Source organism: Ambystoma mexicanum, chromosome 1p, assembly GCF_040938575.1.
Source record: "Ambystoma mexicanum isolate Mex_15411 chromosome 1p, UKY_AmexF1_1, whole genome shotgun sequence".
NCBI lineage: Eukaryota > Metazoa > Chordata > Amphibia > Caudata > Ambystomatidae > Ambystoma > Ambystoma mexicanum.
The window spans coordinates 690,154,559-690,226,647 of NC_090921.1; positions in this window are offsets into that span (position 1 = coordinate 690,154,559).

Genomic DNA, 72,089 nt, shown 5'->3' on the forward strand with positions numbered 1-72,089 from the left:
AGTGTCCAGTTACGTGACAAAGGCAGACACGAAGGGTGAAACTATCACACCTATGCATGGATCCCCGCCATGCCCATACTCCTTGAAAGTTCTCAGAGTACTGAACAGACACAAGGATAAACTACAAATCAGTACTTGATACATGACCCCTGAGGTGATGATTGATTGTTGCATAATTGGTGGGAAGCTGGGGTGCAGTCAAGCTTCTCTGCACCTGTGTGTTCTTTCTGCATGCTGCTAGACATAGGTGGAAAAGTATGAGTGGGGTTGATGCCAACCCAATCATAGTGGACCATATAATCTAGGGTCCTATAGCGAGTAGAGCCAATGGAACGTTGTACTTTTAGTGATGTTCATAGTGGCCATTTTGAAGGCAGGGCTTAGTTGCCCCACCTGACATTTATTATCCAATACCCGCTCCCTGTTACCATATACAGATATAGTACCTATGTTAAGTTACCTTCCAATAACCAATCACATTGCATGTTAGGTTTTTAAGATTGCCACGTAAAATGACGTTAGTACGTGCGCAGGTTGTACGTCAGCAATGATGAGTTTTTGCTATAAATATTGTGTTTTTTCTAAAAGTGAAGAGAGCGAGAAGATCGAGCAGTTGCTGATGTTTGTTGTACTCCCCATTTTACAAACTTGTCATTAAAAGGACTCCCTCTGCCAAACTATTGAGTTGTCTTAATAATTTGATGCACGAGTATGAATCTGCATCCCCATCTATCTCGAGGGGACTGCTGCCCATCTTAAAGGGCTGTTTGGAGATCATCCAGTTCACTTTGTAAATTATTTACATTCCGTATGTCCAAATCAGTTAAGACCTCTTTATCCATTCTCGTCAGATTTGCCGCATTCAGCAGCATTGTTGACGTTAGTTTGTACATATCGTTCTAGATTTTTAACAAAGTAGAATTTGTATTGCACAAAATCCATTAAAGACGTACGTACTGGTAAAGAAGGAGTGGGTTGTCACGAGGAGTAGACACTGTTGGCTGCAAGCTAGGTTAGGCCACCAAGCCAGCAAACAGCCAAACAGCACTTGCCGACAGCGCTCACACGATTGCCAGTGCGCGATTGTGCACACACCTGTTAATATATTCACGCTATGAAAGGGGCATGGCTTGCACCGATCTAGAATGGAAACAATAGGGAAATAAAGTTAAAACACTTATAGCATTTCCTAGATGATGGTAGTCCTTTGTAGTAATGCCTCCACGTACCAAGTCCTTTGTTAATCTATCCTTGTGTACACAGGAGAATCCAATGTTCAAGCATGGTCAGGGCAGTATAACGGCAGGAGCAGGAGCCAAACAGCACTAGCTGACAGCACTCACATGATTATGCACTTCTCTCACTGCACAATACACATGTGCATTTATAGGAGCACTGTGTACAATTATTTTGTATAAGCAAGGAAAATCTAGATGCAAAAGATTTGTATACAATTGATTGTTAAGTGGCAGTTGGTGTGTGGAAGCTTAATATGGTCGTAGGGTTATATGTACAGTTTTGTGGAAGTGATTGGTGAATGGATGTGTGACGGTTTGAAAGCAGGCATTGAGGGGGTGTTACAAATATAAAATTAAAAAGGGTAGAATGGCTGCCCTGTGCGATGGTGTGCACGTGCCATCCAGGTCTTTTAATGATCCATGGCCTGGAAAGGGGACTGTGGAGACCGCGGATAGTTATAAAGCTTAATCGATTATGCTCATTATTGTATGCTAGAGAAAAGTATTTGGGACAGAAAATCATTTCTGTCATTTTATATTTTTCTCTAGTATACAATTATCCATTATTTACATTAGCATAACACAAAATGCTAATGGAAATATTGGAGCATCTTATTGAGTCTTAACTTCTTTACGGAGAAATATAAAGTAGATGGAGTCTATAAGATTATTTTCATTAGTACTATTTTTGAACTGTGGTTCCTAAAGGAACCTTTTTTCTGGTGTTTGTTTTTTCAGCAGAGGTCAGAAAGTAAGATGCGTCGGGAAATGAGGGAAGAGACACCAACCACAGATAAGGAGCGGCAGGTGAACAGGGGAAGATTTTGCAGTGTATTACATCTATGGTAGGGGCAATGTGTCTCATGCTCCTTGATTACAGCTTCAGAAGCACTACGAAATTGTTCCCCCCTGCAGAGTGGTGTATTGCAGTATATACAGAATAATGTTGTCTTCGAAATATATGGATCAACAGCCTCTTTTATCGCTTGCAAGGTAGCTGTTGGTATTTTGTGTGAGATGTAGGAAGACAGCCTACTACTTGCTCAGAAAGGACCAACCTTTCTGAAAGCATTGCAGTGGTTGTATTTGGTGTTGCAGCGCATGAAGGTGGTCCCCTAGGAGTACTATCCAGGTAGATTTCACTTTGGTAATTTTAGCCTTTGGTACATTCCCAGCAGTGGTAAGGAACTGCCACACACATGATTCTCACTGGGTGCCAGAGGTATGCACTTCCTCATCTTCTTGGTCCTCTACAATGTCTTTTGAAGTACTGGGCATTTTTTGTTTTGTAGGTCCTCCAGCTGGTGGTAGTGGTGGCTTTTGGGGAGGATGGACGGTAATAGCTGATGCCATTTTTAGGATAAATAGCAGTTTTGCTAATATTCTTCCAAGTATGTGTTGTGTGCTAGATTTTTAATGGATAATGAGTAAGAATAGGTGTAGGAGCTGTGCAAGTGTACATTTTGAGCTGGAAAGTTCCTAGATCAGTGGTAAATGCAGTTCCGAACTGTTCACGAAGCACGGACCAATTTGCGAAGTGTGGACTCATTTGCAGACACGTCATCATGTCGCATGCAAGCGCGTGGACACGTGACACTGTCCGAAAGTCTGCGATGACGTCAGACGTTCACGGACATCGACAAACACAAAAAGAGCGGAAAAAGTTTCAAAAAGTTAATAGAAGTTTTACAAATTATGCTTCAAGATGGGGAATGGCAGAGTTTTAAGGTGAAACTTTGTACATTGGTCAAAAATGTTGCTATATTGTGATAAATATGATATTAGTAAGTTGTAGGAAATTAAGGGTGCACTGGTAAAAATCTATGAAATTCACTGAAAAAACTTTGTTAAAGGGACATGATGGTTAAGTTGCAATAATAAAAACCTATTAAATTCACTGACATTTTTTTGTTAAAGGGGCGTTATGGTTAAATTGCATTAATACAAACCCATGAAATTCAATGAAAAAACGTTCTTAAAGGCACGTTATGGATACAAGCAAAACCGAACCCCCCCAGAAATTTGCCAGTTATGGTAAGCTAAGCAACCATAACTGGTGCCACCACTGTGCACTGCTAAGACTAACACCCGGAATATGAAAGATGACATCACAAGTGTCATTGATGACATCACATATTAAATGAATTTTAATAAACATTCCCTACAAGGGGTGGAGTTTATAATCTTGGAAACAAGATTTTAGGGGTGATTGGGAGACCTATCATGAACTACTTAATGTATTAAAGAATGTACTCATCTGAACAAAACATTATGGGCCTCTTTACGACCCTGGCGCTCCCTGATTGAAGGGGGCCGGTAGAGCACCGGCCCCCTTTATTCCGGGAGCACCGATAACAAGCTTCCCATCGCAGGACCCGGATCGCCTCCGGGTCCTGGGAGGGGAAGAGGGAGGCAATAACGGGCCAGATGTAATCTGCCCGTTATTACCTCCCTCCCTGATCCCTTTGAGCCCTATGGGGGCTCAAATGGGAATGGAGAAGGGTTCCTGCATGGAGGACTTACCGGGTCCTCCTATCTCGGAGTAACCCGGTATGTCCCCATTGCAGGAACCTGGTAATGGAGCCCAGAACGGTGGCAGCCATGGAGCTAATAGATCCATGGCTACCGCCGTTCTCGTAATGAGTCCCTATATCCTAGTGTTGTTGTTATTAGAAGAACCTAATCATACATACATATAGGCAATGGTTGCAGCAGGCACCATAGAAGTACAATATTTTTTAATCTGGTAATTTCCGATAGTAAAATAATGAATGCTATCTCTTGATAGATTTGAGTACTGTTAAACAGGGAATGAATAGGTAACAATTGAAAACTTACCACACAATTGTGTAAGTAGATAAAATACATACAAAAACATCTATGTTTTTTCAGCCTCTCGTCCCCTGTGTTGCTCCATTGTGCCCCCACCCCTCCTTTTCCCCCATGTTGCTCTGTTGAGCCCCTGTTTTGCCCCCACCCCTCTCTTGTCCCCGGTGCTGCTCCGTTGTGCCCCCCTTCTCGCATACAGGTGTTGCCTGTTTTGCTTGATTCCTCTACCCTGCTTCCCCTTCCCCCTTCAGCCCTCTCCCCCCCTTCATCTTACCTCTTCAGGAGTCTGCCCTGATACATTATGTTTGCACCATCACCATCTTGTTGCCAATGCTTGGATTTTACTTTTATGGACTTCATTGACTCACGGTGCGTCACCCTTACTCAACACTCATGCTGGGCTTCCACTACATCTTGTACTCATGGTGGCCCTGAATCATGCTGTTCCCATCTTCATCTTGAATCCTGGCTTGAATTTGCTGTTCTCTCACAACATTATGTGTTACTACTGACTTCTGCAATTGTATTTGCTCTCCCCTCTTGCTTCTCCACTCTTTTTCACTGCTTACTCTCTGTTCTATCCTCCCTTTCTCCTTTTTCCTATCGCCTCCTCTCCTCCCCTTACTTTCTTCTATGCATTTACTCTATCTGAATTGTCCTTGGGCCTAATATGATAGCAACCTTGTTTGTCTTCTCCCCTTCCTCTTTCTTGTTCCCCCTCCACCCCAGCACTATCTGAAATGTCGTCAGGCCTAGTACAATAGTCGCTTGTTTTGTTCCTGCTCTCCAATTTCTGTACCCCTCTCCCTCACCTTTTTGTTAATCTCCGGCTCTACCAGAAATGTTGTCAGGCCTAGTACGGTAGTCGCCTGTCTGTTTCCATTTCCTTCCCACTCTCCCACTCCCTTCCTTATCCATGTCTTAGCTCTTGCACTATCTGAAATGTCGCCAGACCAAGTACGATAGTTAATTTCACATTCATATTTTTCATGGACATTAAGAATGTCATTGTATTTTCCCTTGTTCCCTCCCTTGCCTTGAAGCGCTTTGAAAAACATTGTGCATAGGCGCTATATAAATAACTATCATATAATATCATATATCAGTGAAAAAACTTTGTTAAAGGGCCATTATGGTTAAGCTGCACTAATACAAACCTATGAAATTCAGTGAACACATTTTGTTAAAGGGACATTATGGTTACAAGTAAAACCGAAACCCCCCAGAAAGTTTCCAGTTATGGTAAGCTAAGCAACCATAACTTGCGCCACCACCGTGCACTGCTAATACTAACACCCAGGACGTCAAATTTGACATCACAAATGTCATTGAATTTTACTGAATTTCTTAGATTTTTATTAGTGACACTTAACAAAATTGTAGCCCATCCCTTCGGATCTTGTTTCAGTACCACCACCGCCAGGCCATTAGGGCCGGGTGCTCTAGAATTCTTCAGCTTCGTAATGTATTCACACAGATTTCCCCAGTTGAAAGTCATGGTCCATGAGTGCAACTTAACCATAACATCCTTTAACAATGTTTTTTCACTGAATTTCATTGGTTTTTATTAGGGCAACTTAACCATAATGTCCCTTTAACAAAGTTTTTTCGCAAAATTGTATAGGTTTTTACCAGTGCACCCTTAATTTGCTACAAGTTTCTTCTATTACACCCACCGTTAGTGTAGCAGCTATAGAGTCCCCGGACAGTGCAGTAGTTCGTGGACAGAAGGTAGCATTCATGAAGTCCAGAAGCACAGGGGAGAACACAAATATTCTACCCTTCAACCAACAAACACATATTCATAAAACAACATTACATACATTTACCACACCCATGTATACCTTTTTGTGCAAAATAATAATTTGAAAATGTACACATTATTTTTTCATTTATCACACAACATAATGGAATGCACCAAGCATAAACCATAACTGTACACAAAGTACAAACCATAACTGTACACCTCATATCATCACCTCAGTACAACTCTGCATACAGACTCACATACATCAGGTGCTGATTCGAAAACAAGCTCTTACTAAATAGTAAGTACACTGCATTTATTTCTATATTATTACCATTCATTATATAAAGATTTCTTATAAGCAAAATGCACTATTTATTTATTTTCACAGAAATGGCCAACACACTTGAGTGGTTGGAAGAAAACCTCCCAAAAGAAGAAATGAGTGATGACAACATCTCTAATGGCATACAATACATCTTGTAATATAAATAAATAATGTCATTTGTACAGACCTCACTGAAATAAAATGTTATATTTTTCTTACAGTACATAGTTTTCATCAAAAAAACAATACCCCCATTTAATTATGCATAATCCCTAGAATCACAACGAGAAGCTCTATCCCAAACTGTGCATAATTAAATCATTATGTTTTCTACAAAATTGGATCCAATCTGTAATGACTTTTAGGAACCTTTAAATTATGTCAAAAATCATAGGATTAAAAATGATCGTTTTCACTGTCTTTCTTGCACGTGTCCCCATTGTCCCAAGCAATCATCCCCATCAAATTCCCCAAATTCTAATGAGACACTTTGATGAAACCTCACTCCCTTCCTTCCCTGATCATTATTGTTCAGAAATTCCTAATTCTCCCATTTATATTTCCCATTCTGATACCCCATACCTTTCATAAATACATTTATTTTTCATACTATAAATATATTGAATATTGTTCTATCATTTTCTCTTTTAAATCCACAATTAATAGTCCGTGGACGATACAACTGTCTGGGGTGTCCTCACTCAAAATGGAGGTGCCGCTGGACAGCGCTTCATGTCCGGACATGTCCGTTTTGCATGACGCACTTTTAAATAGTCCACAACCAGATTGTCTGGTCTACGGACAGATACACCCATACACCCTGCGTCTCCCGTACAACGGGTGTCTGCGGACTTCCAATGCGGCTGACTGTGAACAGTGTTTGTTGTTTGTGCTCCACTGACATTTTAAAACTGTATTTTCCACCCATCTAGGGTGTTTCAAGTTTAAAGTTTTCCCTTCCAGAGCTCCGAAACCCACTCATGGTTACACTGGCAACTTTTTACAGCTTTCCAAGGACTATTTTTGACTCTGTAGCTCGTAGACAGTCATGCGGTCCGCAGACAGGTCCTCTGATATTCAGGAGAGAGCACCTGCTTTGGAGATCTCTTATTGAACTTGTTAGTTTCTCTAATGGCATCTGTTGTGGCCATTCCTCCTCCACAACCTCCACCACCAGCACCATCACAACCACCTGGAGAGCCTGGACACCGGAACAGGTGTAGAGATACAGAGGAGGATGAAGAGGACGATGAAGATGAGGTAGAGGAAGTCCCTATCTCCAACACCCGTAGTGAGTCCTGGGTGTGGCAATTTTTCAACACTGTTGGAGGTGTACCGAAAGCTTGTGCAGCCAAGGTAAGACGCACTGAGTGTACTCAGTCACAGACAACCTAGGCTGTATTACTACGGGACTACCTCCATGAAATGCTACACCAAATCTAACCACCCGGGTGCTCTGAGGAAGATAGCACCTTTCTCACTGAAATGTACTGCTGCTATTACCACAAAGGATACTCTTCTGGGGCAGAGTATCCCAGGGGCCGCCTCACAGGCCATACAGAACAATGTTGACCCTTACCTTTCGAGGGTCACAGTACTATATGTGTACTGCAATGCACCGATCTGTAAGGGGAGCAGTTTCAGAGGGCCTTCGAGCCTGTAGTCAAGGAGCATGAGAAACACTGCCCCTTACCTTAAATGTAAGGCCCGCCCAACATCTTCCTCTGTCCACCTGCCCCTCCATCTATGTGGTCAAAGTTAAAAAATAGAACTGATAAAAAAGTCACAGGCCCCTTTGCAGCCTGTATAGTCTGTGGACAGATGGATAGTACGCAGACACCTAATAATTCCAAGTGTACGGTGGGGCATGAAAATCATTTAAATAGTTTTTGTGCAAAAATGGTGGCTCTTAAAAGAACCTTTTTTCTCTTTTTAACATTTATATTTTTTGTTATTATTTTGTTTTATATACTAAACTAATAAAGATTCTACACAGCGTAATTCTTTTTGTAACTTTCACAAAAAGTGCTTTGTGTTTTTTTGTGTATTTTTCATTTTTATTTAACGCAACTTCTAACGAATCCATACTAAATATGTTTACAAAAACTGCTTCAATGAATTTTGAAAGTTTTCAAGAAAAATCTGATTGGCCACATCAGTTAGATGCACTTTATCTCTCTGAAAAATGTTAACATTATCAAATGAAATGTCCTAATTATGAAAAGATATCAAGCCAACATCTCGCAAAAAGCACAAACATCTTTATTCACATTGCGCCTTTCTTTTTCCATTTGTGGACAAAATAAAGTCAAGCGCATCCACATTTGTCTCTGAACAATCCGAGAAAAAATTATTTTCAAATTTGGAAAACATTTGCATAACATTTTCAAATGTATCCTTCATTTCAAACTGACATGAAATTCTGATACGTACCCCAAACTGTTCCCTCCGCAATGAATAACAATGATGTCCGGATGTTTTAAGAGAACCATATTCTTACAAAATGGGATTAAATCCGCTGACTTGATTCTTCGCACTCTATACCATGACACTTCAAATTCATAGAATCCAAGATTTTCAGCCAATCCACAGTGCTCAGAATAGACCTTCATCCAATGGATCTAAGAGGCCCCCAAAATCTATAGACTCTGCCTCCTCAAAGACATAGCCATTGCCATCTTCAGTGCTCTCACCAAACAAAATGTCTGCTACCCTCTGTTCCTGTACACCACACCTGGGAAAACTGATTGGCTGATTCCCCCCATGTCTGCAGACATTCACGAATGGCGGTGGTCTCTGTAGTCCTGTTTCCATGCCAGGCACCCTCAAAAGACCCGGATGTGGCATGTGTCGTCTGCGGACTACTGCGCTGTCCGCGTACAGAATGTCCAATTGAAGGGAGTGGGGAGGTTTACACTAAGTGGGTAATTCATAGAATTCAGCGCAGAAGTAGCACACGCGGGCAGAGCAGAGAGGAAGCGTGCGCCAGCTGTGTGTGCCAAACAGCATTCTGGCGTACCGCGTATTCATGGATTTCCCAAGCCATTTGAAGCCGTGGCACAGCGAACATCTCCCGCAGCACCAGTTACACCCTCAAGAACTCCCCTTGCGCAAGGATAAGCCATAGAAATACCCAATATGGCGCAAAGGGCCGCGCTAACCCTGGACCAGCTTACAGGCCCCCTACACTGTAATCACGTGAAAAACTATGCATACCCCGCTCGTGGCAGACAGAAAGCGTGAAAATGTACTTGCGCACCCCCTTGAATACGCATACCCCGCTCGGGGCAGCCAAAACATATGAAAATCAACTTGCGCTCCCCCTTGAATACGCATACCCAGCCTGCGCCAGGCAAATTGTGTGGAAAAAGTCCCTCCTGTGGTGTGGGCTGCCTGCGGGTCATGGTCAGGGTGAATGGGCTGCCTGCGGGGCATGGTCAGGGGTGTGGGGGGGCCTGTGGTGTGGGCTGCCTGCAGGGCATGGTCAGGGTGGATGGGCTGCCTACGGGGCATGGTCACGGGTGTAGGGGAGGCCCCTGCGGTGTGGGCTGCCTGCAGGGCATGGTCAGGGTGGATGGGCTGCCTGCGGGGCATGGTCAGGGATATAAGGGGGGCCTGTGGTGTGGGCTCCCCCCACCCCATGCCCCGCAGGCAGCCCACACCACAGGGGACCACCCTACACCCCACAGCCAGCCCATCACCCCTGGGCATGCCCCGCAGGCAGCCCATCACCCCTGGTCATGCCCTGCAGGCAGCCCATCCACCCTGACCATGCCCCGCAGGCAGCCCACACCACAGGGGGGACCCCTGCAACCCCTGACCATGCCCTGCAGGCAGCCCACATGGCACCATGCACTTGTGAGCCCCAACACATGTCCCCCACCAGTGACGGGCACCTGCCAGCAGGCCCCGACTCATGTCCCACCACCCCACCCACATTGACAGCAACCTGCCAGCAGGCCCCAACACATGTCCCCCCACCCCACCCTCATTGAGGGCAACCTGCCAGTAGGCCCCGACACATGTCCCCCACCCCACCCCTATTGACGCCAACCTGCCAGCAGGCCCGACTCATGTACCCCTGACCGCACCCACATTGACGGCAACCTGCCAGCAGGCCCAACACATGTCCCCCCACCCCACCCCGATTGACGGCAACCTGCCAGCAGGATCGACACATGTCCCCCCATTCCACCCCCATTGACGGCAACCTGCCAGCAGGCCCCAACTCATGTCCGCCCAAACACCACGTCATAACAATACAGACCCATGGCCCTAATGCCAACCCAAATCCCACCCCCCAACACCCCAATACAAACACGCAACCATCCACTGCACCCACTACCTAGTAAATTACCCATGCCATAAAAGTCTGAAAAGAACCAGCATGCCCATGAATAAATGTCCTGCAGAGCCACACAGTGGCAACTCATGACTGAGCCAATGCTCATAAAGACATGCATGAAACCAATGAGAGAAGACCACACAAATAATATATATCCAATAAATGTATTAAATGTAACATGTAAACTCAAAATCAAAAGCACACATGAAAAAGGAAATTATTCAGAGTCAGTATGATAAAAGAAAATCAAATCCAAGAGTGAGATCCATGAAAAGCCAAATGAAAAGTGGTCCATCGCCAATGTCCAAGAAATGAAATCCAAAGGTCAAAATAAAAAAAAAAACATTACTCCATGGGTCCAAAAAAAGAAAGAAAGTATGTACATGTCTGCAACTATTGACAAAGAAAGTCACAAGGGTCCATGATCCCCAGAAGAAAGAAAATCTATACAAAAACCAATAAAAAACATAACAATGAACAAAAAGGTGGAGCAAAGTCCAGGCACTCCATATAATAAAAAAAAGGGAAACCTATGTCTAAAGAATTATGTACAAATGCGGCGGCCCAGTCCAAAGGCTCTCTTGGTGATGTTCCGGGTCAGGGCATCATACAAACTCCATGTCGATAATCGGGAGGCAGGCCTGTTCCCTGGCCTCGAGGTCTCACAGGGATGCAGCCATGGTATCCACAAACTCCCTGCAAGTTTCCTCGAGGCACTCAGCCCACCTCAAAGCCTGGTTCATGGAGTTCTCCACCATGGCCATCCTGAGCCGTGCCCTCTCCGCCCCAGCCGCCGCCCTGCATCTATCTGCTGGCCCAACCACTGCAACACGGAAGACACTCCCTGTCCTGGGTCCTCCTGCCCCTCGGGCCAATGCCTGCCCCCGGGATGTTGATGGCCCTGAGCCAAGATGCCTCCCACGCTGAGCCTGCTGCTGCCTCCAATGCAACTGCCTCTGCCACCACGATGGCCTCTGGGCTGATGGAATCCCCCGGCGTTGTTGTGCACGTGCCCTGCTTGTTGATTCCTGCATGTCCTCCATTTGCTGGGGTCCAGTTGGTGGGGTGGCCACCCCTGCTGGACCTCCGACTCCCGACTGTGGCAGGGATATGTTCTCTTCCAGCCTGGCCACTGGTGCAGGGGCAGCTCCACAGGCGGCCCAGGTGATACTTGGGCAGGAAGACGGCACGGAGGACGATTGGCGCATAGGGGGTTCAGTTGAGGAGGGGGTCGCAAGACTCTCCAGCACACAGAGGAACCCAGTGCCAATGACCTGTCCTAGTAGGTTGACGTGCCCAAACAGGTATTCAAAAAGACGTGCATTGTCCTGACGAGAACCCTGCACGTCATCCCGAATACCACGTGCGCGCAACGCCAACCCAGCTAGGACAGGCTCAACTTGTTCACAGATTGCCACGTCCGCAGGGAGAGGAAGGCCAGTTGTTGTTCGCGCATCCCCTCCCTGAAAACGGGTCTAGACGAAGGCATTCCTGCTGGTGCCGGATGATGCAGTCACAGGATCAGGGACAGAATTACACACAGGCACCTCCGAGGCGGCCTGTGCTGCCTCCTGTCCCTGCTCCTGGACTGTACCACTAGCACCAGTATAATCCCCCATTCTAGGCCCTGTGCGTAGGGTTGTCACGGCCTCCTCCTCAACCAAACCCCCAACCAACCTGGATGACTCTGTGCCGTCTTCCTCCATAGGCACTTGTGGGGGCTCAGCTGTCCCTTCTGTTGCCGAGGAGTCCACCTCGAACCTCCGCCTCTTGGACCTTCCCTCAGCAGCTGCGGCCATGGACGCGGCACCAGACTCTTCACTCCCGGAAGATATGATTACTTGGGAGAGGAGCTGGGCCTTGCATCTCCGGCTGGCATCCCTACCGCTGTGCTCCACAGCACCGTCTCTGCCCTCTTCATCAGTCGACGCTGCAGACAGGGAGAGATAGAAAACAGGCATCAGGCACCGTACAATGGCCTGATACACACATGACAGTTGCACATGAGTGGCAGTGGCAGATATGACAGATGGCATCACACTCCCCAACACTCATATCATTTGAACCCACACACATGCACAAATAAACTAGTATCGTGCAACAGGCATCTGCATACATACACACGTAACTGCATGAACATCCAAAGGTTTGCATGGCGTCACAAGCAACATGGAGAGTGCCAATCACATGCACACACGCCACCAGACAGACATGCATCTGTATATCTCCACCACCTGTCGCAGTGCAATCATCGGCAACTATGTCACATCTGCCAATCAGGTACCCAGATGTCTTGGACACATGCTCCATGGTGTCTCACAGTCACACACATGCCAAACAGACACACGCACATGTACACTGTGCACGTACATGAAGGTGGGACCAGCATCCATGTGTCACACCCCAACCATGGCATAGTACATACACAGAAATGCAAAAATGTGTGCATCTCCACATGACGTTGGGCATCATGCATTGGCACACATACACCACTGATGTGCATCACACATGACTGGACTCACATGCAGCACGGCCATGTCCCTGCACACACACATCCATACATGGGCCATGTCAGACATATGTCCATGCGGCACACTCCTGCCACACCTCAACATGCACTGTGTGGAATGGGACAGCCCAGACACTCACCACTCGACTCCAGATGGGTCTGCCTCTCTAGGACCTGGTGGTAAAGCACTGGGTTGATGCGTTCCAGGACCCTCACCTGGTCGATGGTAAGTTGGACCTGGCGCCCCCGTGCATCCGCTGCACGCAAGAGGCGCCCGGCCTTCATGAGGGTCCTGGACCTGAAGTCCTCCCAACGCTTCTGGATGTGTTTCAAGTCATGGGTTGCCACCCCCTCCGCGTTGATAGCAACCAGGATGTCCGACCAGGTCCTCTTCCGTCTACCCTTGTTGGCGCACAGCGTAGGCGTTGCAATGCGCAGGGATTTAAATGTCGCGTAGGTTGCATTTTCTTGTACATGCTTTTTGTGGAGAGCGAGTGTGTGATTCTTGTACTTCTTGGTGGTTGACACGCTATTACTTTACAACGGTTGCAGTGCGTACTCCTTGTTTACTGCGGCAGAGCTCAATTCTTCTTTTGGCGGGGGTGTTGCCAACGCGCACATGCGCTTGTTTTTCCGTTGATTTTCCAGGCAAACGGTGAGTCGCGCACATATTTTTTCACTGTGGGTTGCCCCGTGTGTCGCGTACCCATTCAGAGGTCATTGTAGCCTGCGTGTACCATGCGTACACATTTTTTGTGTTTCTGGGTGCCACAGCGTACTGCAGGTCCTTCATTACACGCATGTGGGCTACTGTGGGGTCACGTGCACATTTGTTTTTGTTTTTGGGGTGCCTGAGGAATGCGTGACCCGTCATTTTTCCCCAGGGGTCACAGACAGCCTTGCAGGAGCACAGGGGTACCTATTCCATCTAGTACCCTGCCGCCTTCACCCCAATTGCCCAAGACAATTGTTTTCTGCACCTCCCATTCGCACAATGATATCAGTGCCATGGTTGGGAGGCGACCAAGTGGTAAGGGAGGCAAAGGTGGCCGACCTTCAAGAGGTGTCTGACCAGGGTGGCCAGGGTGGCCAAGGTGGCAGTGGTGGGCAACGTGGGCAGGGTGGCCCAAGGGGGCAGTGTGTCCAGGAACATTCAGGGATACTTATGCCCCCCCCAGTGGGTCAGGGAGATGCAGCTGACACCATCCCAGCTCAGGCCCTGCTAGCCCGGCCCGGATTGATCACTGAACAGGCACGGGATGACTCACAGGCTGACTTCCGTGTCACGAAGTCCAAGCCGCGTGTGGCAGTGAAAGTTGCTGTCACCAGGCCACGTGGATCTGGGGCAGCAATGTCATCTGCTGCCCTGAGTAGCCAGGATGAGGAGGCTGCAGGGGCAGTTGCATCTCACTCCACCCCGGCTCTGCGTCACCCAGCCGGGACACAGTTGGTCCCGGCCCCTCACACCAAGGCAGTTGTGCCACTTGGTCCTGGCAATAGCTCCCAGCAGCCAATGCCTGCAGTTAGACCTTTGGTCATTGTGCTATTGCCTGCTTCCAGTTGCCAGCCCACCTGCGCTTCAACCCCTACAGACCGGAGCGGTGTAAGCCACTCAGGGTCGGCACCACCTCTCAAGAGGAAGAAGCGTGCTCTTGTGGAACAGGCTGGGACACCAGACACGGCTCGCCCCTCCGGCATGTCAAGGAAGCAGAGTTTCAATAATGTGGAACTAGACACACTTGTGGGCTATGTGTCGGAAAACATTGCTGTGACATGCTGGTGACGGCAGGGTGCAATACTACGGCTGCTCACCATAGGGCCAACTGGCTGTGCATAGCGGACCACATTAGTTCCTTGGGATTTATGAAGCGCACAGCTGATGATTGCTCAAAGCATTGGAATGACCTCAAACGCCAAGCAAAAAAGAAGCTGGCTTCTAATTACGCCTCTACTCTGGTGACTGGCAGTGGGTCACCACCAGAGGAGGATGAACTCACAGAACATGAGGCAATCGCTGGTGGGTTCATCGCAGAGGATCAGATCCAAGGTGTGGGAGACCTACCAAATCTTGAGACAATGTCCGGTGAGTGCCCATGCGTGTGTGTCCAGACCATGTGTATGTTGCTTGGGTGATGTGTTCTGATTGAGTGCCAGGTCAGGCTGTGTAGTCATAACTGCCATATGTGACCCATGTAGTGCTTCCAAGCCAACCCCCGTCCTTGGGTTTGGGGTTTACTGTATCCCTACTGACCACTGCAAACACTTTGCTCATGATGACTGCACTTGCCCTTAAACTGCCATCATGACACAACATTGTTATTACAGTTGTTTTTCTTTATTCTGCCCGATTGATGGAATCATTTGCATGAATAACGCAGATTTGTATGCCTTTATGCCTGAAAATCACCATACTTCAGACAGGGATTTTCGCCTAGAAAGGCACACAAATGTGCGCTTTTCACGCAAATGATTCCATCAATCAGGCTGATTGACTGCTGCACACCTACACATGTACTGAACCCACTCACTTATGAGCCCTGTTTGAACTTTGAACATGATAATTGACTTATGTTATGTCAAAGTGACCCACCATTGTTGTAGCCATGTGCCTCCCATCACTGAATTTGAACACACTGGCGTTGTTGCAGCGTGTGACACGTGTGTTTTGTCCCACTCTTTTGCATGTAATGTTTGATGATATACGTTTGACATGGATGGGGGACAGTAGTGATTAACTTCCATCTGGGTGTCTTTGTCAGTTCTGCCATGGCTATGCTACATTCCATCTGTGTGCTGGCATGTGTCATGTTTGTGGATGGTCCATGCCACTTGCAGGCTTATGTGTGATGCAGGTGCTTTGCACCATGCAGCACATATGTTGCTTTTCCAAATTTGGAGTCATCAGTGTCTGCTTTCAGGGTCCCCTTCCACTTCATTGCCACTGCATGCATGGCTGAGTTTGTCATGTGTGACACGTCTGATTAATGTATTGGATGTGTACATTGTGATGCCTATGTGTGTTGGCTATGCTGTCATGCGTGTCTTCATGACTTCTCTTTTCATTTTGTGCAGGTGATGAGGCACTAGATGCTGTGGAGGAGGAGGAGATGGTGCAGGGGCAGGAGTGCTCAGAGCCCCAATGAAGCACCAGTGGAGGATGTGGGGTGGTGCCACATGAAAATCCATTGGTCCTACAGACCATCCTGTCCACGAGTGTCTCTGGGTACACCTCCAAGGATCTCTATGGCTCAGATGCTGAATCAGACATTGACACAAATGTCCTGTTGCAGATGAGTGTTTCTGGCAGGGATACTGTTCTGTCCAACGCACCTGTACTGGGGGTAGACCCCTCAATGGCCCATTCGGTGTTGGTATGTCCGCCTGTGGCGGTTACAGTTGCAGGGTCACACTCCACAATATTTGCTCCTGTTCCTGGGCAGCAGATCAAAGGAGGAATGCAGTCCTGCAGCCTCAGGCAGCACCAGCACAGTAAGGTGCACATCACCTTGGGGCCGACAGGTGTCGTGTCCGGCAACATGGTGGCCGTGCGCCACCAGGCAATACTGTGTGGGAGAACTCCATGTATGCAATTGCACAACAACAGTGGACAGCATGTGAGATGATGGCTCAGGCCGTGGAAAGGGTGGCCCCTTCCATTCTTCCTCCTGAAAGGCAGGTGGAGCTCCATCAGCAGGCAACATGGTCCACGTGCCGCTCACACAGGCAGAACATGTTGGCCACCAACAGGGACTGACGGGCTGAACTGGGGGCTCTGCGCACAGCCATATCTGCAGAGGCACAGGCCCACAGGGATGCCCTGAGGGAAGATAACACCTCCCTCAGAGCTACTCTGTAACACTTGAGGGGTCCCGGAGTACACGGTCAGAACAGCAGCTGGAGCAGCTAAAACGCACAATCTCAGCTGAGCTCCAGGCAACCCATGAGGAGATCCGTGCTTCACATTAGGCCTTGCAGGCAGAACTCCATGCTGCCCGTGACGTGATGCATGGGGACCCCTGGACCATCAGCCTGCAGAACCAAACCTTTCAAACACACAAGCTTGCTGCCATGGAGGAGCATGCCAGGGCTTTGTGTGGACTGCCTCCCATACCACACACACCTTCTCATGTAACACAAGAGGGTGATGACAGCGACAGCAGTTCTCTCACTATCAGGTAGACGTGCAGGCCATGAGCCCATGGATGTTTTTTTTTCTCAACATCCACGCATGCATATTTACATGTAGCTTCTTCATGTATTCCCTTGCCTGTCTCCATTGCAGGTGCAGTTCATGTTGTACGCAGTACCCTGCCACATTTACCTACCAGCAACACACTGAGGATGGGAGGGTTTGATGTGCTGGCTTTGTCAGGTTGTCACACTTGGAGTATTGTGTTTGGTCACTGTCAGACTTTGCCACTGTTGGGTCCTGTATTCATGTTTTGTCGAGCTGGTAAGTATATGTTCATGTGTGCACTTTGTTTTTCATATGTGAGAGGAGATTGTCTGTGGCCTGTTTCCATTTGTGATGGTGCACTTTGTGACAGTTGTGTCATGTGTTGTGCATTTATTTGGTTGATTTCACATTGCATGCCATGCCTTGGTGTCTCGGGCGAGTGACATGGGGTTTGGGAGGGGTTGGGTGACATACCAGTATTTGGGTGTGCTGTTTTGCAAGGGGCAGTCCTTCATGCAGCAGGATTGTGTGCCTTTTACTGACACAGCATTGGCTCTGTTTAAGTAGCTAGGGATGCGCACAATGTAGCACTTCCAGGGAAACAATCTCAGGGTGGTTTGGTTGTGACAGTTGACTGTCCCTTTGTCATCATCGATTGTCACCTGGTATGTGCCAGGCCTGTATGCACTCCACAGGGGTGGGATTTTAGGTGAAAAATGTTGCCACAAGCTGGGTACGGGCTGCCTCACCACGTGCCCTTTCCCCTCCCATGCGCAGCGGCCGTCCATGTGGTTGGGGATGTGGGTGCTCCACCATGTCCACCGGCACGCCCCGCTGGGTTGCAATGTTGTGCAGGACACATGCTGCCACAATAATCCTGCACACTACTGGGGACGCGTATAGCAGCTGGCTGCCAGAGCGGTCAAGGGAGCGGTAATGTGACTTCAGCACTCCGAATGGGCACTCCCCCGGGTTGCAATATGGGCTGCGTTGTATCTTACCTCGGGTGGAGAGGTGGGGTTCCGTATTGGCGTCATCATTTAGGTGCTCAGACGGTAGGCACGGTCCCCTGGGGCGGTGATAATTGTTGTCATTAGTTGGGTTTTGCCATTTCTCTGTGTGTGACATGCGTGCATGTGCAGAGGCATTTCTACTCACCAATGAACCATGTGTCGCCCTGCCTCCCAGCTTCCAGGTCCCGGTTTAGGGGTGACATTCTAAATATGAAACTATCATGGCTGGACCCCGGATAGTTGGCATATACAGAGTTGATGATTCCCTTGGCATCACATACAACCTGCACGTTGATGGAATGCCAGTGCTTGCGGTTGCGATAGATGTGCTCAGTGGCCCTAGGAGGACGTAGAGCCACATGGGCGCAATCAATGGCACCTAGCACTTTGGGGAAGTGTGCCACCCTGTAAAAGTTCTGGACCATGGCATGTCTTTCTGCAGGTGTTCTGGGCATGTATATGTGCTTGCGGATTGGGGTGCATGCAGTCATGATCGCCAACACCTGGTGTAGGCAGCGCGACTGTGTGGGCTGTGAGACACCCCCAACTATGGCACTTGTCCGCTGAAATGACACATTGGCCAAGAAATGCAGTACATTGAGCACCTTTTCCATGGGGCTCGGTTCTTAGGAGCACAGGGTGGGTGTTGTGAGGTCATCCTCCCACTCAGCGACCAGGTCTAGGATGATATGGGCAGGAAACCTGTACCTGCCATAGACTTGGTCATCAGGCATCCAAAAAAGGCTGGTCCTGGGTAAGAAAATGCGGGACCTGGCTATCCTCCTCCCACAACCACTGCTGGTAGGAACGGTATATTAATTGTAGCGTTATGAGCTTGTTTGTTGTTTGCGCACACTTTTATGCTGCTCAGGGGCGCTTCCGCCAGCTTCCGCCTGGCGTACGTGTTTCCGAATTAGTGCGTCTTTTGTGGCGCGGCGGTTTCCACTGTTCGATTCCATGAATACGTGTTGTTAGCGCGCATGTGGGCATTGTGAGTATTTGGCAGCGGTACTTCCCCCGTAACGCCCACATTTTCACGTGTCGTTCCCCATTCTGCAAGTTCCGCCCCCTTTTTAGGTGTGTGCGCTGCCCTGTGTGCACCTTCACTGGCCATCTCGCACACAGCCTTCGGGATGTCGCAATGACGTGCTCACCACACGCGGATTCAGCGTAGATCACAAGTAAGCCACGCGCAGCGCCTTCCATGAATCGACAAACGGGCGCTTGCATGACTTTCACACGCTTGCGCTGCGATTTTCACGCTTACGCACCCCTTATCAGCACACCTTAATTCCATGAATTACCGTGTTAATATAGCCAATTTAGTGTACAATGGTGGCTCTTAAAAAAGCCATTTTATTATTTTTTCCATTTTGATTTTTTTTTTGCTTTTCGAGTTTTTATTTCCTAGAACTACTTACAAATGTTTGCATATGCTCTGTACATCTTTTTTGTGTAAACCATCTCAGTGCATTTTGAATATTTACAAGAAACATCTGATTCCCAAAATCCCAAAAATTCCCTCCATCACTCCGAAAATTGTTTGCACTATCCAACTTGATGTTTTCATTTTCAAAAGATGCCATACCTACACCATTCAAAAAAGTACATACACCTTTATCTACATGGTGCCTACCTTCTTCTAGTTGTGCACAAAACACATTTGGGCATCTCCATACTTTCCTTTGATGTATTAGTGAAAAATTAATCTTTAATCATGGAAATAGTTCCATTAAGCCTCAGAACATATCCTTAAATTGAGCCTGCAAATGTAGTGCAGTAACATAGCCCAAACTATTTACTCCACAATGCACAACAATAATATCTGGACATTGAAAGTGAGCCATAGGGCCTCATTACGACCCAGGCGGAAAACCATGGTGCTAATAGCACCATGTCGGTAACTTACCGACTCCTCCATGGAGAAAGGGGGAATTACCACCCCATTACAAGGTTGGCGGGGCAGTAATTCCCCCTTACGCCATGGCCGTTCCCCATTCCCATTTTTGCCCCATAGGGCTCAATGGGAATGGGGAAGGCGCTAAGTACGGTACCGCAGGTCCACGTTGCGGGTCACTACTTTAAGGGCTGTTGTAGACCAGCCGTTAAGGTCCAGTCCTGCAAAGGGACCTCGTAATCAGGCGCTAATGGGTTAACGCGCCGCAGCCTTTTACGGCGCCGTTAACCCATTAGCGCCAGGGTCGTAATGAGGCCCATAGTCTTACAAAATGATAGTAAACTCACCCTGTTTAGCCTAGAAACTGTATACCACCAAACCTCCACTCCATCCAATCCAAGAGTACCAGATATGCCACACAATTCAGTATACCTTTTCAAATTATTCAACCAACAATCTGCAACCATCCGCACAGTGATCTTTTTCATAGCAATAGCTACATCCATCTTCCCCACACACAACAATCAAAACACCTGCTACCCTCTCTTCCTGTAAACCACAACCAGAACACCTAATTGGCTAATCCCCACAGTCCCCTTTCCATGACAGGCATCCTCAAAGGACCTGGATGTGGCACGTGCCATCTGTGGACTACCACAGTGTCAGTGGACCCTCACTGGCTTCTTTCATACAGTCACACATCGATCCACCAATCACATCCAAAAACTCAACATGTCACACTGTCATCTCAGTTCAACACTTCAGATGTACACTTGAACTCTGAGAGTAGATATCTCCTGTTAATCAGAGCCATCTGCATAAAAAAACTACTGTCAATCTCTCCAAGATTTCTATTTACAGATTCAACAACATTTGCATCTAACAAGACATAGGGCCTCATTACGAGATTGGAGGTAGCCATGCCGTTTATACCGGCATGGCTACCCCCAAACTCAGGTCTCGGTCTGACCAGGCAAGCAGAGTGGCACCCGCAAGCAAAACTCTTAATGTGGCGGTATGGGAACAACGGCGCCGGTAGCACTACCGGTACCGTTGTTGCCTTACCGCCACGATCGTAATGAGGCCCATAGTACAGGTATGCTTATATTTTTTAAGTATTTTCTTCAACTCTTTATATATATATATATATATACACATATACAGTTCCTGCTGCTTACCCTGTAATAAGCTTCTCAACAAGCACATTCTTTTTTTTTAACCACTCTAGCAAATGCCACGCATTGCAGAATTTGGCACTTGCTCACATCAGGCAGAAAATACTTACAATGCTGTGCGTTTAAAAATATTTCTTTTTAGGAGCAGTTTTATGAAAGTAAAACAATGTATATGTGAATTTATAGCAGCACTGTAACATGTATCTAAAAAAATCAAATGCAAACAAAAGTAGAACACTTTTAGGAGACACTAAGGGCCACATTACGAGTTTGGAGGTAGCTTGGTGCTATTAGCGACATGGCTGCCTCCAAAATTGTGTCTGGGTTCTGTGAATGAGGAATTACCGGGTCATTCCAACCTCGGAGGACCCGGTAATTACTCATTCAAAAAACCCTTCCACATTCCCATTCGAGCCCTCATAGGGTTTTTCTATGCAATCTGGAACTTATAGTAAAAGTTTTATAATGGGAAAATTGTAACGACAAGTCCCAGAATGCAACAAAAAAAACGAGGACTACATAAGCACCTACAGATTGGAATGGATCATGTTGGTAAGTATGCATGTACTGCCAATATATTAAACTTACACGCACCAAGTGCCACTCAAAAATGGTCTACAAATCTTTTCTATCTGCTTTTATTTTCTTTTACATAAACATTACACACAAAGCTCCTATAAATGCAATGCACATATGCATTTCTTAACTTTCATGAAAATACTCCTAAAAAGAAAATTTTTTAAACGTAAAACCAGCCGTTAAGGTGGGAACCCGGAAAGGGACCTCGTAATCAGGCGCTAAGGGATTACTGGTACGGGTACCCTTACCGGTACCGGTAATCCCTTAGCACCAGGGTCGTAATGACGCCCAAGTACTTTATATATAAGGTGAAGTGGTGTGTATGGATACTTTGGCTGTATACAGATATGTGTGAGCAGATGGAGAATGGTGGCAGTATAAGAGATGTAATGAGTGAGGTTGACTTCCTATGCAAATTAGCATGACTAGGTGCTTTCACATTTTCTGAATCATTGACATATGTTGTTTCAGGAAGTGATTATGTCCAATAGAAATCAAGTGATGTATTTGACCTATAAATAAATTAGCTTATTAGAAAAAAGGTTCAGATTAGCATTGTATTATTGTACAATCATGTATCTTCTATAAAAGTGTTCTAAATGGGCAGGCTTTGAGTCCTTGCCTTGCTAATTGACCAACTATGGCTTGTGTAACTGCTCCCAGCTGGCTGAAAATTAAACTGTTGCTGTTTGCACAATCCCATCTCTGAAAGACCTTTTATTGAATTATGACTGGGGTAGTGCCCCCTTTACATTGCTCTGAAATGGTGAGGCAACTCAGTGACTGAAGCACTGTAGCGCACTGTGGTGTACCGCGTAGAAGAGCACATATACACGTCATCCCTATCTCACACCCCCTCACCTAAGTCATATTGGAACAACAATAGAAGCGCCCTATGTGTGACACCAGGTATTGTCCTACAAACCGCATTGAGTTTATGAGAGACGATATGCACTCAGACAACTGTATCAAATGTACCCGCAAACTGAAAGGGTAGTGGGAGATTTGCAGGAACCACTAAGTATCGAAGAACTGTAAAGAAAATTTGATAGCTGCAAAATGATATCATGAAGAGAAGACATATCGACGTACTGAAAATATATGCAACTACTTAAAGATTGAAGGTGTAACTGAAGTAACAAGAGAAGCATGTAATCGAATACAAAGAAATCATGTGCACCAAGGAAATAAGTGAGAAGAGACGAAGTAAATGTACATACGCAGGAATGCAAAGTAGCTGAGACATATAGAAGCTTGCTGAAGATGAGAATGTAATGTGACTAAAGCGGCCATGAGAAAAAGATGACACTGCACTTGTGTTGAAACCAATCATGCTACCTCAGAGACAGACCAGGGCTGCAGAGTCAGAAGACACTGGAAAAACAGCTTTTGAATGTGGAATAAAGAGGAGTCTATTGGCCTGGGATCAAGCATGCCACATCAAGGAATAATTGCAAGGCACAAAGTGAGTCAAGAGGATAAGCCATGTATGTTAGACATATTTCTCTTAGATTAAACAAAGAAGAAAACATCTGCAAGGGCCAAGAACTAAACAGTCAAGGATGCAGAAAACGTATTTGAGGTAGAGCAACCAAGTCTCCAGATGCCAAGAGAAGTAATGAACCCCAGCTTAATTTAATTAAATAGCACTAAATGAAAGGTTGAAATGGACAAAATCGTGGTCTCCTCACAAATGATTCAGAAGTAAAAAACAAGGGCTGTTCATTCAGCTCCAGACGAAGATAATGGTGTACCTACACTCCCTTGAAAGTCACAGAGCAGAGGACAGGCTGCAAGATAAACTTCAAAAAAGATGCCTTGGTTTGGGGCCTGATCGATGAGAGATGGTGGACTAATTGGGCAAGTGGGTAGTAGTCTAACCTTGTTATCTGCACCTGAGTTTCGGTTTGCTTACGTGCTGCTAACTTGCTGCTAACGTGCCGAAAGTCCAAGGTTAGGAGAGAATGCCAACCAATCTTAGGGGTCTATGTAGCTACATACTATACAATGTTGCACAGACCAATCTGCTGTTGCTATTCTGCTATAATCTATATTATACATATTTAGAGGCGGTTCAAGGCTTGGCTACCAGATAAGGGGCATCCACTAACGGTACTAATACTCATATGATCTATAGGTAGATATGTTCCCTTAACCAATCCCTCCCTTCAATAGTTGTTTCAGTTTGCCACATAGCATGACATCATAGATGATGCATATTGAGGTATAAAACCTTTGTATAATCGAAAATTAAGTTTGAGTGCGTGGCCTACAATTCGTTGTTCACCAGATTGCCCTACCATATTGAGCTGATAATAAAGTAGAACTTTGACATATTCTTTGAGTCTGTCCAGTTATTTGGGTCTGAAATCATTATTGGTAATTCAATCAAGCACATGAGAAGCTCCAAGGTGCTAGTGCACATTTTGGTAGCAGTGGATTATTCTGGTGCAGTCAACATGGGTCCAGATCTAGACTCTTGGACTATCGACAGTTTTCGCCACTAGCTAGAAGATCGTGGAGCTTCCTGTGGAGAGCAGTGTGCAATACACACATGTGAAAAAAATCAGTCTGTGGCTGCCCCTTTGAGGAAATACCTGTTTGGCCCTGCAGGTGCCACGTGGACTGAAGGCGAAGTGGTTGATTGAGGAAGAGTTGATGCAGAGGGTCTAGAGCGGATCCACGAATGTAAGTAGAGCATTGAAAGTGGCAAATATAAGGGGAGGGGCTGTATTGTAAATATATGTATATAAGTAACAGGCTGTTGCAGTATTCCTAGTTCCAAGAGGGGCAAAAGGGTATGGACTAAAACTCCAAGTGGGAATATTAATTAAGGATTCCTGAAGCAAGGCCAAAATTAAGAGTGCATATCAAACTCCAAAATGGGATAACAAGTGAGATACATTTACTAGAGAAAATAAAGTAAGGTGTACGCACAAAACTAAAAGTGCACATGTGTATGGGGTTATAAAAATGTCAATGTAAAGGGAGGGAAGACATAGGGAGGACAAGACAAACAATCCTACTAGGCCTTGTGTCATTTGGATCATGCAATTGTGACAATAGAAGTGCAAGGGGAAGGAGAAGGAGAAGAGCAAGGGAGAGGAAAGGGGGAAGTGCGATCAGGGCAGCATGACTCTGAGTAAGTGCAGCCAGAGCAGCATGGCCTTGGACAAGTGCATGGAGGCAGGGGGGCTGTGGGGTCACAGTTACATACCCTAAGTGCACTGTAGGCCAGGAGGCAGTACAAAGAAAGACTGGTCATGGAGGAGCCTGGTACCCAGTGAGACTCTGAGGGACCGAAGCAACCTGTCGGTGCAGCATACAGGTATGTTAGCAAGGGAGGGAGATAGAGAAGCCAGAAGAGAAAAGGAGGTTTTAAGCTGCTTCCAGAACATCAGGTGGTCCGTCTGAAGTCTGACAGGGGCAGGGAGGCCATTCACAAGGGAGGCACCTGCAGGAAAGAGAGATCTGCTCCTCCAATCTTTGCCTGGAAAAGCGTCTGACCCTATGAGAGTTGGAGGTAGCTGAGCGAAGGGCTCTAGAAGGAAAGTATTTCAGAATAGAGAGTTGGATGTAGTGTGGGCCCTGAACCCAGAAAGCCTTGTGGATGATGCAGAGGGTCTTGAATTTGATCCTTGCAACCACTCGGAGCCAGTTGATAGATTTCAGGGTTGGTGAGATACAGTCCCCGGGACTAAGGCCAAGGATAAGTCTTGCAGTCCTGTTCTGGATTAGTTGCAGGGGGTGAAGAGTAGAGGTAGGAAGATTGAGAAAGAGGCTGTTGCAGTATTCAAGCCTGGAGGGAACTAGGGTTGTGGAGACAGTGAGCTTCTGGGGAAAGTGAGAAAAAGTAGAATACCTCTGAGGAGGTACAGCTGGAAGTGGGCCTTTTTTTCGCAAGGTCTGCGATGTGAATAGAGAAGGAGAGAGTGGAGTCGAAGATGATGCCAATGTATTTTGCCTTATAGGAAGGTGATGGTGGAGGGCCCAATGAGGGTGGACAGAGTAAGAGAGGGAAAGCACGGGCAGGGGACCAAATGAGAAGGAACTCTGTCTTACTGGCCTTAAGGCAAAGATTGTTGGTGGTGCATCAATCCTGATTTGTGGATAGACAGTCTGGAATCAGCAACAGAGTAAAGGAGGCTGAGGGTCATCCGTATAACACTGAAAGTGAAAAGAGAAGGTGGAGATCAGGTAAGCCAAAGGGATCAGATAGACATTGAAAAGCCAGGGTGGGAGGATAGAACCCTGTGGGACACCACATTTGGAGAGAGAGGGTTAGTGGAGAGAAATGACCCAAGTTGGTCCAGGAGGAAGGAGGTCATCCATGCTAGGGTCTAATCTGTAATGCCCAGTTGCACACGGAGTCTGTTGATCAAGCTGAAAAGAGTTCAGCTCGCGGGTTTCTTCCCGCCAGCCAGGCCTAACCTGGCGGGTGTACCCACACCCACGAGCAGACCATGTTGGATGCACCGGCACCATTCACAAATGGGGCAAAAATGGGAATGGGGAACGTTTTTTTTTCGGCGCCCGGGAATGGGCGGGGCCAGAATGCCCCGGTAATTGCCCATTTCTGTGTGCCGGTAAAATTCACAAGTTTGGCAGCAGCCTGCCGGTTTTACCAGCAAGGCTACCTCCGAACTTGTAATGATGCCCATTGACTACACAAAGAGCATCAGGGTACAATGTAATTATTTCAAACCCAGCAATCAAAACTGTTAGATGTAGAATAGTGAAACCAGCAACATTCATAGCAGAACAAGTAGGGAAGGAGGACTATGTACATGACTGCACAATGTATACTTAGTTTTATGATGACAGTTCCCGCTTTAGAGATAATGCTCTTGGAGGGAGGGAAATACTCTTTATTGATGGTTCTTCAAAAATGTACCAAACGACTGGCAAATGGCATACTGGATCAGCATTAGTAAAGCTGAACCATGATGGTGAATTTGAAGTAGTGACAAGTGCGAGATTGCCTCCTCATTTCTCCGCACAGGCTGCATAATTAGTGGCGCTTACCACTGCACTTCAAAGATGTGAGGATGATGAAGTGACGGTGTACTCTGTCTCTACCTACGTGACATCAACTGTACATGCAGGTTCATCACGTTGGAAAAGGAGGGGTTTTCTCTGTGCAGACATCACACCAGTGCAACATGCATCCCTATTGGATACAATTATAGAGGCACTAATACTCCTGTTGGCTATCACTGTCATAAAATGCGCAGCCAACACTAAAAGAACAGACACAATTTCTTGTGGTAACGATTCTGCAGATGTAGAAGCCAAAATGGCAGCATATTTCCCAATAAAAAATGTTAAACAAATGTCAGGATGGTGCATGATGGTAAAGGAGGGTGTTAACATGTTGTTTGTTGTTCAGTTAATTCAGTTACAGGGTCAAGCTCCACAAGAAGAGCAAGATTTATGGAAAAAGCCAGGTGCCCTTTATCCACCACTGAGGCTATATGGAGGCAAGATAGCACTGGAAAGCTGGTAATGCCTCTAGCATTATTGAAGGTGGTGCTAGAGCAGCTTCACTACCCCACGCATACGACTCAAGAGAGTCTTGTTGCTATGATTGCAGAGTATTGGTTTTCACCAAATTGATTAGAACATGTGGCACAGTTTAGTATAAATTGCATCATGTGCCAGACATGTACAGCAAAGCACACTTTGCGGACAGTGACAAGAGCAATACCTAGACCCATTGGCCCTTTCCAGCATCTACATATAAATTATGTGGATATGTTGCAGACATGTAATGTGCATAGGTACATGTTGGTAGTAGCATGTCCCTTTTCCAGATGGATTCAAGCAGGTCCATGTACGCACCCCAATGCCACATGCGCTGCCAAGATTCTTGTGCATGAGGTGCTTCCAAGATGGGGTGTGTGCCAAGTCCTGCAGTCTGACAATGGACCGCGGTTTGTAAATGAACTATTTGAGCAGGTCACTCTTTTATTAGGTATAAAGCATAAATTCTCTTTTACCTATCACCCACAGGCGAATGGGATTTGTGAACACTTAGGGCCTCATTACGACCTCGGCGGTAGCCATGCCACTATTTGCGGCATGGCTGACGCCGAAATCGCGTCCGGGTCCTCAGAATGAGGAATTACCGGGCCATTCCGAGTTCAGAAGGCCCGGTAATTCCTCCCTCCAAGGACCCAGACCCGGTCCTTCCCCATTCCCATTCAGCCCCATAGGGCTGAATGGGAATGGGAGAGGGAGCAATCAACGGGCCATTACGAGTTGGCCCGTTGTTTGCTCCCTCTTCCCCTCGTGGGACCCGGTAAGCACGCCTGGTTTGACCAGGCATTGCTTCCTGGGTCCCGCGAGGGGACCTCGTAATGAGGCGGAACGGGGTAAATGGCCCCGGCACCTTTTACGGCGCCGTTTACCCCGTACCGCCAGGGTCGTAATGAGGCCCTTAAACTCCTTAAAGAGAGCATAGCTAAAATCAAGATCACTTTAAAGAAGGGGTGGTTACATTGCTTACCCCTTGCATTATTTGCACTGCGAAATCAGCCTGGCTCAGATCACTACCTGACTCCTCGTGAGTTGGTGACTAGACACTGCATGAGAACACCCTTGCTCCTCCTACTAGGATAGAAACGGATGCCCACAGTGTAGCAAGGACATTAGGTGATGAGAGGAATCATTATTTGGCACTATGAGGGCTAGTGTCTCTTTTATTTCTCAACGTATCAAGAACCGGAGGGGGGGTCAAGGATGATTGAAGTAGAAGCCAACCAATAGATCCCGACAATCTATTGAAGCAACCTAGTTTATTTCCAGGGGATAGGTACGAAAGATTTTTCGAACCTGGAATAAACGCCATTTCGAAGGACCATACAAGGTAGAATATGTTACTCCCACAGTTGTCAAACTACAAGGAAGATGAGCCTGGCTGCACCTGCACGACATCAAGCTATTCCAAGGAGAGACTGTTACCCCTCCTGCATCTTCTGACAGTGAAGCAAGAGAAGAGGTTCTGCGCATGCTGACCAAAACAATCTGGACCAAAATTGACATTTCCTAAGTTTAATGAGGAATGAATGGACTTGCAGCTGGTGCAGAACTTTCTTAGTTGAATTAAAAATCGATTGAAAATTGAAAACCACAATATCAGAATTGTAGAATAGGAAATGTACCAAAATGTCACCCACTGAAACGAAACATTTCCTTCACTGCACTTTTGAGGCATTTCAAAATCCCGATTTATTGTGTCTGCGACCCTTGCTTACCCCGTGGAGGATCGCACTTACTGCTCACAACTGCGACTTATTACATATACATCCACCATCTGAGAACTACCCAGAACAGACTCCTTGTTTGCCTCCTTGTCCCCATAGTGGCTAGCACTTACTGCTCACACCTGCCTGACATACATTGCTCTGCTGATGGCTCCCATGTCAGCACCAACCGCTTTCGGTTGCTTTCCCGCCATCCCACTTCATTGCACAGAGTGACTAGAGATCAACGCTCACCCGGTTTATCTATAAATACATATTACTGCATCTGCTTCGACATCCGGCTGTCATGTTTTTGTACAATGCGTCAGTTAAACTAAAGTTTTCAGTGTTCTGGATTTCATGCTTATGTACAACGCGGTCAGGAAAAATACATCTCTTGTTGATTTTAGGTACAATGCGGTCGGTCGTAACAAATTATTCAGCAAGATGGCTGTTATTTTTATGTACAATGTGGTCGGGCAACGGCAAACAAAAATTAAAAAGTATTTCCATTCCGCACAGCTTATGCAGATACTCGATTACAACTTCCACAGTCTTCGGCGTGCACACATAATCCAAATGTACATTTGCTGTCCTGCTGCAGACGGTACCTTTCGTACCTATTTCAACTTTAAGCTTATAACATTAATGTTTTCATTTCAATGTAATGTTTCTTCTGACTTCAGGCAGTTTTTTGAATACCCGCCTCTCACACCAACGAAATCACTGCATCATTAAAGATAACATTTTCTGCGGTGCAGTGTTAACATAGATTCGTATAATACATTCAATGCTGCCAATCACAACAACATTGTACATATTCATGTAAGCTATTTTTACCTACATATTGCAGTCTTACCCAGCTCTGATAAGAGGACACATGGACATTGTGACATTTGTTGGCAAGCCTAAAAACAGTTATATTATTTTTAGAAGAATTGTTGTGATCATTCTGCAGTTTTTGATACAAAAGTGTGATTTACAAAACATAACAAAATTGCATGTTGAATCAAAACAAGATGTGAATGTTCTAAAGTATAAGAGACTGACTACCATCAGGAAAATCAATACGTTTTTCTGGAATAGGTATTGTGATTTCATTTTGCATTATGATTTGTCTTTTCATCCTTATTATTATGGCATTCGGACATATAATGATTAAAGATGTAGATAGAGTGGTTGACAATGAGGAATCTTTTATGATCCCTAACAAAAGCACAAATAGTATTTTCCCTGATTTTGTTAATCAAATTGTCTGGCTTCAAAGAGATGCTGGTGAAGATCATGAAGATATAAATTCATATCTTGATAATTCGGCCCATTTCGAAATAACATGTGGTATCAGCACATGTGAGATGTGGGGAAGAGAACATCAGATGGAAGCCTCTATGTATGCTCTCTCATCCTTTATGCCATGAAAACAGCTAGAACATTCATTGCAAGAGAAATACCTGCACACAATGTGAAGTGCCTCAGCCCTCTAGCAGAGTCCACAACAAGAGGAAAATTAGAAGGAAGATGGGCAACTCTACGATGGCGATCAAAGAAATGATTTCCATATGAAGATGCTTACATAAAAAGGCAGAAGATGGAAAAAGACATAGGTTGGTTGAGCAGAATGCTCATGTATACATCCATGACTACAGAAAAAATAGGGGTTGCTGAATAGAAGATGTTTGGATGTACAGATAAAAAGAACACAATTGAGCAAGGACATAAGTGTACAGATCTGGATGTACAGATATACAGGAAACACCAGGATTGCCAGGATGCTGGGAGAGACCTCAGCTATTGGTATCTGGATGTGTTGCCTCAATACAGGAAGAGAAGAAGGATTTTTATCATGCAGTGCACATTTATTGATACAAGAACCAGTAGATATAGTGCAAATTGTAAACAACGGATGCCTAAAGTCATGGGCCAAGTATTCCAAGTTACTAACATGGGTTGAAAATGAAGCAGGACGGTGTCCATAATACCAATAAATAATGCAACAACATGCTTCAGGAACAAAGGCCTGGTTCTTGTTGGCAGAAATAAAGGATGCAAGCAGACGCTGGAAGTACCAGGAATGAATGGAGGTACTGCATTGCTAATGGATCACTTTTGGGCCTGTGGATCCAAAGCTCATATGCAGCTGCCTAAACATTGCGGAGAAATATGTTCTATTTAGGTCATACATGTTCCTGCATTAATGATTCCCCAAAGAGACCTCCATATTGTAGAGTTTCCAAAGATGGATGTACACCAGAGAAAGAAGAGGTCGCTCAACCTCCTTTGGCTGAAGAGGGAAAACTATTTCTCAGCAAAATCAATAGCAGCCTACGACGATATTCCAGTGGAGCATAGAATATTCATGACAAAGCAAAAGTTCCACAACTAGCTACTCTGCTTCCCGAAACACAGGTTGTAGGTAGATCACACCCAAAGTGACAGAAAAAGGCTATCAACAGAGCATATATATAGCCATGCACCAGGTATAATAGAACAACATATTTTAAAAGATATGCATATTCATATCAAAAACAATTATTATAAAAAATATAATATAAAAACATTTGCAGAAGATGTTGTTAATTGAGTTTTGAAGAGAACAGGTAATATGTAGACATATAATATGTATACACAGAAATTCAACTGTTCATTCAGTGATGTGTGATGTTAGTAACACAAGTGACAATTATTAATCCATGTGTGGATTACATTTAAACATGGAGCGTCAACACTGATTTGTGTTTCTGGGTATAGAAGACAACACCGGAGTGGAATTGTTCTTGGTATTGGTGTGTCTTCAAGACCCGTCTTCAGGATGCTATTTATAATTTGTGTCAGGCAAATTCAGCGTCATGCACAGGGCCCTGTGCATTAAACGTTAAAACCTACAATTATAACAGTAAAAACTATGTTAGGGACCTGGTCAAACTTATTAGATAAGCTTCTTTCTAAATAGACATGAGGGAGAATTTACACCACTAACCTTCTTTTTAATTTCACAGGGTGTAGGGAGTGGTGTTCTTCGGTGAATGATTCAGCTCATCAATAATTTTGTGGCATTGGAGTGATTCCATCACTAAAAGTGAAAGTAAAAGGCAAGCATGTCTTTAGTGCTTGCTGGTGCACCATATGCCCTCTCTTTGAAGATAGCAATGCATCGCAGTTGCCCTATGTATATTCAATGATTAATTAGGGAGAGAATTACCTGTGCTTTATTTAGATGGGCGTGCATCATGTCTGAAGATTATTTCAGCACATCCGCCATCATTAAGGAAAGTTCAGGTGTTGCTAAACATGCAACGGCATGGAGCACTTGCCCAGCTTGTGCTTACTGAATTTGCAGCTGCAGTATAACACCGGCAGATAATCTATTAATAAAGAAAAGACATGCAAGTGTCTTTTGTAAAAATGTGCCGCTGAATTGGGCATGTAACAAATTTACATTTGGATGAACCAGATATGAGCTTACTGTCTCGGTCTAGTTGAGTTCCCTTGCAAGAAACACAGGATATCTCGAATGTGTAGTACACCACCGGCGAGGGAAATTCAACTACTGTTGGGCACAAATCGGCGTGCAACGCTGTATTGTCTACTGGCACATAACGTCAGACAGATTATCTAATAAATGACAGAAGGGGAACAGAACACTTATTGTAACCAATGTACCGATGGATGGAGCATTCAAGAGTTAGCGTTTACAGAGGATAAACACTTTCTCGGTCAGGCTGGATTCCTTGGAACGCAAGGTTGCTTCGGTGCCGGACGTTTCAGTCATGTGTTAGTGCGTCTTTTGTTTCTTGCGTTGTTGAATGGACATGTGACATCGCGCACAGCAACTACTAGTGTGTGTGAACAGGGCCGCCATTTTAGGTGGTCCTGTGAATACAATGCACCACATAAATTGTCTCGTGATTGTGCACCCTTGTGAAGAAGCCGTAATGTGTTTCTTTATTGAATAACTTGTCATATACATATCGGACACATCTTTTGTTTCTTGCGTTGTTAAGTGGGCATGTGACTACACGCGCGTGAGCTACTAGAGTGTGTAAACAGCGCCGTCATCTTGGGTGATCCCATAGATACAATGCACTACATGAGTTGCCTTGTGATTGTGCATCCTTGCAAAAAACCATATTGTGTTTCTTTATTGAATAACTAGTCATCCACGTATCGGATATGGAAATTCCATTTTGTGTTTGTTATTATGTTATTCCCAAATCTATAACATATGTCATAGAGGAGGCCATCCCAATATGTACACAACATGTGTTGATTCTTCTATGAATGGGCTAGAAGACAGACTCTTGTAGCTGTAAGATGGACTATAGAGCGAGGGACATTGTAGTGGATAAATTCAACTCCACAGAAATGTTCAGTCCCGTCTTGACAGTGTCTAAGTCATAGATCCAATTTTGTTCCAGCTTTTTAAGGGCTAGACCTCGGTCGCCACCCCAAGGGTGGGCTCTCATTGTTTGAAGGACAAACCAATAGATATCGTTGTGTGTGTGTTTGGCTTCTTTGAAGTGGGCCACCAAAGGTTTATCTGCAGTTTCATTTCTTACGGCTGATCGGTGTTCCCATATGTGTAGGTCTCGTTGTCTTCTCGATATATATTAGTCCACATGGACATTTAATATCGTAAACCACCCATTTGTCAGGCAGTTATTGCCAGTCTTGTAATGCCAGATATGTCCATGCAAATCAATTTGTTTAATATTGCTACTCAATTGACAGACTGAACACTGGCCACATTTGAAATGCCTGCAGATAGGCGGAAGATGCCATAGAGTATTTTGGTTAGTTTGTTGATCTTTTCTGACCGGATATGTATGTACGCACTTGTCCCTGAGATTTGGCATTCTTTTAAATGCAAATTTAGGAGTATTAAGTTTAAAATCATCTGATTGAGTGATCTTCCAGTGTTTGAGTATGACTTTCCTATGGTCATTACTTATTGGTGAAAAGGATGTAATGCACATTATTTTCTCTTCTTGAGTCTTTTGATGTTTGATTGAACATGTTTCCCGGCTGACATTACGTGCTCCTTTCATGGACCTTCTATTAATGTTGGATGGTATTTGTGTTTTTTTAGTTTATTACTTCGTTCTTGGCTATTTGTTTTATAGTCCTCTAACTGGCTACAGTTGCGTTGTATATGCAAGCATTGCCAGTAGGGAAGGTTTTCACGAAGGCTCTGCGGGTGAAAACTACTGAAAAGCAACAAAGTGTTTTATCAGTAGGTTTATTATATAGTGTAGTACCCAGTGTGTTATCGCCTGACATGAAGATTTCTAAATCAAAGAACGCTATACTATTTTTATCAGATGACATTGTAAATCTGATAGTTGGAGCTTGCACATTATGCCACTTGAGGAAGGCAGTTAGTGCTTCATTGTTTCCATTCCATAGCATGAAGACATAGGGCCTCATTACGACCCTGGCACTCCCGGATTGAAGGGGGCCGGTACAGGACCGGCCCCCTTCATTCCGGGAGTGCTGATTACAAGTTTCCCATCGCGGGACACGGATCACATGCCTGGTTAAACCAGGCATGCTTTCCAGGTCCCACAAGAGGAAGAGGGAGGCAATAACGGGCCAGATGTAATCTGCCCATTATTACCTCCCTCCCCATTCCCATTGAGCCCTTTTGGGACTCAATGGGAATGGGAAAGGGTTCCTGCATGGAGGACTCACCGGGTCCTCCTATCTCGGAGTAACCCGGTAAGTGCCCATTGCAGGAACCCGGTAATGGAGCCCGGAATGGTGGCAGCCATCTAGCTAATAGTTCCATGGCTACCACCATTCTCGTAATGAGGCCCATAGTCTATGTTGTGATGCCATGATGTTATCTGTGTTTGAAAAGGATTGGTATCTGCGAATATGACCATGAATGAATCGAAGTTGTCCATGAACAGATTTGCTAGGTCGGGGGCAAAAGTTGCCCCATACTTGTTCTGTGTAATTGTTGATAATAAACATTGTCACACAGGAACAACATTTTCATAAGGGCCAGCCTGATGCATTCTGCGATGAAATCCGATGGGACCGTACATGCTTCCCTCTTCTCTAAGTATTGATGCATTATTTCAACACATGTAGTTTGAGGTATGTTGGTATATAAAGATTCAATGTCTGAAGTGACGAAGATATCATTAGGACCAATCTGTAGTTGTTCAATAATGTTGATCATAGAGGTGGTGTCTTATATATATGACCGCATTTTGAAGATGAACGGTCTCAAAAAGGTGTCTGCATAGATGGACAATGGCTCCAACAATGATCCGATAGCTGAAACTGCGGATCTGCCAGGTGGTTTTAGTGCATTTTTATGTACTTTGGGTAGTACATAAAATGCTGTTGTCATGGGATTTGGTTTGGTTAAGAATGATAGTTCTTCCTGGTTAATCCACCCTTGATCTAAAGCGTGTTTCATGAAGCTGGAAATGTCCTCCGACAATGCTGCACTAGGGTTCCCAGTTAGTTTCTTGTAGAATTTAGTATCCCCAAGTTGTTTGTTCACTTCCGTATTATAGGCCAAGGAATCCCAGAGAACGATACCGCCGCCTTTATCAGCTGGTTTAATCGTAAATGAGGAATCCTCTTCTAGATGTTTTCAGGCAGTTCGTTCAGCCTTAGTAAGATTATCTTTTTGGTGATGTCTGGTTTTAAGTAAGTGTTTGACCTCTCGTAGTATTTTGTTCTCGAAGGACAATATCTCTGGAGAAACCATCATGGAAGTAGGGATGAAATAGGATGGAGGTTTAAGGCCTGATTTGTTGTCGCTTAATGGGATCCTTTCACTGGAATTGCAGAAGAAATGTTTCAGCCTCAGTGTACGATAAACGTTTTTCATCTCAATTTCAGTTTTAAATTCATAAGCTTTTTAAGTTGGAACGAATGAGAGACCTTTACTAAGTACACTAGATTCAATGGGGCTCAAGATGTGGCACTTAAATTAAAGATGGGAACTACTAATTCTTTGGTGGTGGTTGCCATTGACGGGTGTGCATTGTGTGGTTGCCCCACTGTCTTGTTTTGCCTCGTTTCCATCCTCCTTGAAAACATTATTGTTGTTGACCCCTTTGCTGTTGACCTCCTCTACTGGTCGAAGGTTGACCTGTAGTGGAGTCTGAGTCACTGCTGTTGGATGAGTTTGAAAAGGTAACATATTTGTTATTACAGGGTTTAGTGTTTTGATATCCCCTCGTATTTCCTTGATTAGTATTAAGCTGTTGGAAGAAGCCTGGCACAAGATATGGATACGTGACTTCCTCTTTGTAATGGAAGATGTCTTTTTTCAGTTTCATATTTTTTTGTTTTTGATATGAATATGCATACCTATTAAAATATGTTGTTCTATTACCGGTCCACGGCTATATATATATGTTCTGTTGATAGCCTTTTGCTTTCACTTGGGGTGTGATCTACCTACAACCAGTGCGTCGGGAAGCAGGGTAGCTAGTTGTGGAACTTTTGCTTTGTCATATACCTATTTCCTCACCCACTACAGCCCCCTAACAAAAAAGAGGAAACATCTTTGCTCAAATCTTTTTGAACCTATGCATAGATTATTCAGCAAGATATATTCATGCCAGGAATACAGACTGCAGTAAATGCCAAGTGGTTGCAGATCACTAGGTGGTAGCTGCTGCAAACAATCAGCACAACAATAAAAGGAATTAATGTGATCAAAGAAGAACTGAGGGCAATAAGGCTCATGACCCTCCAGAACAGGTATGTCCTGGACTTACTTACAGCAAAGGAAGGAGGTGTGTGTGCCAAGATTGGACCTTCTTTCTGTGCATTCATACCTGCAAATGATGAAGAAAATGGAACCCTGACAGAAGCAATAACTATACTGGCAACCCTACATGCGAAGATGTGGGGTGAAGTTAATGAGACAGAGGAAGATGGCTGGTTTTCGTCTCTGTTTTCATGGATTTCAACTTAGCTTGCAAATGCTTCCAAACTACTTGGAGCAAAACTAGTGTTGGTATTGCTAGGATTCTCTCTTGTAAGGATTATAATTGGGCAATGCAAGAAGACAGCGAGGAAAGCTATTGGTATGAAGACAATGATTGATGTGAATGGCGATCATACACCACATAATGAAGACACCACCCATGACAACATAGAGAAGAATTTGCTGGAACACCCAGGTATGCGGTTCTACTACCCAAAGGATCATAAGAAATATATTGGACGTTGGGTATTCTATCAACTGACTGGAGAATGTTGTCACATGACGTGGACTGTGGATAGGTGTGGAATGAAGATGTAGAAGATTAAAGAAGAGGAGGTGGTCAAGGACTTGAAAAGAGGGGGAATGTAGAGGATCTGATATACACATCATCCCTAGCTCCTGGCTCCTCACCTCTGTCATACTGTAAAAACACGAGAAGAGCCCTATGTGTGACACCAGGTAGTGTTCCAATACCGCATCGAGTGTATGAGAGACGATATGCACTCAGTCAACCGTATTGAATGTACCCACAAACTAAAAGAGTAGTGGGAGATTTGCAGGAACCACTAAATATTGAAGAACTGTAAAGATAATATGATAGCTGCAAAATGATGTCATGAAGGGAAGACATAACGACGGACTGAAACGATATTCAAATACTCAAAGAATGAAGATGAAACTGAAGTAACAAGAGAAGCATGTAATCGAATACAAAGAAATCATGTGCAACAAGGAAATAAGTGAGAAGAGATGAAGTGAATGTACATACACAGAAACGCAAGGTAGATGAGACATTTAGAAGCTTGCTGCAGAAGAGAATGTAACGTGACTAAAGCGGCCATTAGAAAAAGATGGACGCCAGACTCGTGTTGAAACCATTCAAGCTACCTCAGAGACAGACCAGGGTTGTAGAGTCAGGAGACTCTGGAAAAACAGCTTTGTGCGAGCAATAAAGGCACAAAGTGAGTCAAGAGGAAAAGCCATTGACGTTAGACATATTCCTCTTAGTTTTGTCAAAGAGGAATACATCTACAAGGGCCAAGTACTGGACAGTCAAGGATGCAGAAAGCTTATATGAAGTAGAGCAACCAAGTATCCAGGGGCCAAGAGGAATAATGACACCTGGCTTAATTGAATTAAAGAGCACTAAATAAAATGTCGAAATGGACTAAATCGTGGACTCCTCACACGTTATTTAGAAGTCAAAAACAATTGCTATTCAGTAAGATCCAGACAATAGTGTACATAAACTCCCTTGAAAGCCCCAGAGCAGAGAACAGGCTGCAAGGTCAACTACAAAAAAAGCCTTGGTTTGGGACCTGACCGATGAGAGATGATGGACTAATTGGGCAAGTGGGTAATAGTCTAACGTTGTTCTCTGTACCCGAAGTTCATTTTGCTTACATGCTGCTAACAAACCGAAGGTCGCAGGATGGGAGAGAATGCAAACCAATCATAGGGGTCTATGTAGCAGCATACTATACAATGTTGCACAGGCCAATCCGCTGCTGTTATTCAGCTACAATCTGTATTATACGTATTTAGAGGTGGTTCAAGGTGTGCCTACCAAATAAGGGGCATCCTGCAATGGTACTAATACTTATATGATATATAGGTAAATATGTTCCCTTAATCACTCACTCCATTTAATAGGTTTTTCAGTTTGCCACGTAGAATTAAATCATACATGATGCATATTGAGGTATAAAACCTTTGTATAATCTTAAAATTAAGGGTGGGTGCGTGGATTCCAGTTCATTGTTCGCCAGATTGCCCTAGTTTATTGAGCTGATAATAAAGTAGTTATTTGCCATATTCTTTGAGTCTGTCCAGTTATTTGGGTCTTTGATCATCATTGGCAATTGCATCAAACACATGAGATGCTCCAAGTTGCTAGTACACAACCGTGGAATATTTCACTATACCATGAAATGGTGAGGTAGCTCAGTGACTAAAGCACTATAGGCCATGATGTTTTACCTTGCTACATTCCACTATGCTCTGAAATGATGATGTAGCTCAGTTCTCTATGCTCTGAAATGTAGCTCACTCACTGAAGCACTGTAGGCTATAATGGTTTGCCATGCTATACATAACTTGCTCGGAAATGTTGATGTAATTCACTGATTGAAGCATTATAGACCATGATGGTTTATGACAAGGTAGCTCATGAGAGGTCATGATAGTTTACCATGCTATACTTTATTATGCCCTGAAATGGAGATATATCTCAGTGACTGAAGCCCAAGTGGCCATGATGGTTTACTATGCTATACTTAACTATGTTCTGAAATGGAGTTCTTACTCAGTGACTGAAGCACAATAGGCAATGATGGTTTACCATGCAGTTCTTCACTATGCTCTGAAATGGTGTGCTAGCTCAGTGCCGGAAGCACTATTCGCCAAGATGGTTTACCATGTTATACTTCACCATGCTCTGAAATGGTGAGGAAGCTCAATGACTGAAGCATGAGAGGTTCTGATGTTTTACAATGCTATACTTCACTATGCTCTAAAATGGTGAGGTAGCTCTGTGACAGAATCACTGAAGGCCACCATGGGTTACCATGCAATACTTTACTATGTTGTGAAATTGTGAGATGTCTCAGTCACTGTAGCCTGAGAGGGTATAGCATATACTATGGTATACCTAACTATGCTCTGAAATGTGGGTGTAGCTCAGTGATTGAAGCACTATAGGCAATGATAGTTTACGAAGCAGTTCTTCACTGTGCTCTGAAATTGTAAGGTAGCTTCCTGGCTGAAGCACTATAGTCTATGAAGGTTTACCATGCTATATTTCACTATGCTCTGAAATGGTGAAATAGCTCAATTACTGAAGCACTATAGGACATGGTTTACCACACTATACCCCACTATGCTCTGAAATGGTGAGGTAGCCCAGTCACTGAAGCAATATAGTCTGTGGTTTATCATGCTATACTTCACTATGCTCTGAAATAGTGAAGTAGCTCAGTGACTGAAACACAAGAGGCCATGGGGGGTTGCCATGCAATACGTCACTATGCTCTGAAATGGTGAGGTTGAAGACGGGGTCCCTGGAATGGCTCTCATGGCCCCTATACAAATGTCAGCCCGAAGGATGAGAAACAAACGATGCAACTCACTGTTTGGCCAATCACTGGGCACGCCAGTGTATCCCACATATGCAAAGAAATATTCAGTCAGACTACCCTTTAAGCTTTATCCAGTTGACAGGTTCAAAGAGACAGGTGCCTCATTGATGGATCAGGTTGACTGATGACAAGATCCAGCCATGATGCCGTCACTAGTAACAACACGACATAGCAGCATTAGTCAAGAAGCAAACTCACATTCCTGCACGAAGATACGCAAACACACACACACTGACAACAAGAATATACTTACACCTTCTATAGATCAAGGACAGATACATGTAGGCACTGTCAAGAGCTTTGTCTTTTTATTAGCCAAATGCATAAATGCAAGAAAGCCAACGAGCTTGCAACTGCTTTACCACAACTAATCCTAAGGAGCTACGGGAACGTTTAAGGGACCTATAGAGCTCTATCACAATTAACCTGTAAGAAGATATTAGGACATGTAGAGAAACCATATAATGACGGTAGTGAATACACATAAAACCACAGGCATCAAAGACACGGAGGAAAAGGTGCCGTTCCTGCAGCATGAAGCACAGGGGTGTTCGTAAATCAAGGACAAAGGGTGGGTGGAAGATTCCAGATGAGCCACCTGCAAAATACAGAATAAAATCCTCATAATTATAGACAGAAAGACATGTGACCCAGCTGAGCCGAACAATGGCTATTTACTCATGGGGGGAAGAGGAACTGTTCCCAGCCAAGCAGACAAGATTTATACATGTGTTGTCCACCAAAAACTGTAACAGGCAGGCACTCTCCCAGGCTAGGTGATCAGATCAGTGGCAACCATGGGGATACATAGTCTTTCTCATTACCTTGAAAAGGTACACCGAGCTGCTGCGAACAGAACAGGGTTCCAGCCCTGGGGGATTCGGTCCAGCCAATCCAGATGCTCAGATTATGAAGTGGTGTTAAATGTTGCATGGGCCAATAGTTATTGTGTGACCCTGCAACAAAGTAATAGATAGTTTTTGGGGAAGTCTCAGGCCAAGCCGCTTGACATGGTAGACCAATGGCATGTCTGATATATGGGACTTTTATAAGTAGTACCACCTAAGCTACCCAATGGGAATGCCCACTAGGTTTTGGGGATGGTGTTAATTTTTGCGTGTCACCATGATACAAAACTTGCTGACACAGGCTCAAATGCAGAGATTGTCAGAGATTGTGTTGTTTCCTGTATGATCCCTGTCTATTGGAGAATAAAGACAGTGTACTTGCCCCATGGCTGAGTTCTCCAGTATGGCCAGGGGAAAGATTCCAGATGGGCCCAGATACTCTGCTAACTTGTGGTATTGTTGATGTGAATACCCCCGTCTTCTAGGATACTATTACAAAGTGGTAGCAGAGGATGGCTGGCTACATTCAATCGGCACAAAGCCGTCTCATCCTGTCGCAATGCCTGGAGGGCTTTGAGGTGACCCACAGAGTCCTAGAGATACATGGGAGGTGCACACCATGAAGAGGTCCTCAGGTACTGCCTTGGACAAATTCATGCCCGCTGTCCATGGTATGCCCAGCAGACCAGAAAGGAAGAGAATTAGGTTGAGGGAGAAACCGTGGGCCAAGCAATGTCAGCCGATCTCGGAGTCTAAGCATAGACTCAGCCATACAGAAAATAAGGGAAAGTGGTAACCAGATGTTGGGTGGTGGGTGGTGAGGATTATTTCGGGGTGGTGAGACGCAGAGGTGAATGTCAATTGTTTGTGGGTAGGGAACATTCGATCTTGCAGTGACCAGTTTTCGGCAGTAGACAATTGGCCCAACGGTACGGGTGACAGAAGTTATGCAAGTATAGCATTTCCTGTGGATTTGATCATTGTAGCTCTGGTCATGGATCATGGTATGCCTGTGATTAGGGCTTAGCAGGTGTAGCTAGCTTGAATCGTGGAAAGGGTTTTTTCTGGTTAAATCTCGCTGAGCGTTTTATCTACAAGGCGACACTGTAGATACAGATTTAACTTGTGACATATTGGTATTCCCTGTTAGGAGGCAGGAAGATGGCCACATATATATGTGTGTTGTTTGTCTTTGTTTGAATGTTAGTGCTGTTGGGAAATGTTGGGATGACTCAGTAAAGAGGTGGGTACCAGTGATTTTTTCATTCTCTCTCTCATTCCTGTATTGTAGAGGTGACACCACCAATCAGGTTTGCTTATAGGACTTGGGATGCATCTGGGGTGCAGAATGTCTTAGTGGTTATAAACGACAACAGAGGATTAAAAAAAATGTTGTGTTTTGGAGTGGTGTTCCGGAAGGCAAATGTGCAGGAGTGGTCGGTGTGCCTCTGGAGGCAGAGAATTGTAGAAGGGTGGTGCATGTAGCACTCCCAGGTAATTGGTGCAAAGCCCGAGAGGCTGGTGATTTTTGTGGCTCAAAGAGCTATTTGAACTTTTGGAGTTAAGGTAAAATAAAGTGAGATTGTCTGGTAACAGTGGAAGAGTCGAAAACCCTGACTTGGGGTCAAGTAAGTATCTAAGTAATGTATTTCACTACAGCGCATGTGCAAATCCCTTACACGCTATAAGAACAATATTTGTAAATATAGCGCAGAATGGACAAAAAGCATAGAGGGTAAACTGGCAATGCCATGCCCAAAAGGATTGAGCTTCTCCAAATGTGTGCAGCAACCATACCATTACACAAGCATATACACAAGGCTTATAAGGGGAAAAAGCTGAGCAAGTGAATGGTTATATTTGAGCTGTGGAAGATGTTTCAGAACAAGGAGGGGATGTAGCATGGCGTCACTGGTTTCTGAAACAACAGGAGGCCAGTGCGTGAAATGCCCTCTGCCCCTATTCCTCCTCCTCCTCCTCAGTGCGAAGGTGCAACAGAGGGGGCACAGGGATTATATACATAGAGGGAATTAGGAGCAGCAGCAGGGTATACCAATCCCATATATGCACCTCCAGCATATAGTAAGAGGGAGCGGCAGGACAAGACTGAACAAGTGACTAAGAAAGCTCATGCACAGGTGGCGAGGGCAAGGAGCGCAGTTAGATTTTGGCACACGCAAAAAGAATGATATGGAGGGACTGGAGCATATAGTTCTGAATGAATGAGTGGGTAGGCAGACAAATAATACTTAAACTAGATGGGCAGGTAGCAGGGGAGATGGGAGGCCCCAAACAAGAAGTAGTGGGTTGCAAGTGTGTAGATGAAGCAAGTTAATGGGCAGCAGTAATGGAAGAAATAGAGAGATGAGAGAAAGAGGAGGAGGAAGAGAGAGAGACAGAAGGCAGAAGCTTGATAGTGTAAAGAGCAGGAAGTCCTGAAGCAGAGAGAGCATGAGGACATGACAAGAAGGAGAGCATTAGAAAGAGGGAAAGGCAAGTGCAAATAAAGAAGAACAAGAGGAAGTTGGAAGTGGAGCGGCTCCTTAGCGTGCGACGGCGCAGGGAAGAAGATAAGCGTGCACTGAAGGGGAGGGAAAGTGAAGATGGGATTATCGCATTTTAATGATGACAAAGGGGGAGAGGAGCAGGGGAAGCAGGGGCGAGATCGAGGCAGAAAATATAGCTGGGCTACTCCCCAAACAGATAACGACAACATTGCTTCCTCCATGAGGGGGAGTGCAGAAGTACGAGTAACATAGAAGAGAGGCAGCTGGGAGGCACAGTGTTGAGGAGGCTTTTCTTCCAAGAGAATATTGACAGTATGGACAGGGATACAGGGGCCGATTATGACTTTGTGGGAAGTGAGGGCGAGGGGGTAGGGCAGTGGATATAATTTGGGGAGACGATAAGGGCACAGACGTACTAAGGGAGGACAGAGAAGAAATATTGAAGCACCCGAGGGATATATCGAGTAGTGCAGACAGCGTTTCCCCATAGACGCAAAGGCTGAGAGATCTTCGGGCACGAAGGAGGGGAAAATTGGAGAGGGTGTTTACTGCCACGAAAGATACAGGGAGACAAGGTGGAAACACAGGACTGACACAAAGCCCACAAATAGAGAAGGGAAGGGAGCAACCTCAATATATACCTTTGCAACCGATCGACAAGGATATCTTAAGGTGTAAGTTACTTTCATTCACCGCAGGGGCTGGGAAATGGATATATGAGATAGAGAGATTGATAGCAGGGACGACTTTGGTGGTGGGTGACATGAAAAGCCTACTTTCAGCCATTCTTGGGGAGGTTGCTGACAATGTATGGAAAAGGGCTCGCTATCCGGGAGTAACTACACAGAGTACGATGCACAATGGCTTGCCAAGTGGCCGTGTGGCATGCTCTAAGGGTGCTGTACCCAGACACTTCATATATCATTGTGATTATGTCATGCAAAATGGGGGAAGATGAAAACCCCCTAGAGTATATTCAGGCTGTTCAAGAGAATGGTGTCTTGAGATGCGTGAACCATACGATAAAACATTGGGGTTGTTCTAGCATATATTATGTCAAGGGTTACCTGAGCAGGTGCAAAAACAGCTCAAGAAGTTAGCGGGAATGGAGGCTACACCGTGGTCTGAAATTCAATTTACTATAGAACATTAGTGTAGGCTAATGCAAGAAAACATGAGAAAAATGCACAAGGAAAGAAAGCAGGAAGAGGTGAAGTTAGTGCAGAAGAAATTGTCAAAATATGCTATGGAAGTGGCGATGTTAACAAGCGCAGAGGGACCAGGTCACTGCATGCCCAGTATAGACCGCCACCCGTAGGAGGAGGTTTTATGGGTCAAGGCAACATGTACCAAGGGTGTAGAAGAAGAGGAGGGCCACCTAGGGGAAGGTGGTTTGGGTATCAGATGTAGCAAGGCCAAGAGGGATTTTCAGGGGGGTACCATAGACCAATGGGAGGGCCACCCCAGTGTTGGGTGTGTGGACAGATGGGGAACATTTGTCAAATGTGTAGAAGCAGGGGAGTGGTGCAACAGAATGGGGCAATGCAATATCAGCCCGCATATCAGGTATGACAGACTGACTACTATGCCCAAGACCAATAACAGTGATAAATGCAGACCCCAGTCAAACACACACACACAGGCATACCAGCCCATGGCACAGATACTTCAGATGCAGGGACCCACACAATCATATTCACAGGCACCACCTGTGCGACAGATGCAGGGTGGCATGCAATCACTGCACATGACACAGAAAAATGATGGAACACTGACAAACGCAGATGCAAAGGGATTTTCTCCCATTCGGAAGTTGGGGGTTTGACTGTGGCGGGGGCAACCCATTCACAGTGAACAGAAAGTCATTGTACCCCCAATAGGGCAGCCCACAGTTAGACCTGATGTGTTCCATCCTATCGATTAAACCCAACCCAGCAGAGGAACCACGTATAGGGGTGACGATAAGTGACAAGACTTTCTCCTTGCTCGTAGATACAGGGGCGACTAGGTCCTTTATAACGGAGGGAAGGTATCCAATGTCAGGCAACACCATGAATGCACAGGGATTTTCTAGGGTGACGGATTTGGTTCCTTTTACAGAAAATCTTACACTTTCTATAGGGGAGCACGACTTAGATGTACCATTATTGTATTCCAGACAGACACCAGTGAACATAATGGGAAGGGACATCATGAGTAAACCTAACATGACCATCTCATTCACAGACCAAGGGATATTGTGTTCCACACCTGGGATTCACCTTTTGAATGTGAGGAAAATATTGAGGCTTATTGTGGATGCACGGTACAGAGTGGGTGCCAACAGATGTGGAGCTATTTCAATGTAGAGTGGAATTGATAATACCATGGCCCCTGGGGATTCAGGCAAAACTATGGCACCTTCCCAATGAGTACATATTTAGACCAGAACTAGCATTAGATGAGGCAGAAGGGATGGTGGCACCATTTGAACTAGATGCAGTGATAGGGGGAGAAGACAATACCAGTGCATGGGACGAATGACACTGGGTGGTCATGGAGGACGGTAATTGCAGTGGGAGAAGGGTACAGGTTGATTACCATGACCGATGAAGAACTGTTTCAGGACAATCAGACCACAAAATGGTATTTGACATTAGCATTACCTATTGGGTGAAGGTACACTACAGAGGGGTACCACAGAGAATGGTGATGATGTTGCCAGCACCACCGTCAATTATTGAGGAAGACTTGGCAAAGGTCCCCAGTGTCTTATGTACCACGAGTCCCTATGACGTGGGGCTCTTGAAAGGGATAAGGGCAGTGAAGCTAAAGATCAAACCAGGAGCAATTTTACCAAGAGGAAGGCAATATCCCCTGTCAAGGGAAGTGGATGAGGGCATTTACGAGACAATTGTGGCCCTAGGTAAACAGGGCATCTTGGTACCATCAGAATCACAGTGCAATACTGCGGTCTACCCTGTGAAGAAGGCAAAATGGGGATTGTGGCATTTTATGCAGGATTTAGGTTCTTTAAACCAGATTGTCTAGGCATAATTTCCTTTGTCTCCAAATCTGGCGACAATTTCGTGCAGCATTCCTATGGAAGCTACCCACATTCCGGCTATAGATTTGAAGAATGCATTATTCTCTGTACCACTCCACCCAGACTCACAAGATTTGACTTCATTTATATATAGAAATAAGAAGTGGAAACATACTAGCCTCCCATAAAGGTACTGTGAGTCCCCTTCCATATTCAATAGGTCCCTCCAAATGGACTTAGGTCATGTGCAATTGGAAAGTTCTGTTTTACAGTATGTAGATGACATTTTGATCTGCAGCAAAGCAGAGATGCAGTGGAAATATTACTCAGTGCACATGTTGGTACTACTGGCAGAAAAACGGTACTAAGTAGACAAAACAAAATTGCAGTAAAGAAAGAAGTGTTATACATTGGACAGTTGATATCATAGGAGGAGGGAAAGGTGACATTGACACCAGAGAGGGTAGAGGCAACTCACAAAACACCATAATCCATGCCAATAAGACAAATGCATCAGTTCTCATGTCTCTGCAAATATTGTAGAGCATGGGTGTTTGATTGCAGCACATACACAAGACCTTTGTTGGGCGCACTTAAGGAAGCACAAAGAGGGGAGGACACATTACAGTGGACAGAAGAAGTGACTAGGGCATTTGAAGAGCTGAAGACAGCAATATGCACAGCTCCAGTGTTAGGGATCACAGATTACCAGGACACATTTTATTTGTTCTCGCACTCCAATGGAGTAGTGATGACCGCAGTACTCACACAAAAAACAATGATGGGTCATAAACCACTAGCTCACTACAGCAGAAAATTAGGTCAAGTAATGAGAGGGCACTACTCCTGTGAGCAAGCACTGGCTGCCGCCACATTTGCAGTAGAGAAGTCAACAGGAATTACCATGGGATGCAGCACCATTCTCTTTGTAGAGCATGATCTCTTTGCAATACTAGAATGGCCCAACAACACACTGATCACACAAAGAGCTTCAGGGTATGAAATACTGTAGTCCAATCCAGCTATAAAAGTAGTGAGATGCCAAACTGTGAACCAGGCGACGTTTGTCGCCGAGCCCATAGAGGAGGGAGATTATGTACACGACTGTACTACGAACATAGAAAGCTGCGACGATATCCCAAGAATGAGTGAAAAGCCATTTGAGGCAGGAGAAGTACTTTATATTGACGGTTCATCAACTATAGACGAGACCATGGGAGAAAGACATACTGGGACAGCAGTAGTGAGGCCACAGGAGGATGGGATAAGTGAAATGATAACAAGTGCGTGCTTACCATCACATTTTTTAGCACAGGCTGCAGAACTAGTGCCTTTTATATTGGCATTGGAACACAGTAAAAATCAGAATATGACAGTATATTCGGATTCAGCCTATGTGACATCTACAGTCCACTCTGGACTGTCACGCTGGCTGAGGAGGGGTTTCCGACATGCTGACGGCACGCCAGTGCAGCACGCGCTCATATTTGGTAGATTGATAGAGGCACTCTGATTCCCAATAGGCATGGCAGTCACGAAGTGCCAGGCCCACACGATGGGGGAGGATCCCATCTCCAGGGTCAACAAAGCAGGAGGCACAGAAGCAAATCAAGCAGCATATTTCAAGGACATCCTAGATATGGATACCCCATCCCAAGCACGTAATAATGCATGAACTATGGTACTGAAGGAAATGTACAACGCATTACCAATGACACAAATAATGGAGTTGCAAGGGAATGTGCCACAAGAAGAAAAGGAGTTATGGGTGAAAAGGTGGGGTTCTATACCCCCTCAGAGGTCCTATGGCAACAAGGAAACATTGGTAAGGTACTGATGCCATTATCATTGTTAAAAACAGCACTGACAAAACTCAAGCACTGCTCACATTGGAGAAGATTGGTTTTGTCCCAACCTGGCGGAACAGGTTGCAGAATGTATGACCAATTGGATTGTATGTAAGAGTTTCACAGCAGGCCATATATTGAAATTAGTGAGAGGAGCCATACCTCGTCCACTGTGTCCATTCCAACACCTTCATGTCGACTATGTTCACATGCTCCAAGTTTACCTGGGCTACATGATAGTGGTTTTGTTCCCCTTTTCCTGATGGATCGAAGACAGTCCCTGTTCCCATCCCGATGCCCTTAGTGCAGCAACATACCTGCTTAGAGAAATGTTCCCGAGATGGAGCATGTGTGAGGTCCTGTGGTCTGACAAGGGCCCTCCCTTCACCAACGAGATGTTCCAGCACATCACCACTTTGTTAGGAATACAAACACATATTCTCCTGTGCATATCCCCACAAGCAAACGGAGTGTGCAAGTGTCTCAACGTGCTACTCAATGAGATGTCATCAAAATAAAAGTAACCCTGAATAAGAGTTGGCTGTTCTGCCTGCCTTTAGACCTATTCACATTGTACAATAAACCAGGGTCCAACCACCACTTAATCCCACATGAGGTGGTATCTGGGTGGAGAATGCAACTTCCCCTGTCTCCTCCCACTAGGGCTCTGACAGACGCACAGGCAGTATTTAATGTATTGTGGAATTAAATGTATGATTTCACTCCTGCCTTGATGGCTATTGTGTCTTTATTTCTTGCCAACTGCAGGCACGGCAGGTGAGGCCCAAAAGGAATGAGGAAGATAACAACACAGATAACAGTGAAAATAAACTCAAGCAGCCATAATTCTACTCAGGCGACTCTGTGCTCTTACGGAATTTTACCGGGACCTGGTACAAGCCCAGGTTCACAGGACCCCACACCATTGAAGAGGTAACTGAAGGAGGCGTTAAAATCCAAATGAAGAAGGCCTGGAACTTCCTTGGTGATGTGCAGCACTGTCGAGCAGTAGCCTCTCCCATCAGCTGCGAGGACGGGGCCAACATCTTGCAAGAAGAAGAACAAGAAGGTCAGCAAGGAATATCCCAGCCCAGCAAGGGCCGACCAATGATTACATGCTCAAGAGGAAAAGGGATAGGGAAAGGACTTCCTAAACATCCAGAGTGATTTATTTTTTCCTTTCTTTACACCTAGGTATTCATTGTGAAAGTAGCGACTGTGTTTCTCTACTCTCCCATGATTCCTCAGGACCCACATCCCATGACCTATCAAGGCCAATTTGTCAATTTTGTTAGGAGGTCTGAGCGAGCAAGAAGGCCACCTGCCAGTTTATTCTTTTGTGCTTTCCTGATTTACTTGGCCCAAACATACCCACAACTTCGCCAAGGAAGTCCCTCAGTAATTGAGATACTTTGTGACCGTAGAATACACATTATGTGGGAACAATTATTTTTCATTGCGCTTGCACAATATTACGCCCGCGGAGCTTGAGCTAATATGTATTGACAACATAATAACGCATTTCTAGCAGATTTCAGGCTGTTCATTTTTATATTTGGAACTACACAACATTCCAAAGTGTAGTAAGTTATGGATGCCATTATCAAAAGTATGGTAATGATGATTTGTATTCTTTTTCTCTCTCCATCTTTACCCTAATATTTTGGCGAATATCATTTGTTGTAGAACACTCCACTGTAACCACTATTAAGACAACGCCATTTCTGGCAGGTATGGCTACCATGTCAGTAAGGTGATAAGCACTGTCAAATTATTGAAGAGAGGTAGGTGCAGTGCTGATGTAGATGTAGGATGGGTTAATTCTTATTTGAATGATTCAGCTCGAGCATCTAATAACATTTGGTTCAACCACATGACTAAGGTAGGCAAACAAATCACCGCAGAGAGCTGCTATGTTTGCTCTCTCATCCCTTATGCCATGAGTGCCTCCAAACGTTTGCGGCAACTGAACTCCGAGCAGCACGAGCACAGGGCCTTATATAGCTATCAATGTGTACCACAAGAGGAAGGTTCCAAGGTAAAACAGCAACTTTATGGTGGATGTCGAAGACAACTTTTCTTTATGAAGGCAAATATATAAAAACCCTAGACGTGATGGACAATTACTCGAAAAAGGACCAGGCTATAGAATAGAACTGAAAGCCCACAAAAGGGAACCATAACATTAAAGGAATTGCCCAGTCCCAAGAGAGGACCAGCAGAGGTATAAGGAGAACAAGGATGCTGTGAAAGACCACATATGCTTTGTATGGTAAAGTGTACACAGCCGATGGTTGGAAAGAAGGGCTTGTGGGCAGCAAAGCACATATGCTCCTAACAGTTCCAGGCCATGCAGTACAAGAGGAGAATGACAAATGCCTTAAAGAATGGGAAGCTAGTGAAAAGTTACTAACATGGGTAGAGCATGAGGCTGGGCCCATGCCCATAGTTTCAGTGAAAGGAGCAGCATTATGTTTCCAGAATGACAGTGCAATAAAGGTTGGCAAAAACAAAGACTGCAAGCAGACAATAAAATCTCCAGGCATGAAGATTGGAACATCAGTATTAATGGATCATTATTCCGCCTGTGGATCCAAGGCGAGAAGTTACCACCCAATTGGGGAAGCGAGTTCTCACGGGTGCACATCAACACACCAACATTAGTAGTGGCCCTCTAACAGAAGAAAGAAGAGGTCTGTAGAACTAATAAGGGTGAAAAAGGAAACTATATATCATCAGTAATGGAGGTCACCGTGGATGAGATACCACCCGAGCGTAGATTATTCAGCAGAACAGAAATTTTCTTTGCATCTATTTTTTCTGCAGTACAGTCCTACACAAATGCAAAATGCCTCTAGATCACAAGGTGGGAGCTGATGCAGACAATAAACTCAACCGTCAAGGGCTTTAATGGTATAAAAGAATAGCTCTGAGCAGCAAGGTTGATGTCTCTCCAAAATAGATATGTTCTGGACCTCCTGACAGCCATGGAGGGAGGAGTATGCACCAAGATTGGGTCTTGTTGCTGTACATTCATTCCAGCAAATGATGAAAACAATGTGACCCTCACTGAAGCAGTTAGCAAGCTATCACAAATGCATGCCAAAATGGAGGCAGAAGCAAAAGATACAGGAAAAGATGAAGGCTAGCTGTCATACATCTTCTCATGGATACCAACATGGATGGCCAATGAACAGAAAGTATTACTAGCAGTATTAGAACTAGTGTTGCTGACTTTCTGCATCACACAATGCCAAAAGACGACCGAAAACACTGTACGCATGAAAGTACTAGTTTAAATGACTTCTGAAGATGACAAGATAATAGTAGTTCAAGATATCCTAAGAGCACAGATAACCAATTGTCCTCTGTTCCCGACTAGAGTAGTGTTCGATGACCCTAACGATTGCAGAGACTATTTGGGAAAATGGGTTTGTTGCGACCCTGGAGAAGATTGCTGTTACCTGGCATGGAGCTTGGATGACCATACAAGATTCTATGGACACCTAGGGAGAGTAGCGAAAATGTGGATCCCGAAGCTGAAGGTGAACAGGTTTGGAGAAGTGGTTGACAGGTCGACCAGTGGGGGGACTGTGGAGGGGGTCCCTGGAATGGCCCTCATGACCCCTATGCGAATGTCAGCCAAAGGATGAGAAGCAAGCGATGCAACTTACTGTTCGGCCAATCACCAGGCACGCCAGTGTATCCCACATATCCAAAGAGATATTCGTTCAGACGAGCATTTAAGCCTTACCCAGTTTACGGTTTCGAAGAGAGAAGTGCCTTATCGATGGATCAGGTTGACTGATAATAAGATCCAGCCATGATGACCTCACTAGTGACAACTGGACACAGCAGCGTTAGTCACGATGCAAACTCGCATCCCTGCACGAAGATACTCAGACACACACATGCTTATATGAAGAACATGCTGACACCATCTATAGATAGAAGAGAGATACATGTAGATCCTGTCAAGAGTTTTTCATTTTCATTAGCCAAATGCAGAAACGCAAGAAAGCCAACCATACATGGACCGAGTTTGCAATCGCTTTATCGCAACTAATCCCAAGGAGCTACAGGAACATATAAGGGGTCTATAAAGCTCTAGCACGACTAACCTCCAAGAAGATATTAGGACATGTAGGGAAATCATGGAATGACTGTAGTGAATACAGATAAAAGCAAAGGCCTCAAAATACTTGGAGGGAAAGGTGCGTCCCTGTAGCACGAAGCACAGAGATGATGTTCTCAGCCAAGGACAAAGGATGGGTGGAAGATTCCAGATTCTGGAGGCAGCGAGCCACCTGCGAAATACAGAATAAAATCCTCATCATTGTAGACAAAAAGGTTCAGCTTTATGGTCCTAGCACACGTGACCCAGTAGAGCCAAACAATGGCTATTCACTCATGGTGGGAAGAGGAGCTGTTCCCATTGAAGCAGACAAGATTGATATGTGTATTGTCCATCAATCTACAACCTGCAGGCACTCTCCCAGGCTAGGTGATCAGACCAGTGGCCACAATGGGGACACATAGGGCCTCATTACGGGTCTGGCAGTAACCCTGCCGGTGGTACCGGCAGGTTGCAGCTGGGCCCGTAAATATTTACTGGTGACTGACTTCTCGGTACCACTGAGAGAAAACAACTCCAGCGGCCTGGAAAGTCAGGTGCGGGTAAAATGTAAGTGCCCATTCCCATACAGTCCCATAGGACTCTATGGGAATGGGGACACAGAAGCACCAGCACCGTTGCTAATGGTGCTGGTGCTTTCATGACCAGTCTGCCTACCGTGGCCACTGTGTCCGACAGGGTCAGACCTGTAGGGCACAGCCGCTCCGGCAGGCAAACCTGTAATTTGCCAATCTGGAAACAACAGTGCAGGGGAGCTTACCATCACCCTTGTTTCCAAACCGGTAGGGTCCTAATGAGGCCCATAGTCTTTCTCATTACCTTAAAAAGGTACACTGAGCACTGTGAAGAGAACAGGGTCGTAGGCCTGTGGGGACTCACTTCAGCCAATCCAGAGACTCAGATCATGGGGTGGTGTAGAATGTTGCACAGGCCCATAGTCAGCGTGTGAACCTGCAACAAAGTAATAGATCATTTTTGGGGAAGTTTCAGGCGAAGCCGCCTGACATCATAGACCAATGGGATGACTAATATATGGGACTTCAATAGGTAATACAACACGAGCTACCCAATGGGAATGCCCCTTATGTTTTGGGGACGGTGTTAATGTTTGTGCATCACCTTGATACAAAACTGGGTGACACAGCAAAAACACTGAGATTGCCGGGGAGGTTGTTGTTATCTGTAAAATACCTGTCTATTGGAGAACAAAGACAGTGTACTTGCCCCATGGCTTAGTTCTCCATTATTGCCAGGGAGGAAGGTTCAGGGCGGGCCCCAGATACTCTGCTAACTTGTGGATGTGTTGATGTGAACGCCCCCTGACCTCTGGTATACTATTGCAAGGTAGTACAGTGACTGAAGTAGGAGAGGTTATGAGGATTTACATGCTATACTTCACTATGCTCTGAAATGGTGAGGTAGTTCAGGGACTGAAGTAGGAGAGAACATAATCAGTTATCTTGATGTACTTTCCTATGATCTAATATGGCGAGGTCGCTCAGTGAATGAAGCACTATAGGCCATGATGTTTACTATGCTATTCTTCGTACTATATCTGAAATGGTTAGGTAGCTCAGTGAATGAAGATGAGAGGCCATGACGGTTTACTATGCTATATTTCACTATGCTCTGAAATGGTGAGGTAGTTCAGTGACTGAATCACTACAGGCCATGGTGATTAATATGCTATACTACGTACTATGCTCTGAAATGTTGTGGTAGCTCAGTGACAGAAGCACGAGAGGCCATGAAGGTTTAGTATGATGTAATTAGCTATGCTTTGAAATGGTGATGTATCTCAGTGACTGAAGCACTATAGGCCACCATGGCTTACCATGCAATACTTCACTGCGATCTGAAATGGTGAGGTAGCTCAGTGATTGAAGCACTAAAGGCCATGGTGCTTTCTATACTATACTGTACTATGCTCAGAAATGGTGAGGTACCTCAGTGAGTGAAGCCTGAGAGGTGATGATGCTTTACTATGCTATATTTAGGAATGCGTTGAAATGGTGAGGTAGCTCAGTGAGTGAAACCCGAGAGGCCATGATGCTTTACTATGCTATACTTAACTATGCTGTGAGTTGGTGATGTAGCTCATTGACTGAATTACGAGAGACATTGATGGTTTACCAAGCTGTTCTACACTATGCTCTGAAATGGTGAGGATGGCTGAAGCCTGAAATGCTATGATGGTCTAAATACTGTACTTCATTATGCTCTTAAATGGTGAGTTTGCTCAGTGACTGAAGCACTACCGGCCATGATGGCTACTATGCTATACTTCACTATGCTCTGAAATGGTGAGGTAGCTCAGTAACTGAAGCTCAAGAGGCCATGATGGTTTACTATGGTATACTTAACCATGCTCTGAAATGGTTATGTAGCTCAGTGACTGAAGCTCAATAGACAATTATGGTTTACCATGCTATACTTCACTATGCTCTGAAACTGTGAGATTGCTCAGTGACTGAAGCACTATAGGCCATGATGGTTTACCATGCTATACTTCACTATGCTATGAAATGGTGAGGTAGCTCAGTGACTGAAGCTCTGTAGGCCACCGTGGTATACCATGCTATACTTCACTATCCGTTGAAATGCTGAGGTAGCTGAGTGAGTGAAACCCGAGAGGCCATGATGCTTTACTATGCTATACTTAACTATGCTGTGAGTTGGTGATGTAGATCAGTGACTGAAGCACGAGAGACATTGATCATTTACCAAGCAGTTCTTCACTATGCTCTGAAATGGTGAGGTAGCTCAGTGGCTGGAGCACTACAGGCCATGATGGTTTACCATGCTATATTTCGCTATGCTCTGAAATGGTGAGATATCTCAGTGACTGAAGCCTGGGATGCTATGATGGTCCACATGCTGTACTTCACTGTGCTCTGAAATGATGAGTTTGCTAAGTGACTGAAGCACTATAGGCCATGATGTTTACTATGCTATACTTCACTATTCTTTGAAATGGTGAGGTAGCTTAGTTACTGAAGCACAAAAGACAATTATGGTTTACCAAGCCGTTCTTCCCTATGCTCTGAAACGGTGAGGTGGCTCAATGACTGAAGTACTATACGCCATGATGGTTTACCATGCTATACTTCACTATGCCCTGAAATGGTGAGGTAGCATGGTGACTGAAGCACTTTAGGTTGCTATGGTTTACCATGCTATACGTCACTATGCTATGACATGGTGAGGTAGCTTGATGACTGAAGCACTGTAGCCCAATTTACTTTGGCACTGCAATACTTCACTATGCCCTGAAATGGTGAGGTAGCATGGTAACTGAAGCACTATTGGCCACCCTGGTTTACCATGCTATTCTCCACTATACTATGAAATGGTGAGGTAGCTTAACGACTGAAGCACTCTAGACCATAATGGTTTATCATGCTATACTTCTCTATGGTTTAAAATACTGAGGTACCTCAGTGACTGAAGCACTGTAGCCCAATTTGGTACACCATGGTATACTTCACTACATTCTGAAATGGTGAGGTAGCTCAGTGACTGAAGCACGATAGACAATCATGGTTTACCATACTATATTTCACTATGCTTGAAATAGTGAGGTAGCTTAGTGGCTGAAGCAATATAGGCTGTGATGTTTTTTTACCATGTTATATTTCACTATGCTTTGAAATGGTGAGATATCTCAGAGACTGAAGCCCGAGAGGCTGTGATGGTTTACATTCTATACTTCACTATCCTCTGAAATGGTGGGGTAGCTCAGTGACTGAAGCACAAGAGGCCATGATGGATTACCTTGCTATAAATCAATATGCTCTGAAATAGTGATGTAGTTTAGTGACTGACGTAGGAGAGGCCATGATGTTTACTATCCTATACTTCGTACTATGCTCTGAAACCATAAGGTAGCCCACTGAAGCAGGTGACGCTACGATGGTTTACTGTGCTGTACTTCACTATGCTCTGAAATGATAGGATGTTGTTGTAATATGCACGGGCTCGTGCATAGGCACACTGGTGGAATGTTGATGCACGTTCAGCAATCAACATTCCACAGTGGCCGTTGAGCGAGGGGAGCCGTAGCTTGTGGCTGTGGGGTCTCGCCAATAAAGAAAGTTAATTACTCTTACCTGTGTCGGTTAGATTGTGTCATTGGCGACGAGGATCGGGATCTTGACGAGACCCTGTCCCACGTGTGTGCGGATCGGCTGTGTGGCTCCCCATCGTCTAGGGCGCAGTCGGCGTGGATGGTGGCTGACCGGCGATGGATCTGTTGCAGCGGCTCCTGCGGGCTTGAACCGGTGCAGGGCCGGGCGGGAGGCTGCCCTGTGCAGGAGCGGAGGGCGAGGAGCTGTTGGCTGCTGCCGGCTCGCAGCGGAGTCTGCGTGTGCCCCAGTGGAGGAGCGGAGGGCGAGGAGCTGTTGGCTGCTGCCGGCTCGCCGCCGGTGCCTGGATTTGTTGGGGCGCCGGGCAGGCGGCTGTTCTGTGGAGGAGCGGAGGCCGTAGCTTTCTGTTCCCCTGGTCGCGGCGGAGTCTGCGTGTGCCCCAGTCGGGGTCCTGCTCCAGGTGGATCGGAGGCCTGTGTGCGGCAGTTGGCCCCGCCCCCGACAGCGTGTTTACGCTATCCGGCTTAGCGTGGGCTGAGTCCAACGAGGAGGGGCCGTGGTGACGCCTGCGCCGCTCTGCGCTGCCTGCGGTCGCTCCAGGGAAGCAGGAGGGGCTGCGGTGGCAGTGCGCAGTGTGCTTTCACAGCATCCTACTGCGGCGGCTGCCGGATGAGTGAAGACAGGAGGAGAACACAGTTAAATACATGGCAAGTTGCAGAGCCACAGTTCAGATTTAAGGTGGATATGAAGGGGTGTTGCTGGTAAGGTTGGAACACCCTGTTCCATTGGGCCCAGACAAGTTAAAGCTGCAGCTTGTCTGGGGCTGGGATTGTACACATCGTTGGGTACATCAGTGGTTGTGACTCACCCTTTGCCAGGACCTGGCTGTACTGCATATGCGTGGGGGTGCACGCTCACAAGGCTACAGGGGAAGATATGCGTGTGCGGTCATTCTGGTTGGTGTTGTGATTACCCTGTGCTGGAAAAAATACATCATTGGTTGTGACTCACCCTGTTCCAGGACCTGTTGTACTGCATATGCGTGGGGGTGCACGCTCACAAGGCTACAAGGGAAGATATGCATGTGCGGTCACCTTGGTTGGTGTGGTGACCACTGACTTTAAGTGAAAGAGAGGAAAATTCTTGGATTATAGGGGGGCACGCAAAAGAACAGTTTTGTGTCGGTTACTTTGGTGGGCACAAGGTCTTGGGCAGTAAATTTCGGCCATGTTGCATACAGCTGCTAGGCCTCCACCAGCATTTTTACCTAACCCAGGAGAGCCGGTTGCGCCTTGGGAGCAGTGGGTAGATGCCTTTAAGGTATATTTGCGGGCTGCGGGTGGGGCAAAGTTCAACGATGATGAAAAGGAGGCTGCTTTGCTTAATTGTATTGGTACTGAAGGCTTGAGAGTTTTTCGTCACCTGCCTGGAGAGAATGTAATGGTTCAAGGGGGAGGCGAAGGGGAAATGGTTGTAAGTGCCTATGAGACGGCTTTGAAGAAACTGCAAGTACGTTTTGGAAAAAGAGTTAATGTGGTTTTAGAGCGTTATAAGTTTTTCTCTAGGGCACAAGGTTCCGCGGAAAGTATAGATTCATACGTTACTGCCTTACGTGCGCTCATGGCTACATGTGGGTTCCCAGGTAACGGAGAGGAACATATAAGGGATCAGATTATGATGAAAACGTCTAATCAAAAAATTAGAGAGAGATTGTGGATTGAGAGCGATCCTTCTCTTGATAAGGTTTTGGAGATTGCTAGAGCAATTGAAGCCTCCAGGGCGAGTGTACAAATTGCTACTGAAAGGGATGGAAATAGGGAAACGGTGCATGCGGTGGTGTCAAGGAGCAAGAAGGGTTTGGACAAAGGGGTTGTACAAGGGAACAGAGCACCTAAAGGTAAAGAGGTGTGCAAAAATTGTGGGTGGTCAAGTCACACAGTGGATTCGAAATCATGTCCTGCTAGCAATGTAGAGTGCAGGAAATGTAAACGGGTGGGCCATTTTGCACGAATGTGTAAAGGGCAGGTGGTCGCAAATGTAACTGCAGAAGACTTTACCACGGGGCTGGAGGGAGCATCAGGTGGGGGTCCCAAACAGAATGTCATATTACATGTGGAGGGTGGTGGGCGAAAGGGTCCATGGGTGTCGGTGTTGGTGGACCAGCACCCTGTGGATATGCTGGTGGACTCTGGGTCACCTTATACCCTGGTGTCTCCGGAAGTGTATCAAGAGGTTTTAGGTAAGCCGATCTCTACGCTGTTGGCACCAGACATCAGACCGTATGCATACGGGCAAAGTTCCATTGATCTACTTGGTTATGATTGGTCAAATTTTTCATTCAAAGGAAGGCAGACCTTAGGTAAATTGTATGTGGCTCAAAAAGGGACAAGTGTGTTGGGTTGGGATGAGCAGGCTGCACTAAAGATACAAATTCATCCAGGTGAAAAAGAACCGGTTCTCAGTGTCAGGGAGGGAATGGAAGAGAAGGATGTAAGAGTTACCCCTACAGTGCTTATGAGTGAGTTTCCTGAAGTATTTTCTGACATCCTGGGTAAGCTTAGGGGCTTTACGCATCGCATTGTGTTGAAGAAGGGTGCAGTGCCTAAAGTTCACAAGGTGAGGGGGGTGCCAGTTTCAGTGTCACTTGCATCCACCGTCAACGCAGTTCTATTTTTTGGGTCAAATGATTTCAGACAGGGAGCCTTCTCCACCTCCCTCTTAACCAACTCGAATTCTGCCGCACACTCCGCAGACCATACAAATCGTACACACTTCCTCATGAGAGCTCTCATGGCCACTGTCTTTTCAGCGTAATTTGACACAAATTTAACATAATACTCTGCAAGACCCAGAAAAGCCCTTAGCTGATCCTTATTAACCGGAGCTGGCGTATCCCTCAACACTTGTACCAACTCCCTTTTTGACTTACACCTTGTGAACTCAACGTGTGTCCCAAATATGTGACCTCCTCCACCCCCACTTGACACTTTGTTGGAACATATAAGGGATCAGGTTGTTAAAGTTGGAAAAGGGTATGTGCACTTGGAGGATGGATCTGTGTGGAGTAAGAGGCGAGTGGTGGTGGATGGATGCAGACGTGTGGTCAGGGATGGTGTGGAATATGAGGAGGAATCACAAGAAAATGCACTGGATTATAATCCTGTGGTTTCGCAACCCATCGGGGGTGAACAGCAAGAGGGGGTACCACTTCCAGGTCCTGTTGATCCACAGGTCAATGTGGAATTTCAGTCTGATATGGATCAGCAACCTGATGCAGTTCAACAAAGGGGTCGTGTGGGTAGGAGCTGTGGACGGCCCATAAAATTCAGGGATTATGTTTGTTAAGAGTGAAGTAAATTTAATATTACCATGCTACTTGTATGGATACAGCTGTTAAAGTAAGTTGAAATATGACATGTCATGTGATGTTTGTTTTCGTTTTCCATGTTCGGAAAAAAAAAAGGAAATTGTTTGTGGTTGCCAACATTTTTTTCCAAGGGAAGAGGATATGTTGTAATATGCACGGGCTCGTGCATAGGCACACTGGTGGAATGTTGATGCACGTTCAGCAATCAACATTCCACAGTGGCCGTTGAGCGAGGGGAGCCGTAGCTTGTGGCTGTGGGGTCTCGCCAATAAAGAAAGTTAATTACTCTTACCTGTGTCGGTTAGATTGTGTCAGATGTCTCAGTGACGGAAGCCTGAGAAGTCATGGTGGCATACAATGATATACTTAACTATGCTCTGAGGTGGCGGGGTAGCTCAGTGACTGAAGCACTACAGGCTGCCGTGGTGTACCATGCTATACTTCACTATACTATGAAATGATAAGGTAGCTTAGTGACTGAAGCACACAAGGCAATGATGGTTTACCATGCTATTCTTAACTATTCTATGAAATGGTGAGCTAGTTCAGTGACTGAAGCATAATACGCCACCATGGCTTACCATGCAGTTCTTCACTATGCTCTGAAATGGTGAGGTAGCTCAGTGACTAAAGCACTAAAGGCCATTATGATTTACCATGCTATATTTCACGATGCTCTAAAATGGTGAGATATCCCAGTGACTGAAGCCTGTGAGACCATGATAGTTTGCCATACCCTACATAACTATGCTTTGAAATGGTGTTGTAGCACAGAGACTGAATCCTGAGGGGCCATGATGGTTTACTATGCTATACTTAACTAAGCTCTGAAATGGTGATGTAGCTCAGTGACTGAAGCACTATAGGCAATGATGGCTTACCCTGCAGGTCTTCACTATGCTCTGAAATGGTGAGGTAGCTCAGTGACACAAGCACTGCAGGGCACCATGTTTTACCACGCTATATGTCACTATGCTCTGAAATGGCGAGTTTTCCCAGTGGCTGAATCCCGAGAGGCAATGATGGTTGACTATGATTTAACTGTGCTCTGAAATTGTATTGTAGCTCAGTGACTGAAGTACTATAGGCAATGATGGTTTACCATGCCGTTCTTTACTATGCTCTGAAATGGTGACGTAGTTCAGTGACCGAAGCACTACAGGCTACCATGATTTTTCATGCTATACTTCACTATGTTCGGCTAGGTCTGTAAACGTCGCATTGTGGCTTACTACATCATGCGGATAAGTGTAATTTAATGTGTTTCTTTGTTTCAAGAAATGTTGTACATAAACAAATTGTCTTCCCTTTGAGCGCCTGGAAAACATGCACATATCTGTGGTTCAAAGTATAAATCTCAAACAGATAGCATAACACTTTTGCTTGAATTAGAGAACTTAAGCCCACACACACCCAAACTTTTTTTTGTATTTTTCTTATTTTTTGAGACACCTTCCAAAGGTGTCAAAGGTTTATTAATATACTTTGAGCCAAATGTCTTTGTATATAGACATACAACATACAAATAATATCAACCTTGTTTACAAAAGAACATTAAAATTAGTGCACATAAAAAACATCAGACAAAACCACCTTATGACAATTTATATGAATCATTAAAAATAACAACAATTTTAAGATAGAAAACCACAATAAAATATATAAGATTGACATCATCACCGACAGAAATGTACACCATACATCATCTATATTATTGATATCTAACATATTATTATAAGATTTTAAAACTTAAACAAACACCCGCACTTCACAGATTTCTCATAGCTCAGTGAGTTAAGCGTCTGCGTGCTGTGATCAATGAACAGGCGATATTACACAGCTTCAAATTCCAGCTGCCCAATTCATTGATATATCTCGTTTAGATTCATACATTGAGTATCATTAAAAAAGATCAAAGTAACAGCTATGTACAGTGTATCATACTGAAAGGAATTGCAGTATCAAGCGATGTATACAATTTAAGTTGATATGGTGTTTTTACAAGGTAGATAAAAAAATCATTTTAAATCGCTTTGTATTGTCAAAATGATCTTAAAAGAATTACAAAAAATAAAATCCAAAACCATATTTGGCCTTCACAGTCTGACACTAGTTCAACGCCGAGCAAATCAGCTATCAGATAGGCCATCACCCAAATCATGTGGCCAGACATGGCAAGGTACTGATTGGGCCTTAGTAAACCTAGTCCTCAAAGCCAGTGCCTAAAAAAAACGTGAAGATGCCAATCACAATATGGCAAAACTGAATATTGGAGGTTCGAAGGCTTTGAGTTGGTCATTGCTGTGGGAAACCCTGCAGATCACTACAGAAGGAGAAAGACCATATGCAAATCAGGCTTTGTGCTGCCCCAACAAGGGCAGTATAGACCAAGCCGCCAGGTCACATCATTTCCGCATGACACCACAAGCAACTCATTGGGAAGACATTCATGGGAAATGGCCATGCGGGCCAGTTCATCTTTATTGTCCCTTTTGAGGAAAAAGTTCCAAATCGTCCTGATAAGTTCTAATGCTACTGTTGTTAAGAGTTTGAGGGGCTATTTACATTATTTTCAAATCCAAATCTCCACCACAGCCTGGAGCAAATTCATCACTTTATGAGGGAAAAGAGAAACTGAACAGCTTCAGCTGTGTGCTTGAGCAAAACATCTGTATACTTGTTTGTGGCACTGCACATTTTATTCACATAACCCCTAACAACGAGCTGCAGACCTGTTTCAAACAATGATATCATTAGATGCCATGTTCTGAATAACACAACCCTGAGGAGAGCTCACATAAATCTCAAGCTACCCCTTTCCACTTGTGAACAGCACATTCTGCCCTGCCCTCCTCCTTTTCACTCTGATGTAGGGAAGGAGCCAAGTACCGGCACCTCAACCACTTCGCCCATATTGCTTATATGGTGGGAACCAGAGTGTGAGAACCGTGCAGTACCAGTGAAAATACCGATACCAAGGAGAGTCCTGGAGGCAAGTTTCCCATTGAGAAAGCCATACCTGCATACGAGACAGTATGATATGGCCATTTGAATGAAATCCCAGAAGAAGCAGGACCAATGAATGAAAGAGCAGAATGGTGACATCACCACCACATGAAGCCAGACTGACATAGATATAAGAGATGCAGAGACAAGAGGATGAAGATATTCTATAAGGCATCAAGAAAGTATCAAAGATAAGTGACATCCTGGGATCAAGATAAAGAAACCTATGCTACAGAAACAATGAAGATATATTTTACACATGTACAGATGCAAAGAAACGCAAGCAGACAAAGTATTTTTGACGCTAGCTTTAAAGTAAATAGAGTGCAGGATATATTGAAGTGAGTAAAGAATAGATGTTTCCACTACGTATTATAACAGAGCTGGACCAGAGAAGTAAGGCCTCTTTTTGAGTGTATCGCAGTTAAAAACAAGTGAACGAATTAACAAGATTGAAACTCAGAAAGACAAGGCTGGACGAGCCCCAAGAAGCCAAGGTGGCCATATCCGGCTGGGGTGAGCAGACATTGGATACAAATCGTGTGAAAGAATGAAACTCCTGTACAGAAGACATGGACAAAAACAACGAAGATTTCAGAGGTCTATTAGAAAACAGTATTTTAAATGCAGTAGAGCTCGATTTTGTTGTCTTCATTCACTTGGAAGGATGAGCGTGGATGAACATGATGGTCACACCTACTCATGAGGGCAGAGCGTGCCTTTACTCCCCTGTATTCTCCAGAGCAAAAGAACACTTCCAAGGACAATTCAAAGCCTTAATTGACATCAGGCCACTTAGTTGTTGAAAGTTGAATATGCTAATTGATGGGAAGCTATGGTTAAGACTAACTCACCGGCACCTGGAAGACAAGCCTGCATGCTGCTAACGTAGGTGGAAAAGTACTGACAAAGGTTATAGTGCCAACCAATTGTAGGGGGCCGCGTGATTAAGGGTCCTATAGTTTGTGTCACCATTGGGACGCTGAGTATTTAGTGATTTTCATAGTGACCTGTTTAAGGGGAAGGTTTATTTGCACCGCCTGATGTTAAGAAACCTATCACTTTTCTTCACTCTCTCAGACTAGTATGGATCGTATATTTTGATGTTCTCTAGCCACTAGGTTTTTGTAGTTTGCCATGTAGGATGATGTTACTAAATACGGAGGTTGATGTCATCACTGACGTTTTTTTTGCTATAAATGAATGCTTTTTTAAGATGCATTGAGAGATCATACACTGAGACTTTAGTTCATGTCCGTTGTGCTCCCTGTTTTAGATAATTGATATTAAAACAGTTATCTTTTTGCCAACTACCTGAGTCATTTCATTATTGATGTTTGAGTAACTTCTGCATGCCCATCCATCTCAAGGGTATTGCTACCTCTTCTTAATGGGCTGGGGTCTCCCAGTTCACATGGTAGCAGAGAGGATGGCTAAAAATCCATTGAGATAGTAGGATTTGGGGGTCCCAGAAATATTGCACGACCTCTGCCATTTGGCTGAAAGGACGTGAAGCTCCCTATAGATAGTGATAACATTTTTAAATTATCAGACTTGCAAGCTAGGTGAGACGTGTCCCTTGTTTTCAGGCAGAATCCCCTCCCGGCGTCTACAGGAAGCTGACCGAATGGAAAGTTGTAGCGGCTAATAAAGAGGTGGACGATCCCGAGAGTCGGAGGTGGAAAAAGCAAATGGTGAGTGAAAACTGAGTAAGGTGGCAAAAATTGTGAATTGGCAGTGAGTGAAGAAAGTGATAAGGGAAAAACAAGTAATGGACGGAGGTTGGGGTAAAGTAACTTGAGAACGATGAGCGTTGAATATTAAGTAATTGATTTGAGGAGAGGCCAAGCAATTAAAAGGTATCATGGGGTAAGGTGCCACGATAAAGAGTACGACTAGTTTCCTGCGTCGTAAAGACGTAACAGAAGGAATTGTTTCTAGAGCCCTATTTACGGGTGACGTAGGCTACGAACTTGGTGAAAGACACGTTTAAAGAGAACGGTTCACACAATCAGGGTATTTTTAGGGGTTGGAAAAGGTTGGTCTTTAGGAGAAAACTGAAATATATGTGGCCGGTCGAGTATGTCCGTTTGTCTGTATGTTTTATGTAACTTTATATGGTGAAAAAATCATAGAGGAATTGATAGACGTGAAAAGAAAACATGAGATTTGAGAATTAATTATTTATTTAGTGGAAATTGAATTGATGGTGTTTAGTGAAAAACTAGATAAAAGTAAAAAACGGGATATAGAGGGTTTGGAGCCTGCAACGATTTGGTGCACGCTCATATTGTTTTGTTTTTCTGAAACATATTTTTGAAATCTGCAAAGAGTAAGGGTGATTATCGACATTCAAGTTTGATGAGTCAAAATGGAGGATATTGCTCAACTTATACACCGCTGCAAACAGTTACCAAATCACGCACCCAAACTTAAGTTTGTGCAGAATGGGTTAAGGGCACGGCAAATAAAATGTTCATGCCATGACCACAAGGGGGATCACTATCGTAGGCAGTTTTGCAGCATATGATGACATATTTGCATGCAACATATATGGGGGAAAAGTTAGATAAACGATTAATGAGCTTAGAGCGCTGGAAAATGTACCAGGAGGAAAGTGAAGAGCCACCTCCTGAAGGCTGGATATTGAATATATGCAAAGATGGGGGTGAGGAGCGTTCTGCTTCCCCCGCCGTGCCTGAAGGAAACAGTAATAGTAAGAAAGACTATTGTTAATTCTGGACCGCCCGATCCCGAGTCCTGCAGGCGGGAGGTGGCGTTCCCGCCAGGTCTGACCTGGCAGATTTACCACCGCCCGCCTGCAGTCGGACGAGGAAACACCGGCACCATCATGAGATGGTGCCGGTGTTTCCATGACCCCTTTTCCCATTGAGTCCCATAGGAAACAATGGGAATGGGGATTTACACCATTCTGCCTCCAGAATTCCCGGGACACCGGGGTTGTAATGCCCCGGTAATTCCGGGAATCAGGGAGGCGGAATGGTAATACGAGTCCGGCGGTAACCAGGCAGTTTCACCACCTCGGTTACTGCCGGACTCGTAATGAGGCCCGATGTGTTATACCATTAAGGGAGTTTAAGGCAGAAACAGGGTACAGCAATCCGGCATATGAGTCTCCTGCGCAAAGCAGCGACGAGGGTCCAGAGAAAATTTCTGAGAAAGATGTCATCTCTATGGTCCTGAAGGACAAGAAGAGTTGCGATAAGGAAATAAGTGATTGATCAAGTACATCCTTATATATAGGACGAGAAATAAAGAGATGGAAAGAAAAAGATAAGACTGATGAATTAGCACTTATACACAACAAATGGATGGGTGGTCAGATTTTCCTCAAACTCGATGGTAAGAGCTTCGAGGACGTAAGGCAAAGAGAAGATCGAGACGAACAGGACAAAAAGGATAGAGAGAGAGAGAGAGAGAGAGAAAGAGAGAGAGAGAGAGAGAGAGAGAGAGAGAGAGAGAGAGAAAAGATTGAGAGAAGATGGGGAAAAAAGGAAGGATAGACAAAGACGGGATCAGTTGTATCAAGAGGAGCAACTGAGAAAGCAGGAAAGAGCAAAGGAGCAGAGAAAGTATGGCAATAGACAGAGGGCAATTGAAGAACAAGAAAGACAAGAAAGGTGAGAAAGAAAGAGAGAGGAAGAGGAGGAACAGAAATTAAGGGATAAAAGAATACAAAGACGAAAAGACGAAGAGATACGAAGGACAAATGAGAGGACAGATATGAAAAGAAAAGAGGAAGCAAGAGTAAGAGAGGAAGCAAGGAAGCAAAGAGAGTTTGATGATGAACTAGAATGAAAAAGGAGGCAGAGAGCATGCGATTTTGAACTTGAATTTGTGGAAGAGGAATTAATAGATCCTAATCCAGTTGTGGCATGGAAAGACATAGAAGAGTTCTTCCCAGCACATGAGCCAATAGCAGGTCCAACTAGAGCACATCTAGAGGATGAGTTTAACTCTAGAAGCATTTGGGACCCTATCAATAAAGTCTATCATGATATGAGGACCAAGAAAGTGCTGCAGGTGAAGGGTAAAAATGAACGTCTCGAGAGTACGCAGTTTTACGACAAAGAATGAGCCTCATGCAGTTTTGAGCCAAAGAAGCTGTCTTTAGATAGACTGACTCTGAATAGAGATGAAGAGGAGAGAAGTCACACGAGTTGGGGACAGGATATGTCGGACGAGGGCAGGGAAACCTTCCATGGGGAGGAGGAAGGCAATGCATGTGGCCCTGAGGGGTGTTATTCAATGGATAAGGACGTAAGATGGTTGCATCTAGACCTACCCAAATCTCAGGCATCAGAATCATTGACGCGGCTAGATCCACCTAGAGGGCATTCCCATGGTATGAGGGGGGACTCGCCACCTTATGTGAGCAGGTTAAGGTCACTGCCAGGTAGAAGGCGGTGCGGAACCATTGTTCCTGCTATGGATAGACAGACGATGGGAGACGAATGTGAGTTTAGGGTTTTGCAGTTTCCTTTGTTAGAACATGGAGGAGCTAGGCCACAGTATATACCTTGGTCACAAATGGATAAGGATAATTTAAAGTGTAAACCCCCAAGTTTAACTTCTGGCACTGGGAAGTGGATACATGAGTTAGAGAAAATGACAGGAGGAAACACGTTAGCTATAGGGGACATTAAAGGTCTCCTGATCACCATCCTTGGTGAAAGGGCTGATGACGTTTGGTCAAAAGCAGGGTATTCCAGTATTACCACAGTAAACACTGCTCATGATGAAGCCCTTTTCAATAACTGTAGAGCAGTGGTCTGGAAAGAACTTACAGTACTGTATCCAGACACGTCTGACATGGGAGCTATAATGGCAAAGAAGATGCAGGCAGGAGATGATCCTATTGTAAATATTCAGAATTTCCAAGAGCAGTAGGCTTTGAAGACACGCAAGGCTTGGGGGAAATCCATACCTGTATTTTATCATATATTGTGCAAAGGGCTGCCAGAAGCAGTACAAAAGCATCTCAAGAAATTAGTGGGCATGGAAGCAAAGCCATGGTCAGAAATTCAGCTGTCCATCACGCATTATTGCAGGCTGTTGCAAGAGAAGAATCGAAAGAAAGACGATGTTAGGAAAGGTAAAGAGGTAAAGTTAGTGCAGAAAAAACTATCAAAATACGCCATTGAAGGGGCAATGTTGACTAGTGGAGACGGATCAGGACACAGCAAGCAGAAAGCATGCCACAGGTGAATAACCAAAGGCAGTTCGATCAAGGTAAAAATGGATTTGCATCACAGGGAAGGAGAGGCTTTCGAAGTAGAGGCTTTCGAAGTAGAGGCTATCAGGATAATCAGGAAAACTTCCAGAACAATCAAAGTGGGTTTCAAAACACGCAGAACGATAGTCAGTCATGCAAGAGGGGCAAGTTAGGAGACCTCCTCCTATATGTTGGACATGTGGTATGTCAGGGCACTTTGTTTGCACATGTAGAATTCAAGGATTCATGCAGAATGGGCAATTTTCAAGAGGGGGACCACAAACCCGCCTGCATATTCGCAGCAGAATGGAGATGGGTTTGCTCAGAATCAGACAGTGCAGCAAACACAAGCGCTGAGAATGTAATAAGATTTACAAACACAGCAGGTAACAATGAATCCGCCACAAGGGAAGTCACAACACCCATGGAGATACAGCAAGGCACAAGCACGGGACAGTTAATGACTCCTAGAATAGGGGGTGTTACTGTTGAGAGTGGGAATCCTTTCACAGATACGGGGATACAAATGTATCCACAATAGGACAGCTCACTGGGAGATTTGATGTGTTCAATACTATCTGTGATGCCCAATCCTCAAGAGGAACCGAGGGTTGGCCTCAATATAGGAGACAAATGTTTTTCTTTTTAGTAGACAGATGTGCAAAACGCTCATGTATACGAGAGGGGACATTATTGATGTCTGGAAATGCCATGAATACTCAAGGTTTTACAGGAGCTACAAATACAATTCCTTTTACTGAAGAATTGCCAGTCTCTATAGGGGAGTGTGATACGTCTGTTCCATTGTTATATTCAAGGCAGACACCTGTCAATATATTTGGTTGAGATTTGATGACCAAATTGAACATGACCATTTTGTTCACTGATAAAGGCATATTATGTTCAACACCAGGAAAGTATTATTTGAAGATGAGTGAATTTATTATGAGATTTGCAGGACAAATGGCCATACGAGGAGTACCGTTAGAACCAGAGGTTTCTCACTATGAGGTACATATTCTGTTAACATGGCTGCCAGGTTTAGTGGGCAGAACTATGAGAATACCTGATTAATTTTTATTCAGGCCAAAGATACCTATGAATGAAGAGGAAGGGCAAGGCCTCCCTTTAGAATTACAAGCAGCAATAGTGCGAGGGAAAATGGGTTTGCTTGATGGAAATGATTATGAAGGTAGACGATGGTGCACAATGATCGCCATTGGGTAAGGTTACAGCTTGACTGACGTCACTGATGAGGATATGTTTGGAGATCATCCTTCAGGTGATGAAGTAGTATTTGAGATGAGCATTACTTATTGGGTAAGAGCAATTAAACCTGGGGTTCCTCAGAAAATGATGTTAGCACAGAAAGGCCCGAGTATTTCGATGAAGACATGGCGAAAGTGCCAGTTTCATTATGGACAACATGCCTCTATGGCGTAGGCCTATTGAAGGGGGTTGTAGAAGTGAAGATTAAGTTGAAACCAGGAGAAATTTTACCTTAAGCACAACAGTATCCTCTGTCTCGAGAGGCACATGAAGGCATTCTTAAGACGATAGCCACTATGATGGAACAGGGCATCCTAGTGATATCAGAGTCATTGTGTAATACCGCGATTTATCCGGTGGAAAAAGGGAAAGGGGGTGGCGTTTAGTGCAAGACCTTTGCCCGATTTATCAGATTGTAGAGGGCGAGTTCCCTCTAGTTCCCAATCCTGCGTCAATCTTTTGTAATATTCCTGTTAAGGCACAATATTTAACTGTGATTGACTTGAAAATGCATTTTTCTCAATCCCATTGCATAAAGACTCGCAAAATCTGACGTCATTTAGGTTCAGACAAACTGGTCTGAAGAGTATTTGCCTGCCCCAAGGGTACTGTGAGTCTCCATCGATTTTCAATAGAGTCCTGCAGATGGACTTAAGTAATATTGATTTGAAAACTGTTGTGTTGCAGTACGTGGATTACATCTTGGTCTGTAGCACCTCAGAGGAAGAGTGCAGACGCGATTCAGTTCAACTGATGATTATTCTTGCAGACAAAGGATATAAAGTAGACAAGCAGAAATTGCAGCATTGTCAAGTACTGTACATAGGTCAGTTCATTTCGCATTAGGGAAAGAAAGTTACTCCTGAGAGGTCTGAGGCTATTTTGAAAACAGTAAAGCCACTCACGATAAAGTACTTGCAGAGATTTTTGGGACTGTGTAACTATGTAAGAGCATAGGTCTTTGATTACAGTTCATACATAAGGCCCTTGTAGCAAGCTCTAAAGAAAGCACAGGCAAATCAGGAATACATTGTGTAGACTGAGGAGATGGAAGTAGAGTTTGATGATTTGAAAAAGTCAATTTGCACAGCTCCAGTTTTAGGGATTCCCAATTATGCTGAGGAATTATTTTTGTTCTCACACACGAATGGCACTGTTATGACAGCTGTACTCATGCAGAGAACCATGTTGGGGTACACGTCCCTTGCATATTACAGTGGGATTCTAGACCCAGTAATGAGGGGTCAATTCACATGCGAATAATCTTTGGCAGCCACCGTGTTTGCCATTGAGATGGCTGCTAGTATAGTAGTGGGATGTTCCATGATGTTATTTATTGAACATGCATTGTTTGCTATTTTGGAAAAACCTAAGGGCATGTTGACTTCTCAAAGGGCTTCTGCCGATGAGGAAGTCATATCGAATCTGGAGATTAAAATAGTCTGATGCAAAATAGTGAATCCTGCCATGTTTGTAGCAGAACCGCTGGCAGAGGACGAGCATTCACATGATTGATCGAACTATGAGGAATTTTAGGACGAACTCCCCAGGGTGAAGGAAAATGCGTTGGCAGCTAGGGAGATTCTCTTTATTGACAGTTCTTCTAGAATCGATCAGAATGATGGACAAAGATATACAGGTGCTGCTGTGGTTAAGCACATGGCCAATGGTGAGTTTGAAGTATTGATAAGTGCACGACTACCGTCTCACTTTTCGGCACAGGCTGCAGAATTAGTGGCATTGATTATTGCGCTCGAGAGACACACAGACCACGAAGTAACAGTGTACAGCGACTCCACCTATGTAACATCAACTGTACACGAAGGATTAGCATGTTGGAAAAGGAGGGTCTACCTTCGAGCGGGCTTCACTCCAGTACAGTATGCAGCCTTATTGGACAGACATATTAAAGCACTACAACTCCCAGTAGCCATAGCATTAGTTAAATGCACAGCACACACTAAGAGAGCAGAATTTATCTTGTTCAGTAGGAGAGGAATTTGCTAACGGGCCCCATTGGTCAGCACTCACCCTCTAGAACTTGTAAGACAAGATAGCTGCACCATGTAAGGACAGGAGGTGCAGGATTCACTTACTCAGACACGACTCAATAACAAGGACCCAGTCGTTTGGCAAAGGGAAGTCTGTTTAATGATACATACATCAAACAGGGAAGCAAATGGGAATCAGCTGTAGTGCGATCACCGGTCTTGCTCCGACTTCCACAAACCTCAGTTGAAAAACAGTTTTTATAGGCACAAATCGTCATCACTGATGTCTAATTTCTATAAAAAATCATCATGCAATATAATTGGTTAGGAAAGGTAACTTAAATTTAGGTGTTATATCTGTATATGATAATGGAGCATGTGGATTGGATAACTCTTATCGGGTGGGCGTCTACGCCCATCCCTCTATATCACATCACACGTGATTGACGTCACTACAAGTACGACGTCTCATTGGCTACAGTGTCTATAGGACCCTAGATTACATGGTCCATTGTGATTGGAAAAGTTACACCCCTAAACATAAATCTCCACTTTAATTAGCAGCATGCAGAATAGACACCCCTGTGCCTGGTGTCCC